This window comes from Typopeltis vanoorti, chromosome 23, assembly GCF_054136105.1.
Source record: "Typopeltis vanoorti isolate ZY-2024b chromosome 23, IOZ_Tvanoo_1.0, whole genome shotgun sequence".
Classification (NCBI taxonomy): Eukaryota; Metazoa; Arthropoda; class Arachnida; order Uropygi; family Thelyphonidae; genus Typopeltis; species Typopeltis vanoorti.
In genome coordinates, this window is record NC_143571.1 from 20,110 (window position 1) to 92,198 (window position 72,089).

Below are 72,089 nucleotides of genomic sequence, written 5' to 3' on the forward strand. Positions count from 1 at the left end.
GTTTCTTTAACAACCTTTGCGTTAAATTATGTGCCATATAACGAAATACACTTAAATACACTCAAATAGCTTCATCTGATAGCGATTGTGTGTGTAAAACACGAAAATAACGTTTCCGTGAAATTTTGCAAAGTGAATTTTTTCGTGTTTTTTAGTCAAAACCTGCTTGTTTTCACTCTTACAGAACGAATAAGCTGATACTCGCTGGAAAATGATTCGAGCGATATGTAACTTTTTATATAGGCATAGGGCAGTTATATCTCTCAAACTGTGCTAATAAGAACTTAATCGGGTGATATGCAAATTTTAAAAAAATTCAACATTAGTTCGATAACAGCGCCCTCAAACGACATAATGTCCAAACAAGGCAGAAAGCACTGTACTATGCATTGCTGGTTTCTTTAACAACCTCTGCGTTAAATTATGTGCTATATAACGAAATACACTTAAATACACTCAAATAGCTTCTTCTGATAGCGTTTGTGTGTGTAAAACACGAAAATATCGTTTCCTTGAAATTTTGCAAAAAGTGAATTTTTTCGTGTTTTTTAGTCAAAACCTGCTTGTTTTCACTCTTACAGCACGAATACGCTGATACTCGCTGGAAAATGATTCGAGCGATATGAAACTTTTTATATAGGCATAGGGCATATATGCACTATGCATATATAAAAAGTTACATAGGCATAGAGCATTGATATCTATCAAACTGCGCTAATAAGAACTTAATCGGTTGATATGGAAATTTTAAAAAAAAATCAACATTATTTCGATACCAGCGCCCTGTATTCAATTTTCATCCTTGTACATAGTTATGTTTGTGTTATTTATTATTTGCTGAAGGTAGATGACCCTCAAGGTACAAAAATAGCGACTTTCATTTAGAGGGAGGTTGATGCTCAAGGTTGATCGGCAGGCAAATTCGTTCTACCTTGAGCATCATCGTCCCTAAATAGGAAACATGAACCTGAAGGGTGTGGAGTCAATTCAACCTACAGGTTCATCCTCCCTAACGAGGGAACATGAACCTGAAGGGTGTGGATTCAGTTCAACCTGCAGGGTCACCTTCCTAACAAGAAAGCACTGTACTATGTATTGCTAGTTTCATTAATAAACTCTGCATTAAATTATGTGTCATATAACGAAATACACTTAAATACACTCAAATTGCTTCATCTGATAGCGTTTGTGTGTGTAAAACACGAAAATAACGTTTCCGTGAAATTTTGCAAAATGTGAATTTTTTCGTGTTTTTTAGTCAAAACCTGCTTGTTTTCACTCTTACAGCACGAAAACGCTGATACTCGCTGGAAAATGATTCGAGCGATATGTAACTTTTTATAACGGCATAGGGCATTGATATCTATCAAAGTGCGCTAATAAGAACTTAATCCGGTGAAATGCAAATTTTTAAAAAATTCAACATTAGTTCGATAACAGCGCCCTCTAATGACATAATGTCCAAACAAGGCAGAAAGCACTGTACTGTGTATTGCTGGTTTCTTTAACAACATCTGCGGTAAATTATGTGCCATACAACGAAATACACTTAAATACACTCAAATAGCTTCATCTGATAGCGTTGTGTGTGTGTAAAACACGAAAATAACGTTTCCGTGAAATTTTGCAAAAAGTGAATTTTTTCGTGTTTTTTAGTCAAAATCTGCTTGTTTTCACTCTTACAGCAACAATACGCTGATATACGCTGGAAAATGATTCCAGTGATATCAAACTTTTTATATAGGCATACGGCATTGATATGTATCAAACTATGCTAATAAGAACTTAATCGGATGATATGTAAATTTAAAAAAAATCAACATTAGTTCGATAACAGCGCCCTGTATTCAATTTTCATACTTGTACATAGTCATGTTTGTGTTACTCATTTATTAAATATTTCCTGAAGGTAGATGACCGTCAAGGTACAAAAATAGCGACTTTCATTTAGAGGGAGAGTGATGCTCAAGGTAGATCGGATGGCGACTTCGTTCTACCTTGAGCATCATCATCCCTAACTAGGGAACATGAACCTGAAGGGTGTGAAGTCAGTTCAACCTTCAGGATCATCCTCCCTAACGAGGGAACATGAACTTGAAGGGTGTGGATTCAGTTCAACCTTCAGGGTCACCTTCCAAACAAGAAAGCACTGTACTATGTATTGCTGGTTTCATTAATAACCTCTGCGTTAAATTATGTGCCATATAACGAAATACACTTAAATACACTCAAATGGCTTCATCTGATAGCGGTTCTGTGTGTAAAACACGAAAATAACGTTTCCGTGATATTTTCAAAAAGTGAATTTTTTCGTGTTTTTTAGTCAAAATCTGCTTGTTTTCATTCATACAGAACCAATACGCTGATACTCGCTGGAAAATGATTTCAGCGATATCAAACTTTTTATATAGTCATAGGGCATTGATATATATTAAACTGTGCTAATAAGAACTTAATCGGTTGATATGGAAATTTTAAAAAAAATCCACATTAGTTCGATAACAGCGCCCTGTATTGAATTTTCATCCTTATACATAGTCATGTTTGTGTTACTTATTTCCTGAAGGTAGATGACCCTGAAGGTACAAAAATAGCGACTTTCATTTAGAGGGAGGTTCATGCTCAAGGTTGATCGGCTGTCGAATTCGTTCTACCTTGAGCATCATCGTCCCTAACTAGGAAACATGAACCTGAAGGGTGTGGAGTCAGTTCAACCTTCAGGTTCATCCTCCCTAACGAGGGAACATGAACCTGAAGGGTGTGGATTCAGTTGAACCTTCAGGGTCACCTTCCTAACAAGAAAGCACTGTACTAGGTATTGCTGGATTCATTAATAACCTCTGCGTTAAATTATGTGCCATATAACGAAATACACTTAAATACACTCAAATAGCTTCATCTGATAGCGGTTCTGTGTGTAGAACACGAAAATAACGTTTCCGTGAAATTTTGCAAAAAGTGAATTTTTTCGTGTTTTTTAGTCAAAATCTGCTTGTTTTCACTCTTACAGCAACAATACGCTGATACTCGCTGGAAAATGATTCCAGTGATACCAAAGTTTTTATATAGGCATAGGGCATTGATATGTATCAAACTATGCTAATAAGAACTTAATCTGATTATATGGAAATTTTAAAAAAATCAACATTTGTTCGATAACAGCGCCCTGTATTCAATTTTCATACCTTTACATAGTCAAGTTTGTGTTACTCATTTATTAAATATTTCCTGAAGGAAGATGACCCTCAAGGTACAAAAATAGCGACTGTCATTTAGAGGGAGGGTGATGCTCAAGGTAGATCGGCTGGCGACTTCGTTCTACCTTGAGCATCATCTTCCGTAACTAGGGAACATGAACCTGAAGGGAGTGAAGTGAGTTCAACCTTCAGGTTCATCCTCCCTAACGAGGGAAAATGAACCTGAAGGGTGTGGATTCAGTTCAACCTTCAGGATCACCTTCCAAACAAGAAAGCACTGTACCATGTATTGCTGGTTTCATTAATAACCTCTGCGTTAAATTATGTGCCATATAACGAAATACACTTAAATACACTCAAATAGCTTCATCTGATACCGGTTGTGTGTGTAAAACACGAAAATAACGTTTCCGTGAAATTTTGCAAAGTGAATTTTTTCGTGTTTTTTAGTCAAAACCTGCTTGTTTTCACTGTTACAGAACAAATACGCTGATACTCGCTGGAAAATGATTCGAGCGATATGTAACTTTTTATATAGGCATAGGGCATTGATATCTATCAAACTGCGCTAATAAGAACTTAATCGGGTGAAATGCAAATTTTTAAAAATTCAACATTAGTTCGATAACAGCGCCCTCTAACAACATAATGTCCAAACAAGGCAGAAAGCACTGTACTATGTATTGCTGGTTTCTTTAACAACATCTGCGTTAAATTATGTGCCATACAACGAAACACTTAAATCCACTCAAATAGCTTCATCTGATAGCGTTTGTGTGTGTAAAACGCGAAAATAACGTTTCCGTGAAATTTGCAAAAAGTGAATTTTTTCGTGTTTTTTAGTCAAAATCTGCTTGTTTTCACTCTTACAGCAACAATACGCTGATACTCGCTGGAAAATGTTTCCAGTGATACCAAACTTTTTATATAGGCATAGGGCATTGATATGTATCAAACTATGCTAATAAGAACTTAATCGGATGATATGGAAATTTTTAAAAAAATCAACATTAGTTCGAAAACAGCGCCCTGTATTCAATTTTCATACTTGTACATAGTCATGTTTGTGTTACTCATGTATTAAATATTTCCTGAAGGTAGATGACCCTCAAGGTACAAAAATAGCGACTTTCCTTTAGACGGAGGGTGATGCTCAAGGTAGATCGGCTGGCGACTTCGTTCTACCTTGAGCATCATCATCCCTAACTAGGGAACATGAACCTGAAGGGTGTGGATTCAGTTCAACCTTCAGGGTCACCTTCCAAACAAGAAAGCACTGTACTATGTATTTGCTGGATTCATTAATAACCTCTGCGTTAAATTATGTGCCATATAACGAAATACTCGCTGGAATATGATTCCAGCGATATCAAACTTTTTTATAGGCATAGGGCATTGATATGTATCAAACTGTGCTAACAAGAACTTAATCGGTTGATATGGAAATTTTAAAAAAAATCAACATTAGTTCGATAACAGCGCCCTGTATTCAATTTTCATCCTTGTACATAGTCATGTTTGTGTTACTTATTTAAGTTCCTGAAGGTAGATGACCATCAAGGTACAAAAATAGCGACTTTCATTTAGAGGGAGGTTGATGCTCAAGGTTGATCGGCTGGCGAATTCTTTCTACCTTGAGCATCATCGTCCCTAACTAGGGAACATGAACCTGAAAGGTGTGGAGTCAGTTCAACCTTTGGGTTCATCCTCTCTAACGAGGGAACATGAACCTGAAGGGTGTGGATTTAGTTCAACCTTCAGGGTCACTTTCCAAACAAGAAAGCACTGTACTATGTATTGCTGGTTTCATTAATAAGCTCTGCGCTAAATTATGTGCCATATAACGAAATATACTTAAATACACTCAAATAACTTCATCTGGTAGCGTTTGTGTGTGTAAAACACGAAAATAACGTTTCCGTGAATTTTGCAAAAAGTGAATTTTTTCGTGCTTTTTAGTCAAAACCTGCTTGTTTTCACTCTTACAGCACGAAAACGCTGATACTCGCTGGAAAATGATTGGAGCTATATGTAACTTTTTATATAGGCATAGGGCATTGATATCTATCAAACTGCGCTAATAAGAACTTAATCGGGTGATATGCAAATTTTTAAAAAATTCAACATTAGTTCGATAACAGCGCCTTCTATCGACATAATGTCCAAACAATGCAGAAAGCACTGTACTATGTATTGCTGGTTTCTTTAACAACATCTGCGTTAAATTATGTGCCATACAACGAAATACACTTAAATACACTCAAATAGCTTCATCTGATAGCGTTTGTGTGTGTAAAACACGAAAATAACGTTTCCGTGAAATTTTTCAAAAAGTGAATTTTTTCGTATTTTTTAGTCAAAATCTGCTTCTTTTCACTCTTACAGCAACAATACGCTGATACTCGCTGGAAAATGATTCCAGTGATATCAAACTTTTTATATAGGCATAGGGCATTGATATGTATCAAACTATGGTAATAAGAACTTAATCGGATGATATGGAAATTTAAAAAAAAATCAACATTAGTTCGATAACAGCGCCCTGTATTCAATTTTCATACTTGTACATAGTCATGTTTGTGTTACTCATTTATTAAATATTTCCTGAAGGTAGATGAACCTGAAGGTACAAAAATAGCGACTTTCATTTAGAGGGAGGGGTGATTCCCCCACCCCCCCCCCCCCCCACCCCCCCCCCCCCCCACCCCCCCCCCCCCCCACCCCCCCCCCCCCCCACCCCCCCCCCCCCCCACCCCCCCCCCCCCCCACCCCCCCCCCCCCCCACCCCCCCCCCCCCCCACCCCCCCCCCCCCCCACCCCCCCCCCCCCCCACCCCCCCCCCCCCCCACCCCCCCCCCCCCCCACCCCCCCCCCCCCCCACCCCCCCCCCCCCCCACCCCCCCCCCCCCCCACCCCCCCCCCCCCCCACCCCCCCCCCCCCCCACCCCCCCCCCCCCCCACCCCCCCCCCCCCCCACCCCCCCCCCCCCCCACCCCCCCCCCCCCCCACCCCCCCCCCCCCCCACCCCCCCCCCCCCCCACCCCCCCCCCCCCCCACCCCCCCCCCCCCCCACCCCCCCCCCCCCCCACCCCCCCCCCCCCCCACCCCCCCCCCCCCCCACCCCCCCCCCCCCCCACCCCCCCCCCCCCCCACCCCCCCCCCCCCATATCAGCGTATTCGTGCTGTAACAGTGAAAACAAGCAGGTTTTGACTAAAAAACACGAAAAAATTCACTTTTTGCAAAATTTCACGGAAACGTTATTTTCGTGTTTTACACACACAAACGCTATCAGATGAAGCTATTTGAGTGTATTTAAGTGTATTTCGTTATATGGCACATAATTTAACGCAGAGTTTATTAATGAAACTAGCAATACATAGTACAGTGCTTTCTTGTTAGGAAGGTGACCCTGAAGGTTGAACTGAATCCACACCCTTCAGGTTCATGTTTCCTCGTTAGGGAGGATGAACCTGAAGGTTGAACTGACTCCACACCCTTCAGGTTCATGTTCCCAAGTTAGGGACGATGATGCTCAAGGTAGAACGATTTCTCCAGCCGAACAACCTTGAGCATCAACCTCCCTCTAAATGAAAGTCGCTATTTTTGTACCTTGAGGGTCATCTACCTTCAGGAAATAAATAAGTAACACAAACATGACTATGTACAAGGATGAAAATTGAATACAGGGCGCTGTTATCGAACTAATGTTGATTTTTTTAAAAATTTCCATATCATCCGATTAAGTTCTTATTAGCATAGTTTGATACATGTCAATGCCGAATGCCTATATAAAAAGTTTGATATCACTGGAATCATTTTCCAGCGAGTATCAGCGTATTGTTGCTGTAAGAATGAAAACAAGCAGATTTTGACAAAAAAACACGAAAAAATTCACTTTTTGCAAAATATCACGGAAACGTTATTTTCGTATTTTACACACACAAACGCTATCAGATGAAGCTACTTGAGTGTATGTAAGTGTATTTCGTTATATGGCACATAATTTAACGCAGAGGTTATTAATGAAACCAGCAATACATAGTACTGTGCTTTCTTGTTTGGAAGGTGACCCTGAAGGTTGAACTGAATCCACACCCTTCAGGTTCATGTTCCCTCGTTAGGGAGGATGAACCTGAAGGTTGAACTGACTTCACACCCTTCAGGTTCATGTTCCCTAGTTAGGGAAGATGATGCTCAAGGTAGAACGAAGTCGCCAGCCGATCTACCTTGAGCATCACCCTCTCTCTAAATGAAAGTCGCTATTTTTGTACCTTGAGGGTCATCTACCTTCAGGAAATAATAAATAAGTAACACAAACATGACTATGTACAAGGATGAAAATTGAATACAGGGCGCTGTTATCGAACTAATGTTGATTTTTTTTTAAATTTCCATATCACCCGATTAAGTTCTTATTAGCACAGTGTGATTCATATCAATGACCTATGCCTATATAAAAAGTTTCATATCGCTGGAATGATTTTCCAGCGAGTATCAGCGTATTGGTGCTGTAAGAGAGAAAACAAGCAGATTTTGACTAAAAAACACGAAAAAATTCACTTTTTGCAAAATTTCACGGAAACGTTATTTTCGTGTTTTACACACACAAACGCTATCAGATGAAGCTATTTGAGTGTATTTTAGTGTATTTCGTTGTAAGGCACATAATTTAACGCAGATGTTGTTAAAGAAACCAGCAATACATAGTACATTGCTTTCTTGTTTGGAAGGTCACCCTCAAGGTTGAACTGAATCCACACCCTTCAGGTTCATGTTCCCTCGTTAGGGAGGATGGACCTGAAAGTTGAACTGACTTCACACCCTTTAGGTTCATGTTCCCTAGTTAGGGATGATGATGCTCAAGGTAGAACGAAGTCGCCAGCCGATTTACCTTGAGCATCACCCTCCCTCTAAATGAAAGTCGCTATTTGTGTAACTTGAGAGTCATCTACATTCAGGAAAAATTTAATAAATGAGTAACACAAACATGTCTATATACAAGTATGAAAATTGAATACAGGGTGCTGTTATCGAACTAATGTTGATTTTTTTTTAAATTTCCATATCATCTGATTAAGTTCTTATTAGCATAGTTTAATACATATCAATGCCCTATGCCTATATAAAAAGATTGAATCACTGGAATCATTTTCCAGCGATTTTCAGCGTATTGTTGCTGTAAGAGTGAAAACAAGCAGATTTTGATTAAAAAACGAAAAAATTCACTTTTTGCAAAATTTCACGGAAACGTTATTTTCGTGTGTTACATACACAAACGCTATTAGATGAAGCTATTTGAGTGTATTTAAGTGTATTTCGTTATATGGCACATAATTTAACGCAGAGGTTATTAATGAAACCAGCAATACATAGTACAGTGCTTTCTTGTTTGGAAGGGGACCCTGAAGGTTGAACTGAATCCACACCTTTCAGGTTCATGTTCCCTCGTTAGGGAGGATGAACCTGAAGGTTGAACTGACTTCACACCCTTCAGGTTCATGTTCCCTAGTTAGGGATGATGATGCTCAAGGTAGAACGAAGTCGCCAGCCGATCTACCTAGAGCATCACCCTCCCTCTAAATGAAAGTCGCTATTTTTGTACCTTGAGGGTCATCTACCTTCAGGAAATATTTAATAAATGAGTAACACAAACATGACTATGTACAAGTATGAAAATTGAATACAGGGCGCTGTTACTAAACTAATTTTGATTTTTTTTAAAAATTTCCATATCATCCGATTAAGTTCTTATTAGCATAGTTTGATTCATATCAATGCCCTATGCGTATATAAAGAGATTGATATCACTGGAATCATTTTGCAGCGAGTTTCAGCGTATTGTTTCTGTAAGAGTGAAAACAAGCAGATTTTGACCAAAAAACACGAAAAAATTCACTTTGCAAAATATCACGGAAACGTTATTTTCGTGTTTTACACACACAAACGCTATCAGATGAAGCTATTTGAGTGTATTTAAGTGTATTTCGTTATATGGCACATAATTTAACGCAGAGCTTATTAATGAAACCTGCAATACATAGCACAGTGCTTTCTTGTTTGGAAGGTGACCCTGAAGGTTGAACTGAATCCACACCCTTCAGGTTCATGTTCCCTCGTTAGGGAGGATGAACCTGAAGGTTGAACTGACTTCACACCCTTCAGGTTCATGTTCCCTAGTTAGGGATACGTTGAGCATCACACTCCCTCTAAATGAAAGTCGCTATTTTTGTACCTTGAGGGTCATCTACCTTCAGGAAATATTTAATAAATGAGTAACACAAACATGACTATGTACAAGTATGAAAATTGAATACAGGGCGCTGTCACTAAACTAAATTTGATTTGTTTTAAATTTCCATATCATCCGATTAATTTCTTATTAGCATAGTTTGATACATATCAATGCCCTATGCCTATATAAAAAGTTTGGTATCACTGGAATCATTTTCCAGCGAGTATCAGCGTATTGTTTCTGTAAGAGTGAAAACAAGCAGATTTTGACTAAAAAACACGAAAAAATTGACTTTTTGCAAAATATCACGGAAACGTTATTTTCGTGTTTTACACACACAAACGCTATCAGATGAAGCTATTTGAGCGTATTTAAGTGTATTTCGTTATATGGCACATAATTTAATGCAGAGCTTATTAATGAAACCAGCAATACATAGTACAGTGCTTTCTTGTTTGGAAGGTGACCCTGAAGGTTGAACTGAATCCACACCCTTCATTTTCATGTTCCCTCGTTAGGGAGGATGAACCTGAAGGTTGAACTGACTTCACACCCTTCAGGTTCATGTTCCCTAGTTAGGGATGAGAATGCTCAAGGTAGAACGAAGTCGCCAGCCGATCTACATTGAGCATCACCCTCCCTCTAAATGAAAGTCGCTATTTTTGTAGCTTCAGGGTCATCTACCTTCAGGAAACATTTAATAAATGAGTAACCCAAACATGACTATGTACAAGTATGAAAATTAAATACAGGGCGCTGTTATCGAACTAATTTTGATGTTTTTTTTAAATTTCCATATCATCCGATTAAGTTCTGATTAGCATAGATTGATACATATCAATGCCCTATGCCCATATAAAAAGTTTGATATCACTGGATTCATTTTCCAGCGAGTATCAGAGTATTGTTGCTGTAAGAGTGAAAACAAGCAGATATCGACTAAAAAACACGAAAAAATTCACTTTTTGCAAAATTTCACGGAAACGTTATTTTCGTGTTTTACACGCACAAACGCATTCAGATGAAGCTATTTGAGTGTATTTAAGTGTATTTCGTTATATGGCACATAATTTAACGCAGAGTTTGTTAAAGAAACCTGCAACACATACTACAGTGCTTTCTGCCTTGTTTGGACATTATGTCGTTAGAGGGCGTTGTTATCGAACTAATGCTGAATTTTTTTAAAAATTCGCATATCGCCCGATTAAATTCTTATTAGCGCAGTTTGATAGATATCACTGCCCTATGCCTATATAAAAAGTTACATATCGGTAGAATCATTTTTCAGCGAGTATCAGCGTATACCTGCTGTAAGAGTGAAAACAAGCAGGTTTTGACTAAAAAACACGAAAAAATTCACTTTTTGCAAAATTTCTCGGAAACGTTATTTTCGTGTTTTACACACATAAACGCTATCAGATGAAGCTATTTGAGTGTATTTAAGTGTATTTCGTTATATGGCACATAATTTAACGCAGAGGTTGTTAAAGAACCAGCAATACATAGTACAGTGCTTTCTGCCTTGTTTGGACATTATGTCGTTAGAGGGCGCTGTTATCGATCTAATGTTGAATTTTTTAAAAATTTGCATTTCACCCGATTAAGTTCTTATCAGCGCAGTTTGATAGATATCAATGCCCTATGCCTATATAAAAAGTTACATATCGCTCGAATAATTTACAGCGAGTATCAGCGTATTGTTGCAGTAAGAGTGAAAACAAGCAGGTTTTGACTAAAAAACACGAAAAAATTCACTTTTTGCAAAATTTCACGGAAACGTTATTTTCGTGTTTTACACACACAAACGCCATCAGCTGAAGCTATTTGAGTGTATTTAAGTGTATTTTTATATGGCACATAATTTAACGCAGAGGTTATTAATGAAACCAGCAATACATAGTACAGTGCTTTCTTGTTTGGAAGGTGACCCTGAAGGTTGTACTGAATCCACACCCTTCAGGTTCATGTTCCCTCGTTAGCGAGGATGAACCTGAAGGTTGAACTGACTTCACACCCTTCAGGTTCATGTTCCCTAGTTAGGGATGATGATGCTCAAGGTAGAACGATGTCGCCAGCCAATCTACCTTGAGCATCACCCTCCCTCTAAATGAAAGTCGCTATTTCTGTACCTTGAGGGTCATCTACCTTCAGCAACTAAATAAGTAACACAAACATGACTATGTACAAGGATGAAAATTGAATAGGCGCTGTTATCGAACTAATGTTGATTTTTTTTAAAATTTCCATATCAACCGATTAAGTTCTTATTAGCACAGTTTGATACATATCAATGCCCTATGCCTATATAAAAAGTTTGATATCACTGGAATCATTTTCCAGCGAGTTTCAGTGTATTGTTGCTGTAAGAGTGAAAACAAGCAGATTTTGATTAAAAAACACGAAAAAATTCACTTTGCAAAATTTCACGGAAACGTTATTTTCGTGTTACATACACAAACGCCATCAGATGAAGCTATTTGAGTGTATTTAAGTGTATTTCGTTATAAGGCACATACTTTTACGCAGAGGTTATTAATGAAACCAGCAATGCATACTACAGTGCATTCTTGTTTGGAAGGTAACCCTGAAGGTTGAACTGAATCCACACACTTCAGGTTCATGTTTCCTCGTTAGGGAGGATGAACCTGAACGTTGAACTGACTTCACACCCTGTAGGTTCATGTTCCCTAGTTAGGGATGATGATGCTCAAGGTAGAACGAAGTCGCCAGCAGATTTACCTTGAGCATCACCCTCCCTCTAAATGAAAGTCGCTATTTTTGAACCTTGAGGGTCATCTACCTTCAGGAAATATTTAATAAATGAGTAACACAAACATGACTATGTACAAGTATGAAAATTGAATACAGGGCGCTGTCACTAAACTAATTTTGATTTGTTTTAAATTTCCATATCATCCGATTAAGTTCTTATTAGCATAGTTTGATACATATCAATGCCCTATGCCTATATAAAAAGTTTGGTATCACTGGAATCATTTTCCAGCGAGTATCAGCGTAGTAGTTGCTGTAAGAGTGAAAACAAGCAGATTTTGACTAAAAAACACGAAAAAATTCACTTTTTGCAAAATATCACGGAAACGTTATTTTCGTGTTTTACACACACAAACGCTATCAGATGAAGCTATTTGAGCGTATTTAAGTGTATTTCGTTATATGGCACATAATTTAACGCAGAGGTTATTAATGAAACCAGCAATACATAGTACAGTGCTTTCTTGTTTGGAAGGTGACCCTGAAGGTTGAACTGAATCCAAACCCTTCAGCTTCATGTTCCCTCGTTAGGGAGGATGAAACTGAAGGTTGAACTGACTTCACACCCTTCAGCTTCATGTTCCCTAGTTAGGGATGATGATGCTCAAGGTAGAACGAAGTCGCCAGCCGATCTACCTTGAGCATCACCCTCCCTCTAAATGAAAGTCGCTATTTTTGTACCTTGAGGGTCATTTACCTTCAGAAAATAATAAATAAGTAACACAAACTTGACTATGTATAAGGATTAAAATTGAATACAGGGCGCTGTTATCGAACTAATGTTGATTTGTTTTAAAATTTCCATATCAACCGATTAAGTTCTTATTAGCACTGTTTGATACATATCAATGCCCTATGCCTATATAAAAAGTTTGATATCGCTGGAATCATTGTCCAGCGAGTATCAGCGTATTGGTGCTGTAAGAGTGAAAACAAGCAGATTTTGACTAAAAAACACGAAAAAATTCACTTTTGGCAAAATTTCACGGAAATGTTATTTTCGTGTTTTACACACACAAACGCTATCAGATGAAGCTATTTGAGTGTATTTAAGTGTATTTCGTTATATGGCACATAATTTAACGCAGAGGTTATTAATGAAACCAGCAATACATAGTACAGTTCTTTCTTGTTTGGAAGGTAACCCTGAAGGTTGAACTGAAACCACACACTTCAGGTTCATGTTCCCTCGTTATAGAGGATGAACCTGAAGGTTGAACTGACTTCACACCCTTCAGGTTCATGTTCCCTAGAGAGGGATGATGATGCTCAAGGTAGAACGAAGTCGCCAGCAGATCTACCTTGAGCATCACCCTCCCTCTAAATGAAAGTCGTATTTTTGAACCTTGAGGGTCATCTACCTTCAGGAAATAATAAATGAGTAACACAAACATGACTATGTACAAATGAAAATTGAATACAGGGCGCTGTTATCGAACTAATGTTGATTTTTTTTTAAATTTCCATATCATCCGATTATGTTCTTATTAGCATAGTTTGATACATATCAATGCCCTATGCCTATATAAAAGGTTTGATATCGCTGAAATCATTTTCCAGGGAGTATCAGCGTATTGTTGCTGTAAGAGTGAAAACAATCAGATTTTGACTAAAAAACACGAAAAAATTCACTTTGCAAAATTTCACGGAAAGGTTATTTTCGTGTTTTACACGCACAAACGTTATCAGATGAAGCTATTTAAGTGTATTTAAGCGTATTTCGTTATATGGCACATAATTTAGCGCAGAGCTTATTAATGAAACCAGCAATACCTAGTACAGTGCTTTCTTGTTTGGAAAGTGTCCCTGAAGGTTGAACTGAATCCACACCCGTCAGGTTCATGTTCCCTCGTTAGGGAGGATGAACCTGAAGGTTGAACTGACTTCACACCCTTCAGGTTCATGTTCCCTAGTTAGGGATGATGATGCTCAAGGTAGAACGAAGTCGCCAGCCGATCTACCTTGAGCATCATCCTCCCTCTATATGAAAGTCGCCATTTTTGTACCTTCAGGTTCATCTACCTTCAGGAAATATTTAATAAATGAGTAACACAAACATGACTATGTACAAGTATGAAAATTGAATACAGGGCGCTGTTATCGAACTAATGTTGATTTTTTAAAAATTTCCATATCATCCGATTAAGTTCTTATTAGAATAGTTTGATACATATCAATGCCCTATGCCTATATAAAGTTTGATATCACTGGAATCATTTTCCAGCGATTTTCAGCGTATTGTTGCTGTAAGAGTGAAAGTAAGCAGATTTTGACTAAAAAACACGAAAAAAGTCACTTTTTGCAAAATTTCACGGAAATGTTATTTTCGTGTTTTACACACACAAACGCTATCAGATGAAGCTATTTGAGTGTATTTAAGTGTATTTCGTTATATGGCACATAATTTAACGCAGAGTTTATTAATGAAACTAGCAATACATAGTACAGTGCTTTCTTGTTAGGAAGGTGATCCTGAAGTTTGAACTGAATCCACACCTTTCAGGTTCTGAAGGTAGATGACGCTCAAGGTAGAAAAATAGCGACTTTCATATAGAGGGAGGGTGATGCTCAAGATACATCGGCTGGCGACTGCGTTCTACCTTGAGCATCATCGTCCCTAAAGAGGGAACATGAACCTGAAGGGTGTGGAGTCAGTTGAACCTTGAGGGTCACCTTCCCTACATTTCAATCCGTGTCTGATAATTATATTCTCTACAGATAAGAACCCATTCATCTTTCCATTGTTTTCTAATAAGAGTCTTGTCGTTCGGAGGATATATACCAATCCCTACATTTCGGATATTTCATGCATACGAATTAATCTGTCCGAGAAATACAGTCACTTTCGATCGACGGACTATTTGTAATCTATTTTCTGTATACAATTTTCATCCTTGTACTTTGTCATGCTTATTTTACTCATCTATTATATATTTCCTGAAGGTAGATGACCCTCAATATTCAAAATTACCGACTTTCATATAGAGGGAGGGTGATGCTCAAGGTAGATTGGCTGACAACTGCGTTCTACCTTGAGCATCATCGTCCCTACCAAGGGAACATGACCCTGAAGGTTTTGGAGTCAATGCGACAGTTCAACCTTGTGGGTCACCTTCCCTAGATTTCAACCCGTGTCTGAAAAATATATTCTGTACGGATAAGCGACAACTCAGCTTTTCAATGTGTTCGTCTTATATTTCTTAATTTTTTCACATTGTCGAGCGGGAAATACGTATCAATCTTTAATTTTTCTCATACATCACGAATAATTACCAATCTGTCTGATAATTATAGTCAGTTTCGATAAACGGACCTTGGACGATGTTGAGATTGTGTTCCGCTCAGTCGTGTATTTAATGTAGATATGTGGCTCTCTGGGTACAAAAATAGCGAGCGCAATCGGATGGGAGGTTTAAGCTGAAGTGACTTTTGATGACGACATCGTATTACTTTCTGCTTCACCATCTCTATCGATGAGAGATCAATCACAAAGTACTTCGGCTGTTCTATATTCTGGTTATCCTTGCCTGGCTTTCAACTTTGTGGGGGGGGGGGGGTGTGCGTGCTTTGCGTTTATATTACGTGAGACTCTTTGTATATATTTTTGTGTATCGTAATATCTATGTGGTGGATTAGGATTTGTGTGGGTGTATGTGTATTTCTGGTAGTGTTTTTGTTTATGCTTTTCCTGAGTGTGAGGCATTGTGTGTGTTGGTTTATGTGCGCGTCGTTTTGGCTGAATATGTGTACGTATTTTGGGTGGTGGTGTGTGTGGTTTTGTCTGAGTGTTTGTGCGGAGGTGGTGGTGTGTGGCATTGTGTTTGTGTGGTGGATTGTGTGTGCTTTATCTGTGTGTGTGTTTGTGATAGGGATTTTGTGTGGTTTTTTTCTGAGTGTTTGTGTGGTATTATGTGTGTGTGTTAGTGGCAGGGTTTGTGGCATTGTGTGTGTTGGTCTCATTCGAGTGTTTGTGGCAGTGTTTGTTGTATTGTCTCTGTGTGGTTGCTATATCTGTGTGTGTGTGCGATCATGGTGTCTGTGTGTGTGGTGGGTTGTGTGTGTGTGTGTGTGGTGGATTATGAGTGGTTTTGTCTGTGTTTGTATTTGTGGTGTGGTTTTTGTGTGGTTTTCTCTGAGTGTGTGTGTGGCATTATGTGTGTGTGTGTGTGTGGCATTATGTGTGTGTGTTTGTGGCAGTGTTTTTTCATTGTCTCTGTGTGGTTGCTATATCTGTGTGTGTGTGCTGTCGTGGTGTCTGTGTGTGGCGGGTTGTGTGTGTCTGTGGTGGATTATGTGTGGTTTTGTCTGTGTGTTTGTATTTGTGGTGGTGTTTTTTTTTGGTTTTCCCTGAGTGTGTGTGGCATTATCTGTGTTTGTTTGTGGCAGTGTTTGTTGCATTGTCTCTGTGTGGTTGCTATATCTGTGTGTGTGTGTGCGATCGTGGTGTCTGACTGTCGTGGTTGTGTGTGTTTGTGGTGGATTATGTGTGGTTTTGTCTGTGTGTTTGTATCTGTGGTGGTGTTTTTGTGTGGTTTATTCTGAGTGTGTGTGGCATTATGTGTGTGTGTTTGTGGCAGTGTTTGTTGCATTGTCTCTGTGTGTTTGCTATATCTGTGTGTGTGCGGTCGTGGTGTCTGTGTGTGGTGGGTTGTGTGTGTGCGGTCGTGGTGTCTGTATGTGGTGGATTATGTGTGGTTTTTTCTGTGTGTTTTTATTTGTGGTGGTGTTTTTGTGTGGTTTTCTCTGAGTTTTTGTCTGTGGCATTATGTGTGTGTGGTTGTGGCAGTGTTTTTTGCATTGTCTCTGTGCAGTTGCTATATCTGTGTGTATGGGATCGTGGTGTCTGAGTGTGGTGGGTTGTGTGTGTGTGTGTGTGTGTGGTGGATTATGTGTGTGATTTTTTGAGTGTGTGTGTATTATTGGTGGTGTTTGTTTGTGGTTTTTTCTATGTGAGTGTGCGGCGGATTATATGTGTGTTTGTGGTGGTTTGTTTGTCATTGTGTGAATGCGTAGTGGTTTCTGAGTGTTTGCTTGTGGCGGTGTGTGTGGCATTGAATGTGTGTGTTGTGATTTATATGCGTGTGCTGGTGGCGGTGTGTGTGGCATTGTGTGTGATGGATTATATGTGTGGTTTTATCTGAGTGTGTGTGGTTTTGTGTTGGTGTTTGTGTGTGATTTTGTCTCTCAGTGTGTGTGTGGCATTGTATGTGTGTGTTGTGGTTTATATGCGTTTGCTGGTGGCGGTGTGTGTGGCATTCTGTGTGTGTTGTAGATTATGTGTGTGTTTTGTCTGAGTGTATATTTGTGGTTTAGGTGCTTGCGTTTGTGGCGGTGTGTGTGGCATTGTGTGTGTGTGGTGGATTATGTGTGTGGTTTTGTCTGAGTGTGTGTTTGTGGTTTAGGTGCTTGTGTTTGTGGCGGTGTGTGTGTGGCATTGTGTGTGTGTGGTGGATTATGTGTGTGGTTTTGTCTGAGTGTGTGTGTATTTGTGGTTGTGTTTGTGTGTGGCTTTGTCTCTCAGTGTGTGTGCCATTGTATGTGTGTGTTGTGGTTTAGGTGCGTGTGTTTGTGGTGGTGTGTGTGGTGGATTATGTGTGTGGTTTTGTGGTTGCGTTTTGTTTCTCAGCGTGTTTGTGGAGGTGTGTTTGTGATTGTGTGAGTGTGTACTGGTTTATGCGAGTGTGTCTTTTTGGCGGTGTGTTTGGCGTTGTATTAATGTCTGGTGGTTTATGTGTGTGTGCTTGTGGCGGATTGTGTGTGTGGTGGATTATGTGCCTTTGATTGTGGCATTGTGTGTGGCGTTGGTGTGTCTTTGTCATATAATATATGTGGGGGAATGTATATGTGTATAATATGTGTGGTTGTGTGTGTCATCATGTACTACAGAAGAATATTATTTTCTATGTAACTTTTTGTGGTTTTGTGGTGGCGTTTTGTCTCTCAGCGTGTTTGTGGCGGTGTGTGTGTGAATGTGTGAGTGTGTATGGTTTTTGTGTGTGTGTGAGTGTGTGTGTGTGTGTGTGTTTGTGGCGGTGTGTGTGGCATTGTATGAATGTCTGGTGGTTTATGAGTGTGTGCTTGTGGTGTGTGTGTGTGTGTATGTGGTGGATTATGTGCCTTTGTTTGTGGCATTGTGTGTGGTGTTGGAGTGTGAGTGTGTGTGTGTGTGTCATATAATATATGTGAGGGAATGTATATATGTATAATATGGGTGGTTGTGTGTGTTATCATGTACTAAAGAAGAATATTATTTTCTACGCAACATTTTAGAACAACAAGAACAATAATATATACAAATAAATTTTGTGTGTGTATCATTATGCAAAGTATATATATATATAGTTACATATCGCTCGAATCATTTTCCAGCGAGTATCAGCGTATTCGTGCTGTAACAGTGAAAACAAGCAGGTCATCACCCTCCCTCTAAATGAAAGTCGCTATTTTTGTACCTTGAGGGTCATCTACCTTCAGGAAATATTTAATAAATGAGTAACACAAACATGACTCTGTACATGGATGAAAATGGAATACAGGGCGCTGTTATCGAACTAATGTTGAAATATTTTAAAATTTCCATATCAACCGATTAAGTTCTTATTAGCGGTGATTGATACATATCAATGCTCTATGCCTACATAAAAAGTTTGATATCGCTGGAAATATTTTCCAGCGAGTTTCAGCGTATTGGTTCTATAAGAGTGAAAATAAGCAGATTTTGATTAAAAAACACGAAAGATGAGGCTATTTGAGTGAATTTAAGTATATTTCGTTACATGGCACATAATTTAACGCAGATGTTGTTAAAGAAACCAGCAATACCCAGTACAGTGCTTTCTGCCTTGTTTGGACATTATGTCATTAGAGGGCGCTGTTATCGAACTAATGTTGAATTTTTTCAAAATTTCAATATCACCCGATTAAGTTCTTATTAGCACAATTTGACATATATCAATTCCCTATGCCTACATAAAAAGTTTCATATTGCTGGAATCATTTTCCAGCGAGTAACATCGTATTGGTGCTGTAAGAGTGAAAACAAGCAGGTTTTGACTAAAAAACACGAAAAAATTCACTTTTTGCAAAATTTCACTAAAAAGTTATTTTCGTGTTTTACACACACAAACGCTATCAGTTGAAGCTATTTGAGTGTATTTAAGTATATTTCGTTATATGGCACATAATTTAACGCAGAGGTTGTTAATGAAACCAGCAATACATAGTACAGTGCTTTCTTGATAGGAAGGTGACCCTGACGGTTGAACTGAATCCACACCCTTCAGGTTCATGTTGCCTAGTTAGGGACGATGATGCTCAACGTAGAACGCAGTCGCCAGCCGATCTACGTTGAGAATCACCCTCCCTCTAAATGACAGTCGCTATTTTTGTACCTTGAGGGTCATCTACCTTCAGAAAATATTTAATGATTGAGTAACACAAACATGACTATGTACAAGGATGAAAATTGAATACAAGGCGCTGTTATCGAACTAATGTTGAATTTTTTAAAAATTTCCATATCAACCGATTAAGTTCTTATTAGCACAGTATGACACATTTCAATGCCCTATGCCTATATAAAAAGTTTGATATCGCTGGATTATTTTTCAGCGAATATCAGCGTATTGGTTCTGTAAGAGTGAAAACAATCATATTTTGATTAAAAAACACGAAAAAATTCACTTTTTACAAAATTTCACTAAGACGTTATTTTCGTGTTTTACACACACAAACGCTATCTGATGAAGCTATTTGAGTGTATTTAAGTGTATTTCGTTATATGGCACATAATTTAACGCAGAGGTTGTTAAAGAAACCAGCAATGCATAGTACAGTGGTTTCTGCCTTGTTTGGAAATTATGTCGTTAGAGGGCGCTGTTATCGAACTAATGTTGAATTTTTTAAAAATTTCCATATCACCCGATAAAGTTCTTATTAACGCAATTTGATAGATATCAATGCCCTATGCCTATATAAAAAGTTACATATCGCTCGAATCATTTTCCAGCGAGTATCAGCGTATTCGTGCTGTAAGATTGAAAACAAGCAGATTTTGACTAAAAAACACGAAAAAATTCACTTTTTGCAAAATTTCACGGAAACGTTATTTTCGTGTTTTACACACACAAACGCTATCAGATGAAGCTATTTGAGTGTATTTAAGTGTATTTCGTTATATGGCACATAATTTAACGCAGAGGTTATTAATGAATCCAGCAATACATAGTACAGTGCTTTCTTGTTTGGAAGGTGACCCTGAAGGTTGAACTGAATCCACACCCTTCAGGTTCATGTTCCCTAGTTAGGGATGATGATGCTCAAGGTAGAACGAAGTCGCCAGCCGATCTACCTTGAGCATCACCCTCTGTCTAAAGGAAAGTCGCTATTTTTGTACCTTGAGGGTCATCTACCTTCAGGAAATATTTAATACATGAGTAACACAAACATGACTATGTACAAGTATGAAAATTGAATACAGGGCGCTGTTTTCGAACTAATGTTGATTTTTTCTAAAATTTCCATATCATCCGATTAAGTTCTTATTAGCATAGTTTGATACATATCAATGCCCTATGCCTAAATAAAAAGTTTGGTATCACTGGAAACATTTTCCAGCGAGTATCAGCGTATTGTTGCTGTAAGAGTGAAAACAAGCAGATTTTGACTAAAAAACACGAAAAAATTCACTTTTTGCAAATTTCACGGAAACGTTATTTTCGTGTTTTACACACACAAACGCTATCAGATGAAGCTATTTGAGTGGATTTAAGTGTATTTCGTTGTATGGCACATAATTTAACGCAGATGTTGTTAAAGAAACCAGCAATACATAGTACAGTGCTTTCTGCCTTGTTTGGACATTATGTCGTTAGAGGGCGCTGTTATCGAACTAATGTTGAATTTTTAAAAATTTGCATTTCACCCGATTAAGTTCTTATTAGCGCAGTTTGATAGATATCAATGCCCTATGCCTATATAAAAAGTTACATATCGCTCGAATCATTTTCCAGCGAGTATCAGCGTATTCGTGCTGTAACAGTGAAAACAAGCAGGTTTTGACTAAAAAACACGAAAAAATTCACTTTTTGCAAAATTTCACGGAAACGTTATTTTCGTGTTTTACACACACAAACGCTATCAGATGAAGCTATTTGAGTGTATTTAAGTGTATTTCGTTATATGGCACATAATTTAACGCAGAGTTTATTAATGAAACTAGCAATACATAGTACAGTGCTTTCTTGTTAGGAAGGTGACCCTGAAGGTTGAACTGAATCCACACCCTTCAGGTTCATGTTTCCTCGTCAGGGAGGATGAACCTGAAGGTTGAACTGACTCCACACCCTTCAGGTTCATGTTCCCTAGTTAGGGACGATGATGCTCAAGGTAGAACGATTTCTCCAGCCGAACAACCTTGAGCATCAACCTCCCTCTAAATGAAAGTCGCTATTTTTGTACCTTGAGGGTCATCTACCTTCAGGAAATAAATAAGTAACACAAACATGACTATGTACAAGGATGAAAATTGAATACAGGGCGCTGTTATCGAACTAATGTTGATTTTTTTTAAATTTCCATATCATCCGATTAAGTTCTTATTAGCATAGTTTGATACATATCAATGCCGTATGCCTATATAAAAAGTTTGATATCACTGGAATCATTTTCCAGCGAGTATCAGCGTATTGTTGCTGTAAGAATGAAAACAAGCAGATTTTGACAAAAAACACGAAAAAATTCACTTTTTGCAAAATATCACGGAAACGTTATTTTCGTATTTTACACACACAAACGCTATCAGATGAAGCTACTTGAGTGTATGTAAGTATTTCGTTATATGGCACATAATTTAACGCAGAGGTTATTAATGAAACCAGCAATACATAGTACTGTGCTTTCTTGTTTGGAAGGTGACCCTGAAGGTTGAACTGAATCCACACCCTTCAGGTTCATGTTCCCTCGTTAGGGAGGATGAACCTGAAGGTTGAACTGACTTCACACCCTTCAGGTTCATGTTCCCTAGTTAGGGAAGATGATGCTCAAGGTAGAACGAAGTCGCCAGCCGATCTACCTTGAGCATCACCCTCTCTCTAAATGAAAGTCGCTATTTTTGTACCTTGAGGGTCATCTACCTTCAGGAAATATTTAATAAATGAGTAACACAAACATGACTATGTACAAGGATGAAAATTGAATACAGGGCGCTGTTATCGAACTAATGTTGATTTTTTTTTAAATTTCCATATCAACCGATTAAGTTCTTATTAGCACAGTTTGATACAAATCAATGCCCTATGCCTATATAAAAAGTTTGATATCGCTGGAATCATTTTCCAGCGAGTATCAGCGTATTGGTTCTGTAAGAGTGAAAACAATCAGATTTTGACTAAAAAACACGAAAAAATTCACTTTTTGCAAAATTTCACGGAAACGTTATTTTCGTGTTTTACACACACAAAAGCTATCAGATGAAGCTATCTGAGTGTATTTAAGTGTATTTCTTTATGGCACATAATTTAACGCAGAGGTTATTAATGAAACCAGCAATACATAGTACAGTGCTTTCTTGTTTGGAAGGTGACCCTGAAGGTTGAACTGAATCCACACGCTTCAGGTTCATGTTCCCTAGTTAGGGATTATAATGCTCAAGGTACAACGAAGTCGCCAGCCGATCTACCTTGAACATCACCCTCCCTCTAAATGAAAGTCGCTATTTTTGTACCTTGAGGGTCATCTACCTTCAGGAAATAAGTAACACAAACATGACTATGTACAAGGATGAAAATTGAACACAGGGCGCTGTTATCGAACTAATGTTGATTTTTCTTAAAATTTCCATATCAACCGATTAAGTTCTTATTAGTACAGTTTGATACATATTAATGCCCTATGCCTATATAAAAAGTTTGATATCGCTGGATTCATTTTCCAGCGAGTATCAGCGTATTGGTGCTGTAAGATTGAAAACATCAGATTTTGACTAAAAAACACGAAAAAATTCACTTTTTGCAAAATTTCACGGAAACGTTATTTTCGTGTTTTACACACACAAACGCTATCAGATGAAGCTATTTGAGTGTATTTAAGTGTATTTCGTTATATGGCACATAATTTAACGCAGAGGTTATTAATGAAACCAGCAATACATAGTACAGTGCTTTCTTGTTTGGAAGGTGACCCTGAAGGTTGAACTGAATCCACACCTTTCAGGTTCATGTTCCCTCGTTAGGGAGGATGAACCTGAAGGTTGAACTGACTTCACACCCTTCAGGTTCATGTTCCCTAGTTAGGGATGATGATGCTCAAGGTAGAACGAAGTCGCCAGCCGATCTACCTTGAGCATCACCCTCCCTCTAAATGAAAGTCGCTATTTTTGTACCTTGAGGGTCATCTACCTTCAGGAAATATTTAATAAATGAGTAACACAAACATGACTATGTACAAGTATGAAAATTGAATACAGGGCGCTGTTATCGAACTAATGTTGATTTTTTTAAAATTTCCATATCATCCGATTAAGTTCTTATTAGCATAGATTGATACATATCAATGCCCTATGCCCATATAAAATGTTTGATATCACTGGAATTATTTTCCAGCGAGTATCAGCGTATTGTTGCTGTAAGAGTGAAAACAAGCAGATTTTGACTAAAAAACACGAAAAAATTCACTTTTTGCAAAATTTCACGGAAACGTTATTTTCGTGTTTTACACACACAAACGCTATCAGATGAAGCTATTTGAGTATTTAAGTATTTCGTTATATGGCACATAAATTAACGCAGAGGTTATTAATGAAACCAGCAATACATAGTACAGTGCTTTCTTGTTTGGAAGGTGACCCTGAAGGTTGAACTGAATCCACACCCTTCAGGTTCATGTTCCCTCGTTAGGGAGGATAAACCTGAAGGTTGAACTGACTTCACACCCTTTAGGTTCATGTTCCCTAGTTAGGGATGATGATGCTCAAGGTAGAACGAAGTAGCCAGCCGATTTACCTTGAGCATCACCCTCCCTCTAAATGAAAGTCGCTATTTTTGTACCTTGAGGGTCATCTACCTTCAGGAAATATTTAATAAATGAGTAACACAAACATGACTATGTACAAGTATGAAAATTGAATACAGGGCGCTGTTACTAAACTAATTTTGATTTTTTTTAAATTTCCATATCATCCGATTAAGTTCTTATTAGCATAGTTTGATACATATCAATGCCCTATGCCTATATAAAAAGTTTTGTATCACTGGAATAATTTTCCAGCGAGTATCAGCGTATTTTTGCTGTAAGAGTGAAAACAAGCAGATTTTGATTAAAAAACAAGAAAAAATTCACTTTTTGCAAAATATCACGGAAACGTTATTTTCGTGTTTTACACACACAAACGCTATCCGATGAAGCTATTTGAGTGTATTTAAGTGTATTTCGTTATATGGCACATAATTTAACGCAGAGCTCATTAATGAAACCAGCAATACATAGTACAGTGCTTTCTTGTTTGGAAGGTTACCCTGAAGGTTGAATTGAATCCACACCCTTCAAGTTCATGTTCCCTCGTTAGGGAGGATGAAACTGAAGGTTGAACTGACTTCACACCCTTCAGGTTCATGTTCCCTAGTTAGGGATGATGATGCTCAAGGTAGAACGAAGTCGCCAGCCGATCTACTTTGAGCATCACAATCCCTCTAAATGAAAGTCGCTATTTTTGTACCTTGAGGGTCGTCTACCTTCAGGAAATAATAAATGAGTAACACACATGACTATGTACAAGTATGGAAATTGAATACAGGGCGCTGTTATCGAACTAATGTTGATTTTTGTTAAAATTTCCATATCATCCGATTAAGTTCTTATTAGCATAGTTTGATACATATCAATGCCCTATGCCTATATAAAACGTTTGATATCACTGGAATCATTTTCAAGCGAGTTTCAGCGTACTGTTGCTGTAAGAGTGAAAACAAGCAGATTTTGATTAAAAAACACGAAAAAATTCACTTTGCAAAATTTCACGGAAATGTTAATTTCGTGTGTTACATACACAAACGCTATCAGATGAAGCTATTTGAGTGTATTTAAGTGTATTTCGTTATAAGGCACATAATTTAACGCAGAGGTTATTAATGAAACCAGCGATACATAGTACAGTGCATTCTTGTTTGGAAGGTAACCCTGAAGGTTGAACTGAATCCACACCCTTCAGGTTCATGTTCCCTCGTTAGGGAGGATGAACCTGAAGGTTGAACTGACTTCACACCCTGTAGGTTTATGTTCCCTAGTTAGGGATGATGATGCTCAAGGTAGAACGAAGTCTCCAGCAGATTTACGTTGAGCATCACCCTCCCTCTAAATGAAAGTCGCTATTTTTGTACCTTGAGGGTCATCTACCTTCAGGAACATTTAATCAATGAGTAACACAAACATGACTATGTACAAGTATGAAAATTGAATACAGGGCGCTGTTATCGAACAAATGTTGATTTTTTTTTTAAATTTGCATATCAACTTTTAAGTTCTTATTAGCACAGTTTGATACATATCAATGCCCTATGCCTACATAAAAAGTTTCATATCGCTGGAATCATTTTCCAGCGAGTATCAGCGTATTGGTGCTGTAAGAGTGAAAACAAGCAGATTTTGACTAAAAAACACGAAAACATTCAATTTTTGCAAAATTTCACGGAAACGTTATTTTCGTGTTTTACACACACAAACGCTCTCAGATGAAGCTATTTGAGTGTTTTTAAGTGTATTTCGTTATATGGCACATAATTTAACGCAGAGGTTGTTAAACAAACCAGCAATACATAGTACAGTGCTTTCTGACTTGTTTGGACATTATGACGTTAGAGGGCGCTGTTATCGAACTAATGTTGAATTTTTTAAAAATTTGCATATCACCCGATTAAGTTCTTCTTAGCACAGTTTGATACATATCAATGCCCTATGCCTATATAAAAAGTTACATATCGCTCGAATCATTTTCCTGCGAGTATCAGCGTATTCGTGCTGTAAGAGTGAAAACAAGCAGGTTTTGACTAAAAAACACGAAAAAATTCACTTTTTGCAAAATTTCACGGAAACGTTATTTTCGTGTTTTACACACACAAACGCTATCAGATTACGCTATTTGAGTGTATTTAAGTGTATTTCGATATATGGCACATCATTTAACGCAGAGGTTGTTAAAGAAACCAGCAATACATAATACAGTGCTTTCTGCCTTGTTTGGACATTATGTCGTTAGAGGGCGCTGTTATCGAACTAATGTCGAATTTTTTAAAAATTTGCATATCACCTGATTAAGTTCTTATTAGCAGAGTTTGATACATATCAATGCCCTATGCCTATATAAAAAGTTTCATATCGCTGGAATCATTTTCCAGCGAGTATCAGCGTATTGGTGCTGTAAGAGTGAAAACAATCAGATTTTGACTAAAACACGAAAAAACTCACTTTTTGCAAAATTTCACGGAAACGTTATTTTCGTGTTTTACACACACAAACGCTATCAGATGAAGCTATTTGAGTGTTTTTAAGTGTATTTCGTTATATGTCACATAATTTAACGCAGAGGTTGTTAAACAAACCAGCAATACATAGTACAGTGCTTTCTGACTTGTTTGGACATTATGTCGTTAGAGGGCGCTGTTATCGAACTAATGTTGAATTTTTTAAAAATTTGCATATCATCCGATTAAGTTCTTATTAGCGCAGTTTGATAGATACCACTGCCCTATGCCTATATAAAAAGTTACATATCGCTCGAATCATTTTCCAGCGAGTATCAGCGTATTCGTGCTGTGAGAGTGAAAACAAGCAGGTTTTGACTAAAAAACACGAAAAAAGTCACTTTTTGCAAAATTTCACGGAAACGTTATTTTCGTGTTTTACACACATAAACGCTATCAGTTGAAGCTATTTGAGTGTATTTAAGTGTATTTCGTTATATGGCACATAAATTAACGAAGAGGTTATTAATGAAACCAGCAATACATAATACAGTGCTTTCTTGTTTGGAAGGTGACCCTGAAGGTTGAACTGAATCCACTCCCTTCAGGTTCATGTTCCCTCGTTAGGGAGGATGAACCTGAAGGTTGAACTGACTTCACACACTTCAGGTTCATGTTCCCTAGTTAGGGACGATGATGCTCAAGGTAGAACGAAGTCGCCAGCCGATCTACCTTGAGCATCACCCTCCCACTAAATGAAAGTCGATATTTTTGTACCTTGAGGGTCATCTACCTTCAGGAAATATTTAATAAATAACACAAACATGACTTTGTACAAGGAAGAAAATTGAATACAGGGCACTGTTATTGAACTAATGTTGATTTCTTTTAAAATTTCCATATCAACCGATTAAGTTCTTAATAGCACAGTTTGATACATATCAATGCCCTATGCCTATATAAAAAGATTTATCTCGCTGGAATCATTTTCCAACGAGTATCAGCGTATTGGTGCTGTAAGAGTGAAAACAAGCAGATTTTGACTAAAAAACTCAAAAAAATTCACTTTTTGCAAAATTTCACGGAAACGTTATTTTCGTGTTTTACACACACAAACGCTATCAGATGAAGCTATTTGAGTGTATTTAAGTGTATTTCGATATATGGCACATAATTTAACGCAGAGGTTGTTAAAGAAACCAGCAATACATACTACAGTGATTTCTGCCTTGTTTGGACATTATGTCGTTAGAGGGCGCTGTTATCGAACTAATATCGAATTTTTTAAAAATTTGCATATCACCTGATTAAGTTCTTATTAGCACAGTTTGATACATATCAATGCCCTATACCTATATAAAAAGTTTCATATCGCTGGAATCATTTTCCAGCGAGTATCAGCGTATTGGTGCTGTAAGAGTGAAAACAAGCAGATTTTGACTAAAAAACACGAAAAAATTCACTTTTTGCAAAATTTCACGGAAACGTTATTTTCGTGTTTTACACACACAAACGCTATCAGATGAAGCTATTTGAGTGTTTTTAAGTGTATTTCTTTATATGGCACATAATTTAACGCAGAGGTTCTTAAACAAACCAGCAATACATAGTACAGTGCTTTCTGACTTGTTTGGACATTATGTCGTTAGAGGGCGCGGTTATCGAACTAATGTTGAATTTTTTAAAAATTTGCATATCACCCGATTAAGTTCTTATTAGCGCAGTTTGATAGATATCACTGCTCTATGCGTATATAAAAAGTTACATATCGCTCGAATCATTTTCCAGCGAGTATCAGCGTATTCGTGCTGTAAGAGTGAAAACAAGCAGGTTTTGACTAAAAAACACGAAAAAATTCACTTTTTGCAATATTTCACGGAAACGTTATTTTCGTGTTTTACACACACAAACGCTATCAGATGAAGCTATTTGAGTGTATTTAAGTGTATTTCGATATATGGCACATAATTTAACGCAGAGGTTGTTAAACAAACCAGCAATACATACTACAGTGCTTTCTAAATTGTTTGGACATTATGTCGTTAGAGGGCGCTGTTATCGAACTAATGTTGAATTTTTTAAAAATTTGCATATCACCCGATTAAGTTCTTATTAGCGCAGTATGATAGATATCAATGCCCTATGCCTATATAAAAATTTACATATCGCTCGAATCATTTTCCAGCGAGTATCAGCGTATTCGTGCTGTAAGAGTGAAAATAAGCAGGTTTTGACTAAAAAACACGAAAAAATTCACTTTTTGCAAAATTTCACGGAAACGTTATTTTCGTGTTTTACACACATAAACGCTATCAGTTGAAGCTATTTGAGTGTATTTAAGTGTATTTCGTTATATGGCACATAAATTAACGCAGAGGTTATTAATGAAACCAGCAATACATAATACAGTGCTTTCTTGTTTGGAAGGTGACCCTGAAGGTTGAACTGAATCCACAACCTTCAGGTTCATGTTCCCTAGTTATGGACGATGATGCTCAAGGTAGAACGAAGTCGCCAGCCGATCTACCTTGAGCATCACCCTCCCTCTAAATGAAATTCGCTATTTTTGTACCTTGAGGGTCATCTACCTTCAGGAAATAATAAATAACACAAACATGACTATGTACAAGGATAAAAATTGAATACACGGCGCTGTTATCGAACAAATGTTGATTTTTTTTAAAATTTCCATATCAACCGATTAAGTTCTTATTAGCACAGTTTGATACATATCAATGCCCTATGCCTATATAAAAAGTTACATATCGCTGGAATCATTTTCCAGCGAGTATCAGCGTATTGGTTCTGTAAGAGTGAAAACAAGCAGATTTTGACTAAAAAACACGAAAAAATTCACTTTTTGCAAAATTTCACGGAAACGTTATTTTCGTGTTTTACACACACAAACGCTATCAGTTGAAGCTATTTGAGTGTATTTAAGTGTATTTCGTTATATGGCACATAAATTAACGCAGAGGTTATTAATGAAACCAGCAATACATAGTACAGTGCTTTCTTGTTTGGAAGGTGACCCTGTAGGTTGAACTGAATCCACACCCTTCAGGTTCATATTCCCTCGTTAGGGAGGATGAACCTGAAGGTTGAACTGACTTCACACCCTTCAGGTTCATGTTCCCTAGTTAGGGACGATGATGCTCAAGGTAGAACGAAGTCGCCAGCCGATCTACCTTGAGCATCACCCTCCCTCTAAATGAAAGTCGCTATTTTTGTACCTTGAGGGTCATCTACCTTCAGGAAATGTTTAATAAATAACACAAACATGGCTATGTACAAGGATGAAAATTGAATACAGGGCGTTGTTATCGAACAAATGTTGATTTTTTTTAAAATTTCCATATCAACTTATTAAGTTCTTATTAGAACAGTTTGATACATATCAATGCTCTACGCCTATATAAAAAGTTTCATATCGTTGGAATCATTTTCCAGCGAGTATCAGCGAATTGTTGCTGTAAGAGTGAAAACAAGCAGATTTTGACTAAAAAACACGAAAAAATTCACTTTTTGCAAAATTTCACGGAAACGTTATTTTCGTGTTTTACACACACAAACGCTATCAGATGAAGCTATTTGAGTGTTTTTAAGTGTATTTCGTTATATGGCACATAACTGAACGCAGACGTTGTTAAACAAACCAGCCATACATAGTACAGTGCTTTCTGACTTGTTTGGACATTATGTCGTTAGAGGGCGCTGTTATCGAACTAATGTTGAATTTTTTAAAAATTTGCATATCACCCGATTAAGTTCTTATTAGCACAGTTTGATACATATCAATGCCCTATGCCTATATAAAAAGTTACATATCGATCGAATCATTTTCCAGCGAGTATCAGCGTATTCGTGCTGTAAGAGTGAAAACAAGCAGGTTTTGACTAAAAAACACGAAAAAATTCACTTTTTACAAAATTTCACGGAAACGTTATTTTCGTGTTTTACACACATAAACGCTATCAGATGAAGCTCTTTGAGTGTATTTAAGTGTATTTCTTTATATTGCACATAATTGAAAGCAGAGGTTATTAATGAAACCAGCAATACATAGTACAGTGCTTTCTTGTTTGGAAGGTGACCCTGAAGGTTGAACTGAATCGATACCCTTCAGGTTCATGTTCCCTACTTAGGGATGATGATGCTCAAGGTACAACGAAGTCGCCAGCCGATCTACCTTGAACATCACACTCCCTCTAAATGAAAGTCGCTATTTTTGTACCTTGAGGGTCATCTACCTTCAGGAAATAAGTCACACAAACATGACTATGTACCAGTATGAAAATTGAATACAGGGCGCTGTTACTAAACAAATTTTGATTTTTTTTAAATTTCCATATCATCCGATTAAGTTCTTATTAGTATAGTTTGATACATATCAATGCCCTATGCCTATATAAAAAGTTTGGTATCACTGGAATCATTTTCAGCGAGTATCAGCGTATTGTTGCTGTAAGAGTGAAAACAAGCAGATTTTGACTAAAAAACACGAAAAAATTCACTTTTTGCAAAATTTCACGGAAACGTTATTTTCGTGTTTTACACACACAAACGCAATCAGATGAAGCTATTTGAGTGTATTTAAGTGTTTCTTTATAAGGCACATAATTTAACGCAGATGTTGTTAAAGAAACCAGCAATACATAGTACAGTGATATCTGCCTTGTTTGGACATTATGTCGTCAGAGGGCGCTGTTATCGAATTAATGTTGAATTTTTTAAAAATTTGCATATCACCCGATTAAGTTCTTATTAGCGCAGTTTGATAGATATCCATGCCCTATGCCTATATAAAAAGTTACATATCGCTCGAATCATTTTCCAGCGAGTATAAGCGTATTCGTGCTGTAAGAGTGAAAACAAGCAAGTTTTGACTAAAAAACACGAAAAAATTCACTTTTTGAAAAATTTCACGGAAACCTTATTTTCGTGTTTTACACACACAAACGCTACCAGATGAAGCTATTTGAGTGTATTTATGTGTATTTCGTTATATGGCACATAATTTAACGCAGAGTTTATTAATGAAACTAGCAATACATAGTACAGTGCTTTCTTGTTAGGAAGGTGACCCTGAAGGTTGAACTGAATCCACACCCTTCAGGTTCATGTTCCATCGTTAGGGACGATGTACCTGAAGGTTGAACTGACTCCACACCCTTTAGGTTCATGTTCCCTAGTTAGTGACGATGATGCTCAAGGTAGAACGAATTCGCCAGCCGATCAACCTTGAGCATCAATCTCCCTCTAAATGAAAGTCGCTATTTTTGTACCTTGAGGATCATCTACCTTCAGGAAATAAGTAACGCAAACATGACTATGTACAAGGATGAAAATTGAACACAGGTCGCTGTTATCGAACAAATGTTGATTTTTCTTAAAATTTCCATATCAACCGATTAAGTTCTTATTAGCACAGTTTGATACATATTAATGCCCTATGCCTATATAAAAAGTTTGATATCGCTGGAATCATTTTCCAGCGAGTATCAGCGTATTGGTGCTGTAAGATTGAAAACAATCAGATTTTGACTAAAAAACAAGAAAAAATTGACTTTTTGCAAAATTTCACGGAAACGTTCTTTTCGTGTTTTACACACACAAACGCTATCAGATGAAGCTATTTGAGTGTATTTAAGTGTATTTCGTTATATGGCACATAATTTAACGCAGAGGTTATTAATGAAACCAGCAATACATAGTACAGTGCTTTCTTGTTTGGAAGGTGACCCTGAAGGTTGAACTGAATCCACACCCTTCAGGTTCATGTTCCCTCATTAGGGAGGATGAACCTGAAGGTTGAACTGACTTCACACCCTTCAGGTTCATGTTCCCTAGTTAGAGATGATGATGCTCAAGGTAGAACGAAGTCGCCAGCCGATCTACCTTGAGCATCACCCTCCCTCTAAATGAACGTCGCTATTTTTGTACCTTGAGGGTCATCAACCTTCAGGAAATATTTAATAAATGAGTAACACAAAAAAGACTATGTACAAGTATGAAAATTGAATACAGGGCGCTGTTATCGAACTAATGTTGATTTTTTTTTAAATTTCCATATCATCTGATTAAGTTCTTATTAGCATAGTTTGTTACATATCAATGGCCTATGCCTATATAAAAAGTTTGATATCACTGGAATCATTTTCAAGCGAGTTTCAGCGTATTGTTACTGTGAGTGAAAACAAGCAGATTTTGATTAAAAAACACGAAAAAATTCACTTTTTGCAAAATTTCACGGAAACGTTATTTTCGTGTGTTACATACACAAACGCAATCAGATGAAGCTATTTGAGTGTATTTAAGTGTTTCTTTATAAGGCACATAATTTAACGCAGAGGTTATTAATGAAACCAGCAATACATAGTACAGTGCATTCTTGTTTGGAAGGTAACCCTGAAGGTTGAACTGAATCCACACCCTTCAGGTTCATGTTCCCTCGTTAGGGAGGATGAACCTGTAGGTTGAACTGACTTCACACCCTGTAGGTTCATGTTCCCTAGTTAGGGATGATGATGCTCAAGGTAGAACGAAGTCGCCAGCAGATTTACCTTGAGCATCACCCTCCCTCTAAACGAAAGTCGCTATTTTTGTACCTTGAGGGTCATCTACCTTCAGGAAATATTTAATAAATGAGTAACACACACATGACTATGTACAAGTATGAAAATTGAATACAGGGCGCTGTCACAAAACTAATTTTGATTTGTTTTAAATTTCCATATCATCCGATTAAGTTCTTATTAGCACAGTTTGATACATATTAATGCCCTATGCCTATATAAAAAGTTTGGTATCACTGGAATCATTTTCCAGCGAGTATCAGCGTATTGTTGCTGTAAGAGTGAAAACAAGCAGATTTTGACTAAAAAACACGAAAAAATTCACTTTTTGCAAAATATCACGGAAACGTTATTTTCGTGTTTTACACACACAAACGCTATCAGATGAAGCTATTTGAGCGTATTAAAGTGTATTTCGTTATATGGCACATAATTTAACGCAGAACTTATTAATGAAACCAGCAATACATAGTACAGTGCTTTCTTGTTTGGAAGGTGACACTGAAGGTTGAACTGAATCCACACCCTTCAGGTTAATGATCCCTCGTTAGGGAGGATGAACCTGAAGGTTGAACTGACTTCACACCCTTCAGGTTCATGTTCCCTAGTTACGGATGAGGATGCTCAAGGTAGAACGAAGTCGCCAGCCGATCTACCTTGAGCATCACCCTCCCTCTAAATGAAAGTCGCTATTTTTGTACCTTGAGGGTCATCTACATTCAGGAAATATTTAATAAATGAGTAACACAAACATGACTATGTACAAGTATGAAAATTGAATACAGGGCGCTGTTATCGAACTAATGTTGATTTTTTTTAAAATTCCATATCATCCGATTAAATTCTTATTAGCATAGTTTGATACATATCAATGCCCTATGCCCATATAAAACGTTTGATATCACTGGAATTATTTTCCAGCGAGTATCAGCTTATTGTTGCAGTAAGAGTGAAAACAAGCAGATTTTGATTAAAAAACACGAAAAAATTCACTTTTTGCAAAATTTCTCGGATACGTTATTTTCGTGTGTTACATACACAAACGCTATCATATGAAGCTATTTGAGTGTATTTAAGTGTATTTCGTTATAAGGCACATAATTTAACGCAGAGGTTATTAATGAAACCAGCAATACATAGTACAGTGCTTTCTTGTTTGGAAGGTGACCCTGATGATTGTATTGAATCCACACCCTTTAGGTTCATGTTCCCTCGTTAGGGAGGATGAACCTGAAGGTTGAACTGACTTCACACCCTTCAGGTTCATGTTCCCTAGTTAGGGATGATGATGCTCAAGGTAGAACGAAGTCGCCAGCCGATCTACCTTGAGCATCACCCTCCCTCTAAATGAAAGTCGCTATTTCTGTACCTTGAGGGTCTTCTACTTTCAGGAAATATTTAATAAATGAGTAACACAAACATGACTATGTACAAGTATGAAAATTGAATACAGGGCGCTGTCACTAAACTAATTTTGATTTTTTTTTAATTTCCATATCATCCGATTAAGTTCTTATTAGCATAGTTTGATACATATCAATGCCCTATGCCTATTTAAAAAGTTTGGTATCACTGGAATCATTTTCCAGCGAGTATCAGCGTATTGTTGCTGTAAGAGTGAAAACAAGCAGATTTTGACTAAAAAACACGAAAAAATTCACTTTTTGCAAAATATCACGGAAACGTTATTTTCGTGTTTTACACACACAAACGCTATAAGATGAAGCTATTTGAGTGTATTTAAGTGTATTTCGTTATATGGCACATAATTTAACGCAGGGCTTATTAATGAAACCAGCAATACATAGTACAGTGCTTTCTTGTTTGGAAGGTGACCCTGAAGGTTGAACTGAATCCACACCCTTCAGGTTCATGTTCCCTCGTTAGGGAGGATGAACCTGAAGGTGGAACTGACTTCACACCCTTCAGGTTCATGTTCCCTAGATAGGGATGATGATGCTCAAGGTAGAACGAAGTCGCCAGCCGATCTACCTTGAGCATCACCCTCCCTCTAAATGAAAGTCGCTATTTTTGTACCTTGAGGGTCATCTACATTCAGGAAATATTTAATAAATGAGTAACACAAACATGACTATGTACAAGTATGAAAATTGAATACAGGGCGCTGTTATCGAACTAATGTTGATTTTTTTTAAAATTTCCATATCATCCGATTAAGTTCTTATTAGCATACTTTGATGCATATCGATGCCCTATGCCTATATAAAAAGTTTGATATCACTGGAATCATTTTCAAGCGAGTTTCAGCGTATTGTTGCTGTAAGAGTGAAAACAAGCAGATTTTGATTAAAAAACACGAAAAAATTCACTTTTTGCAAAATATCACGGAAACGTTATTTTCGTGTGTTACATACACAAACGCTATCAGATGAAGCTATTTGAGTGTATTTAAGTGTATTTCGTTATAAGGCACATAATTTAACGCAGAGGTTATTAATGAAACCAGCAATACATAGTACAGTGCATTCTTGTTTGGAAGGTAACCCTGAAGGTTGAACTGAATCCACACCCTTCAGGTTCATGTTCCCTCGTTAGGGAGGATGAACCTGAAGGTTGAACTGACTTCACACCCTTTAGGTTCATGTTCCCTAGTTAGGGATCATGATGCTCAAGGTAGAACGAAGTCGCCAGCCGATTTACCTTGAGCATCATCCTCCCTCTAAATGAAAGTCGCTATTTTTGTACCTTGAGGGTTATCTACCTTCAGGAAATATTTAATAAATGAGTAACACAAACATGACTATGTACAAGTATGAAAATTGAATACAGGGCGCTGTCACTAAACAAATTTTGATTTTTTTAAAATTTCCATATCATCCGATTAAGTTCTTATTAGCATAGTTTGATACATATCAATGCCCTATGCCTATATAAAAAGTTTGGTATCACTGGAATCATTTTCCAGCGAGTATCAGCGTATTGTTTCTGTAAGAGTGAAAACAAGCAGATTTTGACTAAAAAACACGAAAAAATTCACTTTTTGCAAAATATCACGGAAACGTTATTTTCGTGCTTTACACACACAAACGCTATCAGATAAAGCTATTTGAGCGTATTTAAGTGTATTTCGTTATGGCACATAATTTAACGCAGAGTTTATTAATGAAACTAGCAATACATAGTACAGTGCTTTCTAGTTAGGAAGGTGACCCTGAAGGTTGAACTGAATCCACACCCTTCAGGTTCATGTTCCCTCGTTAGGGAGGATGAAACTGAAGGTTGAACTGACTCCACACCCTTCAGGTTCATGTACCCTAGGTATGGACGATGATTTTCAAGGTAGAACGAATTCGCCAGCCGATCAACCTTGAGCATCAACCTCCCTCTAAATGAAAGTCGCTATTTTTGTACCTTGAGGGTCATTTACCTTCAGAAAATAATAAATAACACACTTGACTATGTATAAGGATGAAAATTGAATACAGGGCGCTGTTATCGAACTAATGTTGATTTGTTTTAAAATTTCCATATCAACCGATTAAGTTCTTATTAGCACTGTTTGATACATATCAATGCCCTATGCCTATATAAAAAGTTTGATATCGCTGGAATCATTGTCCAGCGAGTATCAGCGTATTGGTGCTGTAAGAGTGAAAACAAGCAGATTTTGACTAAAAAACACGAAAAAATTCACTTTTTGCAAAATTTCACGGAAACGTTATTTTCGTGTTTTACTCACATTAACGCTATCAGATGAAGCTATTTGAGTGTATTTAATTGTATTTCGTTATATGGCACATAATTTAACGCAGAGGTTATTAATGAAACCAGCAATACATAGTACAGTTCTTTCTTGTTTGGAAGGTAATCCTGAAGGTTGAACTGAAACCACACCCTTCAGGTTCATGTTCCCTCGTTATAGAGGATGAACCTGAAGGTTGAACTGACTTCACACCCTTCAGGTTCATGTTCCCTAGATAGGGATGATGATGCTCAAGGTAGAACGAAGTCCCCAGCAGATCTACCTTGAGCATCACCCTCCCTCTAAATGAAAGTCGTATTTTTGAACCTTGAGGGTCATCTACCTTCAGGAAATAATAAATGAGTAACACAAATATGACTATGTACAATTATGAAAATTGAATACAGGGCGCTGTTATCGAACTAATGTTGATTTTTTTTTAAATTTCCATATCATCCGATTATGTTCTTATTAGCATAGTTTGATATATATCAATGCCCTATGCCTATATAAAAGGTTTGATATCGCTGAAATCATTTTCCAGGGAGTATCAGCGTATTGTTGCTGTAAGAGTGAAAACAATCAGATTTTGACTAAAAAACACGAAAAAATTCACTTTTTGCAAAATTTCACGGAAAGGTTATTTTCGTGTTTTACACGCACAAACGCTATCAGATGAAGCTATTTCAGTGTATTTAAGTGTATTTCGTTATATGGCACATAATTTAGCGCAGAGCTTATTAATAAAACCAGCAATACATAGTACAGTGCTTTCTTGTTTGGAAAGTGTCCCTGAAGGTTGAACTGAATCCAAACCCGTCAGGTTCATGTTCCCTCGTTAGGGAGGATGAACCTGAAGGTTGAACTGACTTCACACCCTTCAGGTTCATGTTTCCTAGTTAGGCATGATGATGCTCAAGGTAGAACGAAGTCGCCAGCCGATCTACCTTGAGCATCACCCTCCCTCTAAATGAAAGTCGCTATTTTTGTACCTTGAGGGTCTTCTACTTTCAGGAAATATTTAATAAATGAGTAACACAAACATGACTATGTACAAGTATGAAAATTGAGTACAGGGCGCTGTTATCGAACTAATGTTGATTTTTTTTAAAATTTCCATATCATCCGATTAAGTTCTTATTAGAATAGTTTGATACATATCAATGCCCTATGCCTATATAAAAAGTTTGATATCACTGGAATCATTTTCCAGCGAGTATCAGCGTATTGTTGCTGTAAGAGTGAAAGTAAGCAGATTTTGACTAAAAAACACGAAAAAATTCACTTTTTGCAAAATTTCAAGGAAATGTTATTTTCGTGGTTTACACACGCAAACGCTATCAGATGAAGCTATTTGAGTGTATTTAAGTGTATTTCGTTATATGGCACATAATTTAACGCAGAGTTTATTAATGAAACTAGCAATACATAGTACAGTGCTTTCTTGTTAGGAAGGTGATCCTGAAGGTTGAACTGAATCCACACCTTTCAGGTTCATGTTCCCTCGTTAGGGAGATGAACGTGAAGGTTGAACTGACTCCACATCCTTCAGTTTCATGTTCCCTAGTTAGGGATGATGATGCTCAAGGTAGAACGAAGTCGCCAGCCGATCTACCTTGAGCATCACCCTCCCTCTAAATGAAAGTCGCTATTTTTGTACCTTGAGGGTCATCTACCTTCAGGATATATTTAATAAATGAGTAACACAAACATGACTATGTACAAGTATGAAAATTGAATACAGGGCGCTGTTATCGAACTAATGTTGATTTTTTTTAAATTTCCATATCATCCGATTAAGTTCTTATTAGCATAGTTTGATACATATCAATGCCCTATTCCTATATAAAAAGTTTGGTATCACTGGAATAATTTTCCAGCGAGTATCAGCGTATTTTTGCTGGAAGAGTGAAAACAAGCAGATTTTGATTAAAAAACTAGAAAAAATTCACTTTTTGCAAAATATCACGGAAACGTTATTTTCGTGTTTTACACACACAAACGCTCTCCGATGAAGCTATTTGAGTGTATTTAAGTGTATTTCGTTATATGTCACATAATTTAACGCAGAGCTTATTATGAAACCAGCAATACATAGTACAGTGCTTTCTTGTTTGGAAGGTGACCCTGAAGGTTGAACTGAATCCACACCCTTCAGGTTCATGTTCCCTCGTTAGGGAGGATGAACCTGAAGGTTGAACTGAATTCACACCCTTCAGGTTCATATTCCCTAGTTAGGGATGATGATGCTCAAGGTAGAACGATGTCGCCAGCCGATCTACCTTGAGCATCAGCCTCCCTCTAAATGAAAGTCGCTATTTTTGTACCTTGAGGGTCATCTACTTTCAGGAAATATTTAATAAATGAGTAACACAAATATGACTATGTACAAGTATGAAAATTGAATAGAGGGCGCTGTTATCGAACTAATGTTGATTTTTTTTAAAATTTCCATATCATCCGATTAAATTCTAATTAGCATAGTTTGATAGATATCATTGACCTATGCCTATATAAAAAGTTACATATCGCTCGAATCATTTTCCAGCGAGTTTCAGCGTATTCGTGTTGTAAGAGTGAAGACAAGCGGGTTTTGACCAAAAAACACGAAAAAATTCACTTTTTGCAAAATTTCTCGGAAACGTTATTTTCGTGTTTTACACAACAAACGCTATCAGATGAAGCTATTTGAGTGTACTTAAGTGTAATTCGTTATATGGCACATAATTTAACGGACAGGTTGTTAAAGATACCAGCAATACATAGTACAGTGCTTTCTATCTTGTTTGGACATTATGTCGTTAGAGGGCGTTGTTATCGAAATATTGTTGATTTTTTTTTTCCATATCATCCGATTAAGTTTTTATTAGCATAGTTTGATACATATCAATGCCCTATGCCTATATAAAAAGTTTGATTTCGGTGGAATCATTTTCCAGCGAGTATCAGCGTATTGTTCCTGTAAGAGTGAAAACAAGCAGATTTTGATTAAAAAACATGAAAAAATTCACTTTTTGCAAAATTTCACGGAAACGTTATTTTCGTATTTTACACACACAAACGCTATCAGATGAAGCTATTTGAGTGTATTTAAGTGTAATTCGTTATATGGCACATAATTTAACGCAGAGTTTATTAATGAAACTAGCAATACATAGTACAGTGCTTTCTTGTTAGGAATGTGAACCTGAAGGTTGAACTGAATCCACACCCTTCAGGTTCATGTTCCCTCGTTATGGAGGATGAACGTGAAGGTTGAACTGACTCCACACCCTTCAGGTTCATGTTCCCTAGTTAGGGACGATGATGCTCAAGGTAGAACGAATTCGCCAGCGGATCAACCTTGAGCATCAACCTCCCTCTAAATGAAAGTCGCTATTTTTGTACCTTGAGGTTCATCTACCTTCAGGAAATAATAAATAAGTAACACAAACATGACTATGTACAAGGATGAAAATTGAATACAGAGCGCTGTTATAGAACTAATGTTGATTTTTTTTTAAATTTCCATATCAAACGATTAAGTTCTTATTAGCAGTTTCATACATATCAATGCCCTATGCCTATATAAAAAGTTACATATCGCTCGAATCATTTTCCAGCGAGTATCAGCGTATTCGTGCTGTAAGAGTGAAAACAAGCAAGTTTTGACTAAAAAACACGAAAAAATTCACTTTTTGCAAAATTTCACGGAAACGTTATTTTCGTGTTTTACACACACAAACGCTACCAGATGAAGCTATTTGAGTGTATTTAAGTGTATTTCCTTATATGGCACATAATTTAACGCAGAGTTTATTAATGAAACTAGCAATGCATAGTACAGTGCTTTCTTGTTAGGTAGGTGACCGTGAAGGTTGAACTGAATCCACACCCTTCAGATTCATGTTCCCTCGTTAGGGAGGATGAACCTGAAGGTTGAACTGACTTCACACCCTTTAGGTTCATGTTCCCTAGTTAGGGATGATTATGCTCAAGGTAGAACGAAGTAGCCAGCCGATTTACCTTGAGCATCACCCTCCCTCTAAATGAAAGTCGCTATTTTTGTACCTTGAGGGTCATCTACCTTCAGGAAATATTTAATAAATGAGTAACACAAACATGACTATGTACAAGTATGAAAATTGAATACCGGGCGCTGTTACTAAACTAATTTTGATTTTTTTTAAATTTCCATATCATCCGATTAAGTTCTTATTAGCATAGTTTGATTCATATCAATGCCCTATGCGTATATAAAAAGTTTGATATCACTGGAATCATTTTCCAGCGAGTTTCAGCGTATTGTTGCTGTAAGAGTGAAAACAAGCAGATTTTGATTAAAAAACACGAAAAAATTCACTTTTTGCAAAATTTCACGGAAACGTTATTTTCGTGTGTTACATACACAAACGCTATCAGATGAAGCTATTTGTGTGTATTTAAGTGATTTCGTTATATGGCACATAATTTAACGCAGAGCTTATTAATGAAACCAGCAATACATAGTACAGTGCTTTCTTGTTTGGAAGGTGACCCTGAAGGTTGAACTGAATCCATACCCTTCAGGTTCATGTTCCCTCGTTAGGGAGGATGAACCTGAAGGTTGAACTGACTTCACACCCTTCAGGTTCATGTTCCCTAGTTAGGGATGATGATGCTCAAGGTAGAACGAAGTCGCCAGCCGATCTACCTTGAGCATCACCCTCCCTCTAATTGAAAGTCGCTATTTTTGTACCTTGAGGGTCATCTACCTTCAGGAAACCTTTAATAAATGAGTAACACAAACATGACTATGTACAAGTATGAAAATTGAATACAGGGCGCTGTTATCGAACTAATGTTGATTTTTTTTTTAAATTTCCATATCATCCGATTAAGTTCTTATTAGCAGAGATTGATACATATCAATGCCCTATGCCCATATAAAAAGTTTGATATCACTGGATTCATTTTCCAGAGAGTATCAGCGTATTGTTGCTTTAAGAGTGAAAAGAAGCAGATATTGACTAAAAAACACGAAAAAATTCACTTTTTGCAAAATTTCACGGAAACGTTATTTTCGTGTTTTACACACACAAACGCAATCAGATGAAGCTATGTGAGTGTATTTAAGTGTATTTCGTTGTATGGCACATAATTTAACGCAGATGTTGTTAAAGAAACCACCAATACCTAGTACAGTGATTTCTGCCTTGTTTGGACATTATGTCGTTAGAGGGCGCTGTTATCGAACTAATGTTAATTTTTTTAAGAATTTGCATATCACCCGATTAAGTTCTTATTAGCGCAGTTTGATAGATATCAAACTGCGCTAATAAGAACTGCGTTGTATGGCACATAATTTAACGCAGGTTGTTAAAGAAACCTGCAACACATAGTACAATGCTTTCTGCCTTGTTTCGACATTATGTCGTTAGAGGGCGTTGTAGTCGAACTAATGTTGAATTTTTTAAAAATTTGCATATCGCCCGATTAAATTCTTATTAGTGCAGTTTGATAGATATCACTGCCCTATGCCTATATAAAAAGTTACATATCGGTAGAATCATTTTTCAGCGAGTATCAGCGTATACCTGCTGTAAGAGTGAAAACAAGCAGGTTTTGACTAAAAAACACGAAAAAATTCACTTTTTGCAAAATTTCTCGGAAACATTATTTTCGTGTTTTACACACACAAACGCTATCAGATGAAGCTATTTGAGTGTATTTAAGTGTATTTCGTTATATGGCACATAATTTAACGCAGAGGTTGTTAAAGAACCAGCAATACATAGTACAGTGCTTTCTGCCTTGTTTGGACATTATGTAGAACGAATTCGCCAGCCGATCAACCTTGAGCATCAACCTCCCTCTAAATGAAAGTCGCTATTATTGGACCTTGAGGTTCATCTACCTTCAGGAAATAATAAATAAGTAACACAAACATGACTATGTACAAGGATGAAAATTGAATACAGAGCGCTGTTATCGAACTAATGTTGATTTTTTTTTAAATTTCCATATCAACCGATTAAGTTCTTATTAGCACAGTTTGATACATATCAATGCCCTATGCCTATATAAAAAGTTCGATATCACTGGAATCATTTTCCAGCGAGTTTCAGCGTATTGTTGCTGTAAGAGTGAAAATAAGCAGATTTTGACTAAAAAACACGAAAAAATTCACTTTTTGCAAAATTTCACGGAAATGTTATTTTCGTGTTTTACCCACAAAAACGCAATCAGATGAAGCTATTTGAATGAATTTAAGTGTATTTCGTTGTATGGCACATAATTTAACGCAGATGTTGTTAGAGAAACCAGCAATACATAGTTCAGTGATTTCTGCCTTGTTTGGACATTATGTCGTTAGAGGGCGCTGTTATCGAACTAATGTTGAATTTTTTAAAAATTTGCATATCACCCGATTAAGTTCTTATTAGCGCAGTTTGATAGATATTAATGCCCTATGCCTATATAAAAAGTTACATATCGCTCGAATCATTTTCCAGCGAGTATCAGCGTATTCGTGCTGTAAGAGTGAAAACAAGCGTTTTTACAAAAAAAAAAAAAAAATTCACTTTATGAAAAATTTCACGAAAACTTTATTTTCGTGTTTTACACACACAAACGCTACCAGATGAAGCTATTTGAGTGTATTTAAGTGTATTTCGTTATATGGCACATAATTTAACGCAGAGTTTATTAATGAAACTAGCAATACCTAGTACAGTGCTTTCTTGTTAGGAAGGTGACCCTGAAGGATGAACTGAATCCACACCCTTCATTTTCATGTTCCCTAGTTAGGGATGATGATGCTCAAGGTACAACGAAGTCGCCAGCCGATCTACCTTGAGCATCACAATCCCTCTAATTGAAAGTCGCTATTTTTGTACCTTGAGGGTCATCTACCTTCAGGATATATTTAATAAATGAGTAACACAAACATGACTATGTAGAAGTATGAAACTTGAATACAGGGCGCTGTAATCGAACTAATGTGGAATTTTTTAAAAATTTGCATATCACCCGTTTAAGTTCTTATTAGAACTTAATCGGGTGATAGGTATCACTGCCATATGCCTATATAAAAAGTTACATATCGCTGGAATCATTTTCCAGCGAGTATCAGCGTATTCGTGCTGTAAGAGTGAAAACAAGCAGGTTTTGACTAAAAAACACGAAAAAATTCACTTTTTGCAAAATTTCACGGAAACGTTATTTTCGTGTTTTACACACACAAACGCTATCAGATGAAGCTATCTGAGTGTTTTTAAGTGTATTTCGTTATATGGCACATAATTTAACGCAGAGGTTGTTAAACAAACCAGCAATACATAGTACAGTGCTTTCTGACTTGTTTGGACATTATGTGGTTAGAGGGCGCTGTTATCGAACTAATGTTGAATTTTTTAAAAATTTGCATATCACCCGATTAAGTACTTATTAGCGCAGTTTGATAGATATCACTGCCCTATGCCTATATAAAAAGTTTGATATCACTGGAATCATTTTCCAGCGAGTATCAGCGAATTGTTTCTGTAAGAGTGAAAACAAGCAGTTTTGACAAAAAAACACGAAAAAATTCACTTTTTGCATAATTTCACGGAAATGTTATTTTCGTGTTTTACACACACAAACGCTATCAGATGAAGCTATTTGAGTGTATTTTAGTGTATTTTGTTGTAAGGCACATAATTTAACGCAGATGTTGTTAAAGAAACCAGCAATACATAGTACAGTGCTTTCTTGTTTGGAAGGTGACCCTCAAGGTTGAACTGAATCCACACCCTTCAGGTTCATGTTCCCTCGTTAGGGAGGATGAACCTGAAAGTTGAACTGACTTCACACCCTTTAGGTTCATGTTCCCTAGTTAGGGATGATGATGCTCAAGGTAGAACGAAGTCGACAGCCGATTTACCTTGAACATCACCCTCCCTCTAAATGAAAGTCGCTATTTGTGTAACTTGAGAGTCATCTACATTCAGGAAATATTTAATAAATGAGTAACACAAATATGACTATATACAAGTATGAAAATTGAATACAGGGCGCTGTTATCGAACTAATGTTGATTTTTTTTTAAATTTCCATATCATCCGATTAAGTTCTTATTAGCATAATTTGATACCTCAATGCCCTATGCCTATATAAAAAGTTTGATATCACTGGAATCATTTTCCAGCGAGTTTCAGCGTATTTTTGCTGTAAGAGTGAAAACAAGCAGATTTTGATTAAAAAACACGAAAAAATTCACTTTGCAAAATTTCACGGAAACGTTATTTTCGTGTGTTACATACACAAACGCTATCAGATGAAGCTATTTGTGTGTATTTAAGTGATTTCGTTATATGGCACATAATTTAACGCAGAGGTTATTAATGAAACCAGCAATACATAGTACAGTGCTTTCTTGTTAGGAAGGGGACCCTGAAGGTTGAACTGAATCCACACCTTTCAGGTTCATGTTCCCTCGTTAGGGAGGATGAACCTGAAGGTTGAACTGACTTCACACCCTTCAGGTTCATGATCCCTAGTTAGGGATGATGATGCTCAAGGTAGAACGAAGTCGCCAGCCGATCTACCTTGAGCATCACCCTCCCTCTAAATGAAAGTCGCTATTTTTGTACCTTGAGGGTCATCTACCTTCAGGAAATATTTAATAAATGAGTAACACAAACATGACTATGTACAAGTATGAAAATTGAATACAGGGCGCTGTTATCGAACTAATGTTGATTTTTTTAAAATTTCCATATCATCCGATTAAGTTCTTATTAGCATAGATTGATAGATATCAATGCCCTATGACCATATAAAAAGTTTGATATCACTGGAATTATTTTCCAGCGAGTATCAGCGTATTGTTGCAGTAAGAGTGAAAACAAGCAGATTTTGACTAAAAAACACGAAAAAATTCACTTTTTGCAAAATTTCACGGAAATGTTATTTTCGTGTTTTACACACACAAACGCTATCAGATGAAGCTATTTCAGTGTATTTAAGTGTATTTCGTTATATGGAACATAATTTAACGCAGAGGTTATTAATGAATCCAGCAATACATAGTACAGTGCTTTCTTGTTTGGAAGGTGACCCTGAAGGTTGAACTGAATCCACACCCTTCAGGTTCATGTTCCCTCGTTAGGGAGGATGAACCTGAAGGTTGAACTGACTTCACACCCTTTAGGTTCATGTTCCCTAGTTAGGGATGATGATGCTCAAGGTAGAACGAAGTAGCCAGCCGATTTACCTTGAGCATCACCCTCCCTCTAAATGAAAGTCGCTATTTTTGTCCCTTGAGGGTCATCTACCTTCAGGAAATATTTAATAAATGAGTAACACAAACATGACTATGTAAAAGTATGAAAATTGAATACAGGGCGCTGTTATCGAACTAATGTTGATTTTTTTAAAATTTCCATATCATCCGATTAAGTTCTTATTAGCATAGATTGATACATATCAATGCCGTATGCCTATATAAAAAGTTTGGTATCACTGGAATCATTTTCCAGCGAGTATCAGCGTATTGTTGCTGTAAGAGTGAAAACAAGCAGATTTTGACTAAAAAACACGAAAAAATTCACTTTTTGCAAAATATCATGGAAACGTTATTTTCGTGTTTTACACACACAAACGCTATCAGATGAAGCTATTTGAGTGTATTTAAGTGTATTTCGTTATTTGGAACATAATTTAACGCAGAGCTTATTAATGAAACCAGCAATACATAGTACAGTGCTTTCTTGTTAGGAAGGTGACCCTGAAGGTTGAACTGAATCCACACCCTTCAGGTTCATGTTCCCTCGTTAGGGAGGATGATGCTCAAGGTAGAACGAATTCGCCAGCCGATCAACCATGAGCAATAACCTCCCTCTAAATGAAAGTCGCTATTTTTGTACGTTGAGGGTCATCTAACTTCAGGAAATAATAAGTAACACAAACATGACTATGTATAAAGATGAAAATTGAATACGGCGCTGTTATCGAACTAATGTTGATTTTTTTTAAAATTTCCATATCAACCGATTAAGTTCTTATTAGCACAGTTTGATACATATCAATGCCCTACGCCTATATAAAAAGTTTGATATCGCTGGAAACATTTTCCAGCGAGTATCAGCGTATTGGTGCTGCAAGAGTTAAAATAAGCAGATTTTGACTAAAAAACACGAAAAAATTCACTTTTTGCAAAATTTCACGGAAACGTTATTTTTGTGTTTTACACACACAAACGCTATCAGATGAAGCTATTTGAGTGTATTTAAGTGTATTTCGTTATATGGCACATAATTTAACGCAGAGGTTATTAAAGAAACCAGCAATACATAGTACAGTGATTTCTGCCTTGTTTGGATAATATGTAATTATAGGGCGCTGTTATCGAACTAATGTTGAATTTTTTTAAAATTTGCATATCACCCGATTAAATTCTTATTAGCGCAGTTTGATAGATATCACTGCCCTATGCCCATATAAAAAGTTACATATCGGTAGAATCATTTTCAGCGAGTATCAGCGTATACCTGCTGTAAGAGTGAAAACAAGCAGCTTTTGACTAAAAAACACGAAAAAATTCACTTTTTGCAAAATTTCACGGAAACGTTATTTTCGTGTTTTACACACACAAATGCTATCAGATGAAGCTATTTGAGAGTATTTAAGTATTTCGTTATATGGCACATAATTTAACGCAGAGGTTGTTAAAGAACCAGCAATACATAGTACAGTGCTTTCTGCCTTGTTTGGATAATATGTAATTATAGGGCGCTGTTATCGAACTAATGTTGAATTTTTTTAAAATTTGCATATCACCCGATTAAATTCTTATTAGCGCAGTTTGATAGATATCACTGCCCTATGCCCATATAAAAAGTTACATATCGGTAGAATCATTTTTCAGCGAGTATCAGCGTATACCTGCTGTAAGAGTGAAAACAAGCAGCTTTTGACTAAAAAACACGAAAAAATTCACTTTTTGCAAAATTTCACGGAAACGTTATTTTCGTGTTTTACACACACAAACGCTATCAGATGAAGCTATTTGAGAGTATTTAAGTGTATTTCGTTATATGGCACATAATTTAACGCAGAGATTGTTAAAGAACCATCAATACATAGTACAGTGCTTTCTGCCTTGTTTGGACATTATGTAATTATAGGGCGCTGTTATCGAACTAATGTTGAATTTTTTAAAAATTTGCATTTCACCCGATTAAGTTCTTATCAGCGCAGTTTGATAGATATCAATGCCCTATGCCTATATAAAAAGTTACATATCGCTCGAATCTTTTTCCAGCGAGTATCAGCGTTTTCGTGCTGTAGGAGTGAAAACAAGCAGGTTTTGACTAAAAACACGAAAAAATTCACTTTTTGCAAAATTTCACGGACACGTTATTTTCGTGTTTTACAGACACAAACGCTATCAGCTGAAGATATTTGAGTGTATTTAAGTGTATTTTTATATGGCACATAATTTATCGCAGAGGTTATTAATGAAACCAGCAATACATAGTACAGTGCTTTCTTGTTTGGAAGGTGACCCTGAAGGTTGTACTGAATCCACACCCTTCAGGTTCATGTTCCCTCGCTAGGGAGGATGAATCTGAAGGTTGAACTGACCACATCCTTCAGGATATGTTCCCTAGTAAGGGATGATGATGCTCAAAGTAGAACGATGTCGCCAGCCGATGTACCTTGAGCATGACCCTCCCTCTAAATGAAAGTCGCTATTTTTGTACCTTAAGGGTCATCTACCTTCAGGAAATATTTAATAAATGAGTAAACCAAACATGACTATGTACAAGTATGAAAATTGAATACAGGGCGCTGTTATCGAACTAATGTTGATTTTTTTTAAAATTTCCATATCATCCGATTAAGTTCTTATTAGCATACTTTGATACATATCAATGCCCTATGCCTATATAAAAAGTTTGATATCACTGGAATCATTTTCAAGCGAGTTTCAGCGTATTGTTGCTGTAAGAGTGAAAACAAGCAGATTTTGATTAAAAAACACGAAAAAATTCACTTTTTGCAAAATATCACGGAAACGTTATTTTCGTGTGTTACATACACAAACGCTATCAGATGAAGCCATTTGAGTGTATTTAAGTGTATTTCGTTATAAGGCACATAATTTAACGCAGAGGTTATTAATGAAACCAGCAATACATAGTACAGTGCATTCTTCTTTGGAAGGTAACCCTGAACGTTGAACTGAATCCACACCCTTCAGGTTCATGTTCCCTCGTTAGGGAGGATGAACCTGAAGGTTGAACTGACTTTACACCCTGTAGGTTCATGTTCCCTAGTTAGGGATGATGATGCTCAAGGTAGAACGAAGTCGCCAGCAGATTTACGTTGAGCATCACACTCCCTCTAAATGAAAGTCGCTATTTTTGTACCTTGAGGGTCATCTACCTTCAGGAAATATTTAATAAATGAGTAACACAAACATGACTATGTACAAGTATGAAAATTGAATACAGGGCGCTGTTATCGAACTAATGTTGATTTTTTTTTTAAATTTCCATATCATCCGATTAAGTTCTTATTAGCATAGATTGATACATATCAATGCCCTATGCCCATATAAAAAGTTTGATATCACTGGATTCATTTTCCAGCGAGTATCAGAGTATTGTTACTGTAAGAGTGAAAACAAGCAGATATTGACTGAAAAACACGGAAAAATTCACTTTTTGCAAAATTTCACGGAAACGTTATTTTCGTGTTTTACACACGCAAACGCAATCAGATGAAGCTATTTGAGTGTATTTAAGTGTATTTCGTTATATGGCACATAATTTAACGCAGAGGTTGTTAAAGAAACCTGCAACACATACTACAGTGCTTTCTGCCTTGTTTGACATTATGCCGTTAGAGGGCTTTGTAATCGAACTAATGCTGAATTTTTTAAAAATTTGCATATCGCCCGATTATATTCTTATTAGCGCAGTTTGATAGATATCACTTCCCTATGCCTATATAAAAAGTTACATATCGGTAGAATCATTTTTCAGCGAGTATCAGCGTATACCTCCTGTAAGAGTGAAAACAAGCAGGTTTTGACTAAAAAACACGAAAAAATTCACTTTTTGCAATATTTCTCGGAAACGTTATTTTCGTGTTTTACACACTCAAACGCTATCAGATGAAGCTATTTGAGTGTATTTAAGTGTATTTCGTTATATGGCACATAATTTAACGCAGAGGTTGTTAAAGAACCAGCAATACATAGTACAGTGCTTTCTGCCTTGTTTGGACATTATGTCGTTAGAGGGCGCTGTTATCGAACTAATGTTGAATTTTTTAAAAATTTGCATTTCACCCGATTAAGTTCTTATCAGCGCAGTTTGATAGATATCAATGCCCTATGCCTATATAAAAAGTTACATATCGCTCGAATCATTTTCCAGCGAGTATCAGCGTATTGTTGCAGTAAGAGTGAAAACAAGCAGGTTTTGACTAAAAAACACGAAAAAATTCACTTTTTGCAAAATTTCACGGAAACGTTATTTTCGTGTTTCACACACACACACGCCATCAGCTGAAGCTATTTGAGTGTATTTAAGTGTATTTTTCTATGGCACAATTTAACGCAGAGGTTATTAATGAAACCAGCAATACATAGTACAGTGCTTTCTTGTTTGGAAGGTGACCCTGAAGGTTGTACTGAATCCACACCCTTCAGGTTCATGTTCCCTCGTTAGGGATGATGATGCTCAAGGTAGAACGATGTCGCCAGCCAATCTACCTTGAGCATCACCCTCCCTCTAAATGAAAGTCGCTATTTCTGTACCTTGAGGGTCATCTACCTTCAGCAACTAAATAAGTAACACAAACATGACTATGTACAAGGATGAAAATTGAATACAGGGCGCTGTTATCGAACTAATGTTGATTTTTTTTAAAATTTCCATATCAACCGATTAAGTTCTTATTAGCACAGTTTGATACATATCAATGCCCTATGCCTATATAAAAAGTTTGATATCACTGGAATCATTTTCCAGCGAGTTTCAGTGTATTGTTGCTGTAACAGTGAAAACAAGCAGATTTTGATTAAAAAACACGAAAAAATTCACTTTTTGCAAAATTTCACGGAAACGTTATTTTCGTGTGTTACATACAAGAACGCCATCAGATGAAGCTATTTGAGTGTATTTAAGTGTATTTCGTTATATGGCACATACTTTAACGCAGAGGTTATTAATGAAACCAGCAATACATAGTACAGTGCTTTCTTGTTTGGAAGGTGACCCTGAAGGTTGAACTGAATCCACACCCTTCAGGTTAATGTTCCCTCGTTAGGGAGGATGAACCTGAAGGTTGAACTGACTTCACACCCTTCAGGTTCATGTTCCCTAGTTAGGGATGAGGATGCTCAAGGTAGAACGAAGTCGCCAGCCGATCTACCTTGAGCATCACCCTCCCTCTAAATGAAAGTCGCTATTTTTGTACCTTGAGGGTCATCTACCTTCAGGAAATATTTAATAAATGAGTAACACACACATGACTATGCACAAGTATGAAAATTGAATACAGGGCGCTGTCACTAAACTAATTTTGATTTGTTTTAAATTTCCATATCATCCGATTAAGTTCTTATTAGCATAGTTTGATACATATCAATGCCCTATGCCCATATAAAAAGTTTGATATCACTGGAATTATTTCCAGCGAGTATCAGCGTATTGTTGCAGTAAGAGTGAAAAGCAGATTTTGATTAAAAAACACGAAAAAATTCACTTTTTGCAAAATATCACGGAAACGTTATTTTCGTGTTTTACACACACAAACGCTATCAGATGAAGCTATTTGAGTGTATTTAAGTGTATTTCGTTATATGGCACATAATTTAACGCAGAGCTTATTAATGAAACCAGCAATACATAGTACAGTGCTTTCTTGTTTGGAAGGTGACTCTGAAGGTTGAACTGAATCCACACCCTTCAGGTTCATGTTCCCTCATTAGGGAGGATGAACCTGAAGGTTGAACTGACTTCACACCCTTTAGGTTCATGTTCCCTAGTTAGAGATGATGATGCTCAAGGTAGAACGAAGTCGCCAGCCGATTTACCTTGAGCATCACCCTCCCTCTAAATGGAAGTCGCTATTTTTGTACCTTGAGGGTCATCTACCATCAGGAAATATTTAATAAATGAGTAACACAAACATGACTATGTACAAGTATGAAAATTAAATACAGGTCGCTGTCACTAAACTAATTTTGATTTTTTTTTAATTTCCATATCATCCGACTAAGTTCTTATTAGCATAATTGATACATATCAATGCCCTATGCCTATTTAAAAAGTTTGGTATCACTGGAATCATTTTCCAGCGAGTATCAGCGTATTGTTGCTGTAAGAGTGAAAACAAGCAGATTTTGACTAAAAAACACGAAAAAATTCACTTTTTGCAAAATATCACGGAAACGTTATTTTCGTGTTTTACACCCCCCCCCCCCCCCCACCCCCCCCCCCCCCCACCCCCCCCCCCCCCCACCCCCCCCCCCCCCCACCCCCCCCCCCCCCCACCCCCCCCCCCCCCCACCCCCCCCCCCCCCCACCCCCCCCCCCCCCCACCCCCCCCCCCCCCCACCCCCCCCCCCCCCCACCCCCCCCCCCCCCCACCCCCCCCCCCCCCCACCCCCCCCCCCCCCCACCCCCCCCCCCCCCCACCCCCCCCCCCCCCCACCCCCCCCCCCCCCCACCCCCCCCCCCCCCCACCCCCCCCCCCCCCCACCCCCCCCCCCCCCCACCCCCCCCCCCCCCCACCCCCCCCCCCCCCCACCCCCCCCCCCCCCCACCCCCCCCCCCCCCCACCCCCCCCCCCCCCCACCCCCCCCCCCCCCCACCCCCCCCCCCCCCCACCCCCCCCCCCCCCCACCCCCCCCCCCCCCCACCCCCCCCCCCCCCCACCCCCCCCCCCCCCCACCCCCCCCCCCCCCCACCCAAGCAGGTTTTGACTAAAAAACACGAAAAAATTCACTTTTTGAAAAATTTCACGGAAACGTCATTTTCGTGTTTTACACACACAAACGCTATCAGATGAAGCAATTTGAGTGTTTTTAAGTGTATTTCGTTATATGGCACATAATTTAACGCAGAGTTTGTTAAACAAAATAGCAATACATAGTACAGTGCTTTCTGACTTGTTTGGACATTATGTCGTTAGAGGGCGCTGTTATCGAACTAATGTTGAATTTTTTAAAAATTTGCATATCACCCGATTAAGTTATTATTAGCGCAGTTTGATAGATATCACTGCCCTATGCCTATATAAAAAGTTACATATCGCTCGAATCATTTTCCAGCGAGTATCAGCGTATTCGTGCTGTAAGAGTGAAAACAAGCAGGTTTTGACTAAAAAACACAAAAAATTTCACTTTTTGCAAAATTTCACGGAAACGTTATTTTCGTGTTTTACACACACAAACGCTATCAGATGAAGCTATTTGAGTGTTTTTAAGTGTATTTCGTTATATGGCACATGATTTAACGCAGAGGTTCTTAAACAAACCAGCAATACATAGTACAGTGCTTTCTGACTTGTTTGGACATTATGACTTTAGAGGGCGCTGTTATCGAACTAATGTTGAATTTTTTAAAAATTTGCATATCACCCGATTAAGTTCTTATTAGAACAGTTTGATACATATCAATCCAATATGCCTATATAAAAAGTTACATATCGCTCGAATCATTTTCCAGCGAGTATCAGCGTATTGGTGCTGTAAGAGTGAAAACAAGCAGATTTTGACTAAAAAACACGAAAAAATTCACTTTTTGCAAAATTTCACGGAAACGTTATTTTCGTGTTTTACACACACAAACGCTATCAGATGAAGCTATTTGAGTGTTTTTAAGTGTATATCGTTATATGGCACATAATTTAACGCAGAGGTTCTTAAACAAACCAGCAATACATAGTACAGTGCTTTCTGACTTGTTTGGACATTATGTCGTTAGAGGGCGCTGTTATCTAACTAATGTTGAAATTTTTAAAAATTTGCATATCACACGATTAAGTTCTTATTAGCACAGTTTGATAAATATCACTGCCCTATGCCTATATAAAAAGTTACATATCGCTCGAATCATTTTCCAGCGAGTATCAGCGTATTCGTGCTGTAAGAGTGAAAACAAGCAGGTTTCGACTAAAAAACACGAAAAAATTCACTTTTTGCAAAATTTCACGGAAACGTTATTTTCGTGTTTTACACACACAAAAGCTATCAGTTGAAGCTATTTGAGTGTTTTTAAGTGTATTTCGTTATATGGCACATAATTTAACGCAGAGTTTGTTAAACAAACCAGCAATACATAGTACAGTGCTTTCTGACTTGTTTGGACATTATGTCGTTAGAGAGCGCTGTTATCGAACTAATGTTGAATTTTTTAAAAATTTGCATAACACCCGATTAAGTTCTTATTAGCGCGGTTTGATAGATATCACTGCCCTATGCCTATATAAAAAGTTACATATCGCTCGAATCATTTTCCAGCGAGTATCAGCGTATTCGTGCTGTAAGAGTGAAAACAAGCAGGTTTTGACTAAAAAACACGAAAAAATTCACTCTTTGCAAAATTTCACGGAAACGTTATTTTCGTGTTTTACACACACAAACGCTATCAGATGAAGCTATTTGAGTGTTTTTAAGTGTATTTCGTTATATGGCACATAAATTAACGCAGAGGTTATTAATGAAACCAGCAATACATAGTACAGTGCTTTCTTGTTTGGAAGGTGACCCTGAAGGTTGAACTGAACCCACACCCTTCAGGTTCATGTTCCCTCGTTAGTGAGGATGAACATGAAGGTTGAACTGACTTCACACCCTTCAGGTTCATGTTTCCTAGTTAGGGACGATGATGCTCAAGGTAGAACGAAGTCGCCAGCCGATCTACCTTGAGCATCACCCTCCCTCTAAAGGAAAGTCGCTATTTTTGTACCTTGAGGGTCATCTACCTTCAGGAAATATTTAATAAATAACACAAACATGACTATGTACAAGGATGAAAATTGAATACAGGGCGCTGTTATCGAACAAATGTTGATTTTTTTTAAAATTTCCATATCAACCGATTAAGTTCTTATTAGCACAGTTTGATACATATCAATGCCCTATGCCTATATAAAAAGATTTATCTCGCTGGAATCATTTTCGAGCGAGTATCAGCGTATTGGTGCTGTAAGAGTGAAAACAAGCAGATTTTGACTAAAAAACACGAAAAAATTCACTTTTTGCAAAATATTACGGAAACGTTATTTTCGTGTTTTACACACACAAACGCTATCAGTTGAAGCTATTTGAGTGTATTTAAGTGTATTTCGTTATATGGCACATAAATTAACGCAGAGGTTATTAATGAAACCAGCAATACATAGTACAGTGCTTTCTTGTTTGGATGGTGACCCTGAAGGTTGAACTGAATCCACACCCTTCAGGTTCATGTTCCCTCATTAGAGAGGATGAACCTGAAGGTAGAACTGACTTCACACCCTTCAGGTTCATGTTCCCTAGTTAGGGACGATGATGCTCCAGGTAGAACGAAGTCGCCAGCCGATCTACCTTGAGCATCACCCTCCGTCTAAATGAAAGTCGCTATTTTTGTACCTTGAGGGTCATCAACCTTCAGGAAATATTTAATAAATAACACAAAGATGACTATGTACAAGGATAAAGATAGAATACAGGGCGCTGTTATCGAACAAATGTTGATTTTTTTTAAAATTTCCATATCAACCGATTAAGTTCTTATTAGCACAGTTTGATACATATCAATGCCTTATGCCTATATAAAAAGTTTTATATCGCTGGAATCATTTTCCAGCGAGTATCAGCGTATTGGTGCTGTAAGAGTGAAAACAAGCAGAATTTGACTAAAAAACACGAAAAAATTCACTTTTTGCAAAATTTCACGGAAACGTTATTTCCGTGTTTTACACACACAAACGCTATCAGTTGAAGCTATTTGAGTGTATTTAAGTGTATTTCGTTATATGGCACATAATTTAACGCAGAGGTTCTTAAACAAACCAGCAATACATAGTACAGTGCTTTCTGACTTGTTTGGACATTATGACGTTAGAGGGCGCTGTTATCGAACTAATGTTGAATTTTTTAAAAATTTGCATATCACCCGATTAAGTTCTTATTGGCACAGTTTGATACATATCAATGCCCTATGCCTATATAAAAGGTAACATATCGCTCGAATCATTTTCCAGCGAGTATCAGCGTATTCGTGCTGTAAGAGTGAAAACAAGCAGTTTTTGACTAAAAAACACGAAAAAATTCACTTTTTGCAAAATTTCACGGAAACGTTATTTTCGTGTTTTACACACACAAACGCTATCAGATGAAGCTATTTGAGTGTTTTTAAGTGTATTTCGTTATATGGCACATAATTTAATGCAGAGGTTCTTAAACAAACCAGCAATACATACTACAGTATTTTCTGACTTGTTTGGACATTATGTCGTTAGAGGGCGCTGTTATCGAACTAATGTTGAATTTTTTTAAAATTTGCATATCACCCGATTAATTTCTTATTAGCACAGTTTGATATATATCAATGCCCTATGCCTATATAAAAAGTTACATTTCGCTCGAATCATTTTCCAGCGAGTATCAGCTTATTCGTTCTGTAAGAGTGAAACAAGTAGGTTTTCAATAAAAAACACGAAAAAATTCACTTTTTGAAAAATTTCACGGAAACGTCATTTTCGTGTTTTACACACACAAACGCTATCAGATGAAGCTATTTGAGTGTTTTTAAGTGTATTTCGTTATATGGCACATAATTTAACGCAGAGTTTGTTAAACAAACCAGCAATACATAGTACAGTGCTTTCTGACTTGTTTGGACATTATGTCGATAGAGGGCGCTGTTATCGAACTAATGTTGAATTTTTTAAAAATTTGCATATCACCCGATTAAGTTCTTATTAGCGCAGTTTGATAGATATCAATGCCTTATGCCTATATAAAAAGTTACATATCGCTCGAATTATTTTCCAGCGAGTATCAGCGTATTCGTGCTGTAAGAGTGAAAACAAGCAGGTTTTGACTAAAAAACATGAAAAAATTCACTTTTTGCAAAATTTCACGGAAACGTTATTTTCGTGTTTTACACACACAAACGCTATCAGATGAAGCTATTTGAGTGTTTTTAAGTGTATTTCGTTATATGGCACATAATTTAACGCAGAGGTTCTTAATCAAACCAGCAATACATAGTACAGTGCTTTCTGACTTGTTTGGACATTATGTCGTTAGAGGGCGCTGTTATCGAACTAATGTTGAATTTTTTAAAATTTGCATATCACCCGATTAAGTTCTTATTCGCACAGTTTGATACATATCAATGCCCTATGCTTATATAAAACGTTACATATCGCTCGAATCATTTTCCAGCGAGTATCAGCTTATTCGTTCTGTAAGAGTGAAAACAAGCAGGTTTTGACTAAAAAACACGAAAAAATTCACTTTTTGCAAAATTTCACGGAAACGTTATTTTCGTGTTTTACACACACAAACGCTATCAGATGAAGCTATTTGAGTGTATTTAAGTGTATTTCGATATATAGCACATAATTTAACGCAGAGGTTGTTAAAGAAACCAGCAGTACATACTACAGTGCTTTCTGCCTTGTTTGGACATTATGTCGTTAGAGGGCGCTGTTATCGAACTAATGTTGAATTTTTTAAAAATTTGCATATCAGCTGATTAAGTTCTTATTAGCACAGTTTGATACATATCAATGCCCATTGCCTATATAAAAAGTTTCATATCGCTGGAATCATTTTCCAGCGAGTATCAGCATATTCGTGCTGTAAGAGTGAAAACAAGCAGGTTTTGACTAAAAAACACGAAAAAATTCACTTTTTGCAAAATTTCACGGAAACGTTATTTTCGTGTTTTACACACACAAACGCTATCAGATGAAGCTATTTGAGTGTTTTTAAGTGTATTTCGTTATAAGGCACATAATTTAACGCAGAGGTTCTTAAACAAACCAGCAATACATAGTACAGTGCATTCTGACTTGTTTGGACATTATGTCGTTAGAGGGCGCTGTTATCGAACTAATGTTGAATTTTTTAAAAATTTCCGTATCACCCGATTAAGTTCTTATTAGCACAGTTTGATACATATCAATGCCCTATGCCTATATAAAAAGTTACATATCGCTCGAATCATTTTCCAGCGAGTATCAGCTTATTCGTTCTGTAAGAGTGAAAACAAGCAGGTTTTGACTAAAAAACACGAAAAAATTCACTTTTTGCAAAATTTCACGGAAACGTTATTTTCGTGTTTTACACACACAAACGCTATCAGATGAAGCTATTTGAGTGTATTTAAGTGTATTTCGATATATGGCACATAATTTAACGCAGAGGTTGTTAAAGAAACCAGCAACACATACTACAGTGCTTTCTGCCTTGTTTGGACATTATGTCGTTAGAGGGCGCTGTTATCGAACTAATGTCGAGGTTTTTAAAAATTTGCATATCAGCTGATTAAGTTCTTATTAGCACAGTTTGATACATATCAATGCCCATTGCCTATATAAAAAGTTTCATATCGCTGGAATCATTTTCCAGCGAGTATCAGCATATTCGTGCTGTAAGAGTGAAAACAAGCAGGTTTTGACTAAAAAACACGAAAAAATTCACTTTTTGCAAAATTTCACGGAAACGTTATTTTCGTGTTTTACACACACAAACGCTATCAAATGAAGCTATTTGAGTGTTTTTAAGTGTATTTCGTTATATGGCACATAATTTAACGCAGAGGTTGTTAACAAAGCAGCAATACATAGTACAGTGCTTTCTGACCTGTTTGGACATTATGTCGTTAGAGGGCGCTGTTATCGAACTAATGTTGAATTTTTTAAAAATTTGCATATCACCCGATTAAGTTCTTATTAGCGCAGTTTGATAGATATCACTGCGCTATGCCTATATAAAAAGTTACATATCGCTCGAATCATTTTCCAGCGAGTATCAGCGTATTCGTGCTGTAAGAGTGAAAACAAGCAGGTTTTGACTAAAAAACACGAAAAAATTCACTTTTTGAAAAATTTCACGGAAACGTCATTTTCGTGTTTTACACATACAAACGCTATCAGATGAAGCTATTTGAGTGTTTTTAAGTGTATTTCGTTATTTGGCACATAATTTATTGTAGAGTTTGTTAAACAAACCAGCAATACATAGTACAGTGCTTTCTGACTTGTTTGGACATTATGTCGATAGAGGGCGCTGTTATCGAACTAATGTTGAATTTTTTTAAAATTTGCATATCACCCGATTAAGTTCTTATTAGCGCAGTTTGATAGATATCACTGCCTTATGCCTATATAAAAAGTTTCATATCGCTCGAATCATTTTCCAGCGAGTATCAGCGTATTCGTGCTGTAAGAGTGAAAACAAGCAGGTTTTGACTAAAAAACATGAAAAAATTCACTTTTTGCAAAATTTCACGAAAAAGTTATTTTCGTGTTTTACACACACAAACGCTATCAGATGAAGCTATTTGAGTGTTTTTAAGTGTATTTCGTTATATGGCACATAATTTAACGCAGAGGTTCTTAAACAAACCAGCAATACATAGTACAGTGCTTTCTGACTTGTTTGGACATTATGTCGTTAGAGGGCGCTGTTATCGAACTAATGTTGATTTTTTTTTAAATTTCCATATCAACCGATTAAGTTCTTATTAGCACACTTTGATCCATATCAATGCCCTATGCCTATATAAAACGTTTTATATCGCTGGAATTATTTTCCAGCGAGTATCAGCGTATTGGTGCTGTAAGTGTGAAAACAAGCAGATTTTGACTAAAAAACACGAAAAAATTCACTTTTTGCAAAATTTCACGGAAACGTTATTTTCGTGTTTTACACACACAAACGCTATCAGTGAAGCTATTTGAGTGTATTTAAGTGTATTTCGTTATATGGCACATAAATTAACGCAGAGGTTATTAATGAAACCAGCAATACATAGTACAGTGCTTTCTTGTTTGGAAGGTGACCCTGAAGGTTGAACTGACTTCACACCCTTCAGGTTCATGTTCCCTAGTTAGGGAGGATGAATGCTTATATAAAAAGTTACATATCGCTCGAATCATTTTCCAGCGAGTATCAGCGTATTCGTGCTGTAAGAGTGAAAACAAGCAGGTTTTGACTAAAAAACACGAAAAAATTCACTTTTTGCCAAATTTCACGGAAACGTTATTTTCGTGTTTTACACACATAAACGCTATCAGTTGAAGCTATTTGAGTGTATTTAAGTGTATTTCGTTATATGGCACATAAATTAACGCAGAGGTTATTAATGAAACCAGCAATACATAATACAGTGCTTTCTTGTTTGGAAGGTGACCCTGAAGGTTGAACTGAATCCACACCCTTCAGGTTCATGTTCCCTAGTTAGGGACGATTATGCTCAAGGTTGAACGAAGTCGCCAGCCGATCTACCTTGAGCATCACCCTCCCTCTAAATGAAAGTCGCTATTTTTGTACCTTGAGGGTCATCAACCTTCAGGAAATATTTAATAAATAACACAAACATGACTATGTACAAGGATAAAAATTGAATACACGGCGCTGTTATCGAACAAATGTTGATTTTTTTTAAAATTTCCATATCAACTTATTAAGTTATTATTATTACACAGTTTGATACATATCAATGCCATACGCCTATATAAAAAGTTTCATATCGCTGGAATCATTTTCAAGCGAGTATCAGCGTATTGGTGCTGTAAGAGTGAAAACAAGCAGATTTTGACTAAAAAACACGAAAAAATTCACTTTTTGCAAAATTTCACGGAAACGTTATTTTCGTGTTTTACACACACAAACGCTATCAGATGAAGCTGTTTGAGTGTATTTAAGTGTATTTCGTTATATGGCACATAATTTAACGCAGAGGTTATTAATGAAACCAGCAATACATAGTACAGTGCTTTCTTGTTTGGAAGGGGACCCTGAAGGTTGAACTGAATCCACAAATTTCAGGTTCATGTTCCCTCGTTAGGGAGGATGAACCTGAAGGTTGAACTGACTTCACACCCTTCAGGTTCATGTTCCCTAGTTAGGGATGATGATGCTCAAGGTAGAACGAAATCGCCAGCCGATCTACCTTGAGCATCACAATCCCTCTAAATGAAAGTCGCTATTTTTGTACCATGAGGGTCATCTACCTTCAGGAAATATTTAATAAATGAGTAACACAAACAAGACTATGTACAAGTATGAAAATTGAATACAGGGCGCTGTTATCGAAATAATGTTGATTTTTTTTAAATTTCCATATCATCCGATTAAGTTCTTATTAGCATAGATTGATACATATCAATGCCCTCTGCCCATATAAAAAGTTTGATATCACTGGAATTATTTTCCAGCGAGTATCAGCGTATTGTTGCAGTAAGAGTGAAAACAAGCAGATTTTGATTAAAAAACAGGAAAAAATTCACTTTTTGCATAATTTCACGGAAACGTTATTTTCGTGTTTTACACAGACAAACGCTATCAGATGAAGCTATTTGAGTGTATTTTAGTGTATTTCGTTGTAAGGCACATAATTTAACGCAGATGTTGTTAAAGAAACCAGCAATACATAGTACAGTGCTTTCTTCTTTGGAAGGTGACCCTCAAGGTTGAACTGAATCAACACCCTTCAGGTTCATGTTCCCTCGTTAGGGAGGATGAACCTGAAAGTTGAACTGACTTCACACCCTTTAGGTTCATGTTCCCTAGTTAGGGATGATGATGCTCAAGGTAGAACGAAGTCGCCAGCCGATTTACCTTGAGCATCACCCTCCCTCTAAATGAAAGTCGCTATTTGTGTAACTTGAGAGTTATCTACATTCAGGAAATATTTAATAAATGAGTAACACAAACATGACTATATACAAGTATGAAAATTGAATACAGGGCGCTGTTATCGAACTAATGTTGATTTTTTTAAATTTCCATATCATCCGATTAAGTTCTTATTAGCATAGTTTGATACATATCAATGCCCTATGCCTATATAAAAAGTTTGATATCATTGGAATCATTTTCCAGCGAGTTTCAGCGTATTGTTGCTGTAAGAGTGAAAACAAGCAGATTTTGATTAAAAAACACGAAAAAATTCACTTTTTGCAAAATTTCAGGGAAACGTTATTTTCGTGTTTTACACACACAAACGCTATCAGATGAATCTATTTGAGTGTATTTAAGTGTATTTCGTTATATGGCACATAATTTAACGCAGAGGTTATTAATGAAACCAGCAATACATAGTACAGTGCTTTCTTGTTTGGAAGGGGACCCTGAAGGTTGATCTGAATGCGAGGGAGCATGAACCTTTCAGGTTCATGTTCCCTCGTTAGGGAGGATGAACCTGAAGGTTGAACTGACTTCACACCCTTTAGGTTCATGTTCCCTAGTTAGAGATGATGATGCTCAAGGTAGAACGAAGTCGCCAGCCTATTTACCTTGAGCATCACCCTCCCTCTAAATGAAAGTCGCTATTTTTTACCTTGAGGGTCATCTACCTTCAGGAAATAATAAATGAGTAACACAAACATGACTATGTACAAGTATGAAAATTGAATACAGGGCGCTGTCACTAAACAAATTTTGATTTTTTTTAAATTTCCATATCATCCGATTAAGTTCTTATTAGCATAGTTTGATACATATCAATGCCCTATGCCTATATAAAAAGTTTGGTATCACTGGAATCATTTTCCAGCGAGTATCAGCGTATTGTTTCTGTAAGAGTGAAAACAAGCAGATTTTGACTAAAAAACACGAAAAAATTCACTTTTTGCAAAATATCACGGAACCGTTATTTTCGTGTTTTACACACCCAAACGCTATCAGATGAAGCTATTTGAGTGTATTTAAGTGTATTTCGTTATATGGCACATAATTTAACGCAGAGCTTATTAATGAAACCAGCAATACATAGTACAGTGCTTTCTTGTTTGGAAGGTGACTCTGAAGGTTGAACTGAATCCACACCCTTCAGGTTCATGTTCCCTCGTTAGGGAGGATGAACCTGAAGGTTGAACTGACTTCACACCCTTTAGGTTCATGTTCCCTAGTTAGAGATGATGATGCTCAATGTAGAACGAAGTCGCCAGCCGATTTACCTTGAGTATCACCCTCCCTCTAAATGAAAGTCGCTATTTTTGTACCTTGAGGGTCATCTACCTTCAAGAAATATTAAATAATTGAGTAACACAAATATGACTATGTACAAGGAAGAAAATTGAAAACAGGGCGCTGTTATCGAACTAATGTTGATTTTTTTAAAAATTTCCATATCAACCGATTAAGTTCTTATTAGGACAGTTTGATACATATCAATGCCCTATGCCTATATAAAAAGTTTGGTATCACTGGAATCATTTTCCAGCGAGTATCAGCGTATTGTTGCTGTAAGAGTGAAAACAAGCAGATTTTGACTAAAAAACACGAAAAAATTCACTTTTTGCAAAATATCACGGAACCGTTATTTTCGTTTTTTTTTTGCACACCCAAACGCTATCAGATGAAGCTATTTGAGTGTATTTAAGTGTATTTCGTTATATGGCACATAATTTAACGCAGAGCTTATTAATGAAACCAGCAATACATAGTACAGTGCTTTCTTCTTTGGAAGGTGACTCTGAAGGTTGAACTGAATCCACACCCTTCAGGTTCATGTTCCCTCGTTAGGGAGGATGAACCTGAAGGTTGAACTGACTTCACACCCTTTAGGTTCATGTTCCCTAGTTAGAGATGATGATGCTCAATGTAGAACGAAGTCGCCAGCCGATTTACCTTGAGTATCACCCTCCCTCTAAATGAAAGTCGCTATTTTTGTACCTTGAGGGTCATCTACCTTCAAGAAATATTAAATAATTGAGTAACACAAATATGACTATGTACAAGGAAGAAAATTGAAAACAGGGCGCTGTTATCGAACTAATGTTGATGTTTTTAAAAATTCCCATATCAACCGATTAAGTTCTTATTAGGACAGTTTGATACATATCAATGCCCTATGCCTATATAAAAAGTTTGATATCGCTGGAATCATTTTCCAGCGAGTATCAGCGTATTGGTGCTGTAAGAGTGAAAATAAGCAGATTTTGACTAAAAAACACGAAAAAATTCACTTTTTGCAAAATTTCACGGAAACGTTATTTTCGTGTTTTACACACACAAACGCTATCCGATGAAGCTATTTGAGTGTATTTAAGTGTATTTCGTTATATGGCACATAATTTAACGCAGAGCTTATTAATGAAACCAGCAATACATAGTACAGTTCTTTCTTGTTTGGAAGGTAACCCTGAAGGTTGAACTGAAAATGTTTTACACACATAAACGCTACCAGATGAAGCTATTTGAGTGTATTTAAGTGTATTTCGTTATATGGCACATAATTTAACGTAGAGTTTATTAATGAAACTAGCAATACATAGTACAGTGCTTTCTTGTTAGGAAGGTGATCCTGAACGTTGAACTGAATCCACACCCTTCAGGTTCATGTTCCCTCGTTAGGGAGGATGAACCTGAAGGTTGAACTGACTTCACACCCTTTAGGTTCATGTTCCCTAGTTAGAGATGATGATGCTCAAGGTAGAACGAAGTCGCCAGACGATCTACCTTGAGCATCACCCTCCCTCTAAAGGAAAGTCGCTATTTTTGTACCTTGAGGTCATCTCCCTTCAGGAAATAATAAGTAACACAAACATGACTATGTACAAGGATGAAAATTGAATACAGGGCGCTGTTATCGAACTAATTTTGATTTTTTTTTAAATTTCCATATCAACCGATTAAGTTCTTATTAGCACAGTTTGATACATATCAATGCCCTATGCCTATATAAAAAGTTCGATATCACTGGAATCATTTTCCAGCGAGTTTCAGCGTATTGTTTCTGTAAGAGTGAAAACAAGCAGATTTTAACAAAAAAACACGAAAAAATTCACTTTTTGCAAAATTTCACGGAAACGTTATTTTCGTGTTTTACCCACTCAAACGCAATCAGATGAAGCTATTTGAGTGAATTTAAGTGTATTTCGTTGTATGGCACATAATTTAACGCAGATGTTGTTAAAGAAACCAGCAATACATAGTACAGTGATTTCTGCCTTGTTTGGACATTATGTCGTTAGAGGGCGCTGTTATCGAACTAATGTTGAATTTTTTTAAAATTTGCATATCACCCGATTAAGTTCTTATTAACGCAGTTTGATAGATATCAATGCCCTATGCCTATTTAAAAAGTTACATATCGCTCGAATCATTTTCCAGCGAGTATCAGCGTATTCGTGCTGTCAGAGTGAAAACAAGCAAGTTTTTACAAAAAAACACGAAAAAATTCACTTTTTGAAAAATTTCACGGAAACGTTATTTTGGTGTTTTACACACACAAACGCTATCAGATGAAGCTATTTGAGTGTATTTAAGTGTATTTCGTTATATGGCACATAATTTAACGCAGAGGTTATTAATGAAAGGAGCAATACATAGTACAGTATTCTTGTTTGGAAGGTAACACTGAAGGTTGAACTGAATCCACACCCTTCAGGTTCATGTTCCCTCGTTAGGGAGGTTGAACCTGAAGGTTGAACTGACTTCACACCCTTCAGGTTCATGTTCCCTAGATAGGGATGATGATGCTCAAGGTAGAACGAAGTCGCCAGCAGATCTACCTTGAGCATCACCCTCCCTCTAAATGAAATTCGTATTTTTGAACCTTGAGGGTCATCTACCTTCAGGATATATTTAATAAATGAGTAACACAAACATGACTATGTAAAAGGATGAAAATTGAATACAGGGCGCTGTTATCGAACTAATGTTGATTTTTTTTAAATTTCCATATCAACCGATTAAATTCTTATTAGCACAGTTTGATACATATCAATGCCCTATGCCTATATAAATATATATATAAATCTTGCTATCTTTAGTAATGAAACAAATAAATAAATAAATAAATATGTATATATATATATATAATATAAAAAGCAGAAAATATGATGATAATAAGAAACTTAAATAATATTATGCAGAGAGCAATCATAATAATGTTAACATAAGAAGAGTAAGATATAGACGGTCGGGATGATGACCCTGAAGGGTGTCGCAAACATACGTGTATATGTTCGCGTCCTGGGCGACGGAGTTTTGTCTTTAACTTTCCGACTTCCTTGAGGCTCATGATCCCTCCTTCTCGGTGCACTTGCCGATGCCGTCTGACTGCTGGCGTGCTTCGGCATAGGTGCACGTACTCAGTGCCGTTTCGAAGTGCTATTGTCGCGTATCGCAGCAATAGCACTTAAAAATTTGGCAATGTTTAGTTGATTGACAGATAAGTATATGGCATAGGAGGAAAACACCAACACGACATTGGCTTTTTCATTACCGTACTAGTGGTTGACTTTAACGAATGGTTATTTGCGATGTGCGACAGATCCGCCTCTTCATATACTGTTACCATTGGACTGTTTTCTCCTGAAATGGACCAACGAGACTAAAGCCTTTCGCAGTTCTATACTAGTAGGAGAGGTCCTCTTGCAGGACGGAGGAGATTAAAGACTAATGAATGTCTCGTCGACGGAGTGACCCACGGCAGGAGCACGCACCCGGCAAGCAAGCACAGGCAGTGATGAGCCATAAGGCGAGCCGCCAGTAAGTGCAGTCAGTATTCCGCCCTAATAAATAAATAGTGAAATGGTAACGAGAAAAACAAATGAAAAAGAATTCTAATACGAATTCAAATTGAAAAGTGGAGGTGATGGTGGTGGTGGTAATGTTGGTGATGGTGGTTGTAGGAGTGGCGATGGTGGTGGTAGTAATAAGTGAATGAATGCCGATAATGGTGAGTTGCGGTGTCGTGACGGTCACGTGGACACATGGTTTCCTCCAGCCTCTCCGTAACGTTTCCCAGGTATGGTCCGTTGATCTACAACGCCCAACTCCCGTCGCAGCGCTCTGCACGTGAATTCGTCTGAGCAAGCGGCTTCTGTAGATGCATTTCTAACCAACGAATTTGCTGCCTCTGCGACCGAGCGCCAAGATTTCTAACGAAGTCGAAGCCGACGTCCGTGCGATGCACGGGATGGGGTCGTGGCGAACCGCTCATCAGAACGAGGTCTGTACGAATCGGTAAGCGAGTACCGCGGTGCTTCGCGAGACGGAGCACACCGACTGCGATGCAGTCGAAACTCTGAGAAGCGAACGCGGTGGTTCGTATTCTGACTGGGAGATTTTCTCCTCTGAGAGACACTTTCCCTGGCAACGCATGTTCGGAGCATTTCCGTGTCTTTCCCGCTCCGGAAAACTGATGAAAAACTAGGACGGGAACGAATAAATTGTATCCAGAGCATTTCCGTGCCCTGACGAGATTGGAAAATTATTCGTGGACCATTTCCGTGTCCTGACGAGATTGGAAAGTTACACATGGAGCATTTCCGTGTCCTGACGAGATTGGAAAGTTCTACGTGGAGCATTTCCGTGTCCTGACGAGATTGGAAAGTTAAACATGCAGCATTTCCGTGCCCTGCAAGATTGGAAAGTTATACATGGAACATTTCCGTGTACTGTTAAGCGTTGAAATTTATACCTGGAGCATTGCCGTGTAATGTTCAGCATTGAAAGTTAAACATCCAGCATTTCCGTGTCCTGGTGAGTGGGGAAATTATACATGCAACGTTTCTGTTTCCGGTGAGTTTGGAAAGTTATACATGGAGCATCTCCGTGTCCTGATCAGTGTGCAATGTTATACCTGCAGCATTTCTATGTCCAGATGAGCATTGAAAATTATTCATGGAGCATTTCCGTGTACTGATGAGCGATGGAAGTTAAACATCCAGCATTTCCGTATCTTGAGTATGGAAAGTTATATATGCAGCATTTCCATGTCCCTGTGAATTTGGAAAGTTATACATGGGGATTTTCCATGTCCTGATCAGTGTGGAAAGTATTACCTGCAGCATTTCTGTGCCCTGATGAGTGTTGAAAGTTTTCCATGCAGCATTTCTATGTCCTGATGAGGGTTGAAAGTTATACATGGAGCATTTTCGTGTACTGATGAGCGTTGAAAGTTATACATGGAGCATTTCCGTTTCCTGATCAGTGTGGAAAGTTATACATGCAGCACTTCTCTGTCGCAGTGAGTGTGGAAACTTACACATGCAGCAGTTCGGTGCATTGATCACCATGGAAAGTTATTCATGCAGCATTTCCAAGTCCCGATTAGCATTGAAAGCCCTAAATGATTAATAATTATTCATGATTCCAGACTGATAAATAAATGTTAATGTGATTTTATGTATTTTCAATATATAGTTTTCATCCTTTACCATTGTCATGCTATGTTATTCGTCTATTATACACTTCCTATAGGCAGATGACTTTCAAGGACACGAAAAAAGCAACTTTACTATAAGGGAGGGTGATATTGAAGGTAGTTCGGTCAGCGACTACGTTCTACCTTGAACATCATCATCCCTACCGAGGGAACTTGACCCTGAAGGTAGTGGAGTCAGTTCAACCTTGAGGGTCACCTTCCCTAGATTTCAATCCGTGTCTGATAATTATATTCTGTACAGATATGCACCCATTCAAATTTCCAATGTTTTCTAATAAGAGTCTTGTCGTGCGGAGGATATGTACCAATCCTTAAATTTCGGATATTTCATGAATATTTATCAATCTGTCAGATAATTTTATTCACTTTCGATGGACGGACTATTTGTAATCTATTTTCCGTGTATAATATTAACCGTTAACCATTGCCATGCTTATGGTACTCATCTATTAAATATTTCCTGAAGGTAGATGACCCTCAAGGTACAAAAATAGCGACTTTCATATAGAGGGAGGGTGATGCTCAAGGTACATTGGCTGGCAAACGAGATCTACCTTGAGCATCATCGTCCCTAAAGAGGGCACATGATCCAGAAGGTAGTGGATTCAGATCAACCTTGAGGTTCAACTTTCCTTGATTTCAATCCGTGTCTGATAATTATATTCTCTACAGCTATGCACCCATTCAACTTTCCAATGTTTTCTAATAAGAGTCTTGTGCGGAGGATATGTACCAATCCCTATATTTCGGATATTTCATGCATATTTATCTATCTGCCCGATAATTTTATTCACTTTCGATGGACGGGCTATTTGTAATCTATTTTCCGTGTATAATATTCGTCGTTAACCATTGCCATGGTTGTGGTACTCATCTATTATATATTTTCTGAAGGTAGATGATGCTCAAGGTAGAAAAATAGCGACTTTCATATAGAGGGAGGGTGATGCTCAAGATACATCGGCTGGCGACTGCGTTCTACCTTGAGCATCATCGTCCCTAAAGAGGGAACATGAACCTGAAGGGTGTGGAGTCAGTTGAACCTTGAGGGTCACCTTCCCTAGATTTCAGTCCGTGTCTGATAATTATATTCTGTACAGATATGCACCCATTCAACTTTCCATTGTTTTCTAATAAGAGTCTTGTCGTTCGGAGGATATATACCAATCCCTACATTTCGGGTATTTCATGCATACGAAGTAATCTGTCCGAGAAATACAGTCACTTTCGATCGACGGACTATTTGTAATCTATTTTCTGTATACAGTTTTCATCCTTGTACTTTGTCATGCTTATTTTACTCATCTGTTATATATTTCCTGAAGGTAGATGACCCTCAATGTTCAAAATTACCGACTTTCATATAGAGGGAGGGTGATGCTCAAGGTAGATTGGCTGACAACTGCGTTCTACCTTGAGCATCATCGTCCCTACCAAGGGAACATGACCCTGAAGGTTTTGGAGTCAGTGCGACAGTTCAACCTTGTGGGTCCCCTTCCCTAGATTTCAACCCGTGTCTGAAAAATATATTCTGTACGGATAAGCGACAACTCAGATTTTCAATATGTTCTTCTTATATTTCATAATTTTTTCACATTGTCGAGCGGGAAATACGTATCAATCTTTAATTTTTCTCATACATCACGAATAATTACCAATCTGTCTGATAATTATAGTCAGTTTCGATAAACGGACCTTGGACGATGTTGAGATTGTGTTCCGCTCAGTCGTGTATTTAATGTAGATCGACATCGACATATTTAACGACATCGCATTACTTTCTGCTTCACCATCTCTATCGATGAGAGATCAATCACAAAGTACTTCGGCTGTTCTATATTCTGGTTATCCTTGCCTGGCTTTCAACTTTGTGTGTGTGGGGGGGGTGCGTGCTTTGCGTTTATATTACGTGAGACTCTTTGTATATATTTTTGTGTATCGTAATATCTATGTGGTGGATTAAGATTTGTGTGGGTGTATGTGTATTTCTGGTAGTGTTTTTGTTTATGCTTTTCCTGAGTGTGAGGCATTGTGTGTGTTGGTTTATGTGCGCGTCGTTTTGTCTGAATATGTGTACGTATTTTGGGTGGTGGTGGTGTGTGGTTTTGTCTGAGTGTTTGTGCGGAGGTGGTGGTGGTGTGTGGCATTGTGTGTGTGTGGTGGATTGTGTGAGCTTTATCTGTGTGTGTGTTTGTGATAGGGATTTTGTGTGGTTTTTTTCTGAGTGTTTGTGTGGCATGTGTGTGTGTTAGTGGCAGGGTTTGTGGCATTGTGTGTGTGGTGGTCTCATTCGAGTGTTTGTGGCAGTGTTTGTTGTATTGTCTCTGTGTGGTTGCTATATCTGTGTGTGTGTGCGATCATGGTGTCTGTGTGTGTGGTGGGTTGTGTGTGGTGTGTGTGTGGTGGATTATGAGTGGTTTTGTCTGTGTTTGTATTTGTGGTTTGGTTTTTGTGTGGTATTCTCTGAGTGTGTGTGTGGCATTATGTGTGTTTGTGTGTGGCATTATGTGTGTGTGTTTGTGGCAGTGTTTTTTCATTGTGTCTGTGTGGTTGCTATATCTGTGTGTGTGTGCTGTCGTGGTGTCTGTGTGTGGCGGGTTGTGTGTGTCTGTGGTGGATTATGTGTGGTTTTGTCTGTGTGTTTGTATTTGTGGTGGTGTTTTTTTTTTGGTTTTTCCTGAGTGTGTGTGGCATTATCTGTGTTTGTTTGTGGCAGTGTTTGTTGCATTGTCTCTGTGTGTGGTTGCTATATCTGTGTGTGTGTGTGTGCGATAGTGATGTCTGAGTGTCGTGGGTTGTGTGTGTTTGTCGTGGATTATGTGTGGTTTTGTCTGTGTGTTTGTATTTGTGGTGGTGTTTTTGTGTGGTTTATTCTGAGTGTGTGTGGCATTATGTGTGTGTGTGTGTGGCAGTGTTTGTTGCATTGTCTCTGTGTGTTTGCTATATCTGTTTGTGTGCGGTCGTGGTGTCTGTGTGTGGTGGGTTGTGTGTGTGCGGCCGTGGTGTCTGTATGTGGTGGATTATGTGTGGTTTTTTCTGTGTGTTTGTATTTGTGGTGGTGTTTTTGTGTGGTTTTCTCTGAGTTATTGTCTGTGGTTGTGGCATTATGTGTGGCATTATGTGTGTGTGGTTGTGGCAGTGTTTTTTGCATTGTCTCTGTGCAGTTGCTATATCTGTGGGTATGGGATCGTGGTGTCTGAGTGTGGTGGGTTGTGTGTGTGTGTGTGTGTGTGTGTGTGTGTGTGTGTGTGTGTGTGATTTTTTGAGTGTGTGTGTATTATTGGTGGTGTTTGTTTGTGGTTTTTTCTATGTGAGTGTGAGGCGGATTATGTGTGTGTTTGTGGTGGTTTGTTTGTCATTGTGTGAATGTGTAGTGGTTTCTGAGTGTTTGCTTTTGGCGGTGTGTGTGGCATTGAATGTTTGTGTTGTGGTTTATATGCGTGTGCTGGTGGCGGTGTGTGTGGCATTCTGTGTGTGTCTGAGTGTATATTTGTGGTTTAGGTGCTTGCGTTTGTGGCGGTGTGTGTGGCATTGTGTGTGTGTGCTGGATTATGTGTGTGGTTTTGTCTGAGGGTGTGTTTGTGGTTTTGTCTGAGTGTGTGTTTGTGGTTTAGGTGCTTGTGTTTGTGGCGGTGTGTGTGGCATTGTGTGTGTGTGGTGGATTATGTGTGTGGTTTTGTCTGAGTGTGTGTGCCATTCTATGTGTGTGTTGTGGTTTAGGTGCGTGTGTTTGTGGTGGTGTGTGTGGTGGATAATGTGTGTGGTTTTGTGGTTGCGTTTTGTTTCTCA